At 45.3% G+C, this 60,948-nt stretch overlaps 4 protein-coding genes across 4 annotated transcripts; all 4 read right to left on the reverse strand.

The window, feature by feature from the left end:
* Positions 1 to 14,842: 14,842 nt before the first annotated feature.
* On the reverse strand, positions 14,843 to 15,544 carry IVL (involucrin; the record flags this gene model as incomplete). The annotated part of the gene is made up of 1 exon (XM_081113260.1): positions 14,843 to 15,544. The coding sequence occupies one exon, from the start codon at positions 15,542 to 15,544 to the stop codon at positions 14,843 to 14,845; it is 702 nt and encodes a 233-aa protein (XP_080969386.1).
* Positions 15,545 to 34,913: 19,369 nt separating this feature from the next.
* LCE7A (late cornified envelope 7A) lies at positions 34,914 to 35,228 on the reverse strand (the record flags this gene model as incomplete). The annotated part of the gene is made up of 1 exon (XM_081113261.1): positions 34,914 to 35,228. The coding sequence occupies one exon, from the start codon at positions 35,226 to 35,228 to the stop codon at positions 34,914 to 34,916; it is 315 nt and encodes a 104-aa protein (XP_080969387.1).
* A 15,371-nt stretch (positions 35,229 to 50,599) lies between these two features.
* On the reverse strand, positions 50,600 to 51,286 carry LOC308534695 (uncharacterized protein; the record flags this gene model as incomplete). The annotated part of the gene is made up of 1 exon (XM_081113262.1): positions 50,600 to 51,286. The coding sequence occupies one exon, from the start codon at positions 51,284 to 51,286 to the stop codon at positions 50,600 to 50,602; it is 687 nt and encodes a 228-aa protein (XP_080969388.1).
* Positions 51,287 to 57,807: 6,521 nt separating this feature from the next.
* Positions 57,808 to 58,428, reverse strand: LOC308534696 (uncharacterized protein; the record flags this gene model as incomplete). Its single annotated transcript, XM_081113263.1, has 1 exon — positions 57,808 to 58,428. The coding sequence occupies one exon, from the start codon at positions 58,426 to 58,428 to the stop codon at positions 57,808 to 57,810; it is 621 nt and encodes a 206-aa protein (XP_080969389.1).
* Positions 58,429 to 60,948: the final 2,520 nt, after the last annotated feature.

Raw genomic sequence — 60,948 nt, forward strand, 5'->3', positions numbered from 1 at the left:
TCAGGTCCTCTTATGCTCCTCCTCCTTCCAAATCTTACAGTCATTTTCTGATTGTCTGACTGGGATTAGCTGGAGAAATTAAACCCGAAGGACACCAGAGCGATGCCTGCATAGTGTGGCCATCAGCTAACTCATGAGTTTTGTGTGAAATTCCTTGATCTTTCTGTTCATGATCCCCAATCACTCAGCGCAGTCTTTTTGTGATGGAATCAGCTACCTTAAGAATGCATCGCTTCTACAACCAGAGGTCAAAAATGGAATAGGCATCCTGGGAGCCACCAATGAAACCAAAAGCTCCTCTAGGCATTTGGGTGGTATTATTGGCCTTCATGAGCATCCACTCTGTCTTCCTCAATCCTCTGTCTCTCTTACACACACACACACACACACACATACACACACACATTCCAACAGACCCAGGTGTTTATGGGGGCTTGAGGCCAGTTCTCAGTAAGGCTAATGGGATGGAATATGGATGTCCCTGCCACAGGCCCTCATCTCCCAGGCATACAGCCTCCACTTCCTTTGTCTCCCTCCCATTGCAAAGGCTCCATTTGGCACCCAAGTACATTTTCTCCTACAGGTTTTCCTTAGGGTTCATCTCATCCTCATTTTACTTGCAGGAATATGAACATGGCAGTGAGGTAGTGAGGATGAGGGGTATGTATTGGAGGAAGGAGGTGGGAGAGGGACCTATTCCCCAGGATGACTTTGGCTTGCAAACAGATACCCAGCTGCTCAGTTTCTATAGGATGTCCCCCCAAATGTATACACACTTTAACAGCTAACAACTCAACGTTGTAAATGAAATGTATTTTAATAAACACTGCCTTTATAATTATTCGAAGTCTGTGTATACATTTGGTGGGGGGCAGGGGGGATGGATGCCATATGGTTCCAGACACCTGTTAGCACATACAACCCACGAGGACCAGGGCCTAGCTGGGTAGCAGGGCAGGAGCTGAGCTTCCCAGGGACCTAGTCGGTCATCCCATGCTCAGAAAGCTGACCCCTGCCAGGTACTCTCGGTGCTGGGGAACTGAGAGCCACACAGACTTAGCCCTCAAGGAGCCTGTGATCTTCTTGGGGAATTGAAGCCAATGAATAATACCAACCAAATGCCCAGAGGAGCATTTGGTTTCATTGGTGGCTCTCAGGTTGACTATTTCCTTTCTGTCCTCTGGTTGTAGAAGTGATGCATTCTTGAAGTAGCTGATTCCACCACAAAAAGACTGCTCTAAGTGATTAGGGCTCATGCAAAGAAAGATCAATGGATTTAACATAAAACTCATGAGTTAACTGATGGCCACACTATGCAGGCATCACTCCGGTGTCCTTGGGGAGTGTGACAGAGGCACTGGAGCTGCAAGGCAGACACCATGAGTCAGGACCTGAGGAATGGGATGGGACAGGGTGGCACGGGAGCTCAGAGGAGTGGTTACCCTGCTGGGCCAGGCTGCTGTTGACAGTCACGCATCAAGGAGGACATGACAAGCTCTGAGACTGTGGGCCCATTGGTGCCAAAACATTGGCTTCCTTTGTGTCCTGGCACTTGGTACAGTTCTTGCTTCAAACAGTGCAGAAGTAGCCCTTTATGGAAATATATATATATGAATATTACAGATTTCCTCCATCCCCCCCCCCACCCAACCTTACCCCTCTAAATTTTAAAAATTCTATTGGTTGGCATAGGGACATAGATAGGCATTGGCTTATATTTAGAAGGCCTGATTAGCCTTCTGGATCTAGAAACAATTATCTGTGTGCTTTTGGACCACTGGTGTCTTCTTTCTGAGGTTCACATTTTCTACTTTGTAAGACATGATAATCCCTAAGGCCCTTCCCAGGTGTAAACACAGTATGATTTGCCCATGGGGACTGGGAGTCAAAGGAGGGACAGACTGAAAGAGGGTGTTTGAAGACTTGCTTGGCAGCAGTACGCACAGTGAGCTGGGAGAAGGGGAGAGGGTGGGTAGGATGGAGGCAGGGCAAGGTATTGGGAGAGAAGAAATGATAAGGACCAGAGCTAAGATGGCAGCAGTAGAGGTGGAAAAGGAAGCACAGGGTTAAAAATGACCTTGACTCACTGCAGTATTGTTCTCAGCAGCCAAGATATGGAAGTAACCAAGATGTCCATCGATGGGCGAGTGGACCAAAAAGATGTGATATGTATATACGATGGAATGTTACTCAACCATAAAAAAAGAATGAAATCTTGCCACTTGTGATAACGTGGATGGATTCACAGGGTATTATGCTAAGTAAAATAAGTCAGACAGAGAAAGACAAATACTGTATGATCTCACTTACATGTGGGACCTAAAGAAGAAAACAGACTCCTAGATACAGAGGACAAACTGATGGTTGCTGGAGGGGCGAGGGCCAAAGGATGGCTGTAAAAGGGGACAGGGATTAAGAAGCACCCACTTCTAGTTATAGGAAAGTCATGGGGATGTAATGTATAGCACAGGGAAGAGAGTCAAAAATATCATAATAACTGTGTGCAGTGACAGATGGTTACTAGACTTATTGCAGTGAGCAGTTTGTAAGGTATATAAATGTTGAATCACTGTGTTGTTGTACACCTGAAACTAATATGATATTGTATGCCACCTGTAATGAAAAATAAATTTAAAAAATGAAATAAAGCTATAAAAGTCACACTACAAACCCCATCTTATATAATTGAATAACCATGTTTAATATAGCCTTATATGTTTAAAAAATGATCTGGAACTAAGAATTCACAGGATGGAGGACTGAGGAAAGGGAGGGGAGGGAGAAGTCTTGATTCTAAGTGACAAGAATAGGGATGTAGAGATGAGGGCAGGGAGGAGGGAAAGGAAAAACAGGTCCTATTCCCACATGTGTGTCTGGCTCAGCAGGGCACGCAGCCAGCTGAGGCTGGGCCGCGATACAAGACGGCATGATGAGGGATGGAAGGAGGGAGTGGCCCCTGCTGGGAGCCAGATTTGCACTGAACACTAGACAAGAAGGGAAAGAAGCCGAAGTGCCAGGTCCCCCCAGGCCAGTTCTCCTTCCTGGTAGCAGGACTTAGTCAGGGGACAGCAAGCGTCTAGACTAACAGGTGCCAGAGCAGGAAGGAGCCCAGTAATCAGAGCGAACATTCTCAATTCCTGGTCCAAGGACTGTCATCACTCAATGACATTCCCAACAAGCCACCGAGAAATAAATAGGAAGTGTTCCTACATTTTCCAGAGGTTGGTATAGGCTGCTGAGTTTTATTTCTTTGGAAGGTCTTACTTTTTGTTTGCTTTTTGAGATTATACTCTTTCCGGAGCTATTGGTGTTAAAGTGATCTTTGTTTACAGAAGGGATGGAGGTTGTAAAGGCTCTTTTTCTTACTCGGTAAAATAAAACATTGGTCCTCTTTACTGATTACGTAGTAAAACCTCCAAATCTGGTACCATTAAGGTGGTGCATCCAGTCTTTTCATGGATAAGTATGGAAAAGGGAAGTGACTTAAATGAGGTCACATTTTATAAAATGCCAACGGGAGGACTTGAACTCTAGATACCTGATCAAAAACCAAACCGACTGAACCAAACCCAAACAAACAAACAAATGAAACAGGTTTGGTTGATGTCAAAGTCTTAGCAGGAGAGTCTTCCTCACTCCTGCCTGCACCACCCCCACCTCCCCACGCGAAGTCAGACCTTTGCAATGATGGCAGGACCAGGCTTGTTGGCACCCACACCCCACCCCTGTCTTCTTGACTCTCCAGGACACAGGGAGACACGCTTCTCTTGCCTTTACCCAGCCTCTCAGATCAGAAAGGATAAGCCCCTTCAAAATGCCTGTCTCCTTCCTGACTTTTAGGAAGCACCAGTATAAGGGAGTAATTCACCTCCAAAGCCCCTACAGCCAGCTCCTCAGCCACCTGGCTTTTCCATGTGCGTAACCAGTGGTTTCACTGTCATGATAGGGACAGGGACATCTGAGGTACTTGCTGCCCCCAGGGGACTATGGCTTCACTGTGTTCTATATGACCCCAAGATGTGGAATGAGGTCCCGGAAAGATTGAGTTTCAACAGGGAGCCAGCTGCCTGCAGGCTCCTGGCTCCCTCGGGGATCTCACTCCTGTGTTCCGAATGACCACTTTGACAGGAACGACTTGCAGATCTGTGTTTCCAGCCCAGACTCTGCCTTGTGCTTCAGATCCATAGTACATTCAGTTGCCTCTTAAATATCTCCATCTGGGTGTCTCAAAGCACATTGGTCTCACCATGTCCAGAGCCAAACTTGCCCTCCCTCCCGCAGCTCATGCCCCATTTCGGAGAACAGCTCCATCACCACCTACCACATAGGTAGATACATATACCTATATATTTATATCTGTCTATCTATGTTTCATTTTCTTTTTCCTAAACATACATTTTTATCTAAGCATCTATATCTTTAAAGAGAGAGAGAGAGAGAGAGAGAGAGAGAGAGAGAGAGAGAGAGAGAGACCTGGGTGATTCTGTGTAAAGGGTACCCAGGAATTCTTTATACTATTTTTGATACTTTTCTGTAAGACTGAAATTATGTCAAAATAAAAAATTTTTAAATAAACACATTTTAAATGTAAACAAGCTCATGCTATTCTCTTACATAGAATTCCTTATAGGTTCTTTATTCCCACTCCCGACAGGACAGTTTAAGTTCTGATATGATGGCTCCACCTACCTCCCAACTTGATCTCACCACTCCCTGGCTCATGCTTCTGCCCATCAATAAGGACCTGCTTGCAGTTCCTGGCAGACAACTGCTGTTTGTCATTGCGAAGTCTTTGCTCACATGGTCTTTCTGACAGGAATTCATGACACCCACCTGTCCCTTTCTGACTAGTGGGTAAGAAAGAGGAACAAGTCAAACTCTGAATAGTGGACGGAGGTTGATGAGCTTCTTGTTTCTCCATAAGCCTTTCTCTCTAGATGGTTATGGTTGGTTCCTCTCTCCCTGAAATAGAGACACAAGGGTTTCTGAGGAACAGCCTATGCCTAAGTGGGTTACAGACCGGTGCAGAGAACTTGAGGGTTGTCTTTGGTGAGACCAATCCCTCAGTAGGACCCTAGGACCTTTGGTTTTATTTCTTGTCCCTCAGGGAGAGGACAGTTGTCATCTAGTCTGGCCCTAACCTTGATTCTCTTAAAGGAGACAACTAAACCTTCAGTGGTTCCCCCTCTAAGCTACGTCAGACAAGTTTAAGCTGGAGGCCGGAGGCATCTGTGTGCTCAGACCTGTTTGCTGGGATAGGAGCAGAGGTAAGAGACAGACAAGATGCACTTTTCTCTTCCTAGAAGGATTTTAAAAAGTATTTATGAGACATCTCATCCCCCAACCAAGAAGACATTCTGCTAAGCTTCAGTGACCTGGGAGGAAGGAAGGACAACCACTGGCCTAGAAAATTCAGGTCTATAGGGTGCAACATCTGCTTGTACCTTCTCTGGCCTGGGAGGGATGATTAAGCTGGAGATTTCAGTTTCCAAGTAGCATCAGGGAGACCAAAGATCCTCTTGAAGATTTAGATTTTTGTGAACATTAAAGGGAAGACATGATAAGTGATTACAAACCATCTGGGTCCTTCAAATGGAAAATTCCTTATCTTTCTATAAAGTTCAGAATCTGGGAAATGGGCAAGTGAAAAAATATAAAACTAAATTAAAGAAAACAGAAATGCTAAGTTGGTCTTCATAATAAAGAACTGAGCCATAGACGAGAGGAAGAGAAATGCATGTGCAGACACACACACTGCGTGCCTGGGTGTTGGTAGAATTTATATGCAATGAGGAAGGAAGGAGAGGTGTTTTGTTTTGTTTTGGCTTGTGGTTTGTTTTTTTGGGTGGTGCAATTTGTGATATCTAATCCATCTATCTACCTATATTTAGATATGGTGGCAAGACATGTGATTCTAAGAAATTTCACTCTGTTAATGGAAACTTCCCTTGATAGTCTTATGGTGACCTTAAGTATAAAATATTGAATTGCTTTTTGCGACAGCTCTCTTAAACCAGGCCACAAAAGTGTCCAATTATATGCAGGTTTCAAATAGATTATATTCCAAATGCAATGGAGAGTATTCCCAAGTAGGTCTAATCTATTTTTGCCACAGATATATAGAAATCTATAATATATGGCTGTTTATCTATATAAAAATGCATCCTTACTATGTTAAAATATGGGATCATTCCTTGGTTCTTAATAAATCTAAGGAGAAATGCATTGAATAAGCAGTTTTAAATATAATTCTGTACAAAGAATCATCCAGAAGGGATGAGTCCTGGTCTCCCACCACTTACGGGCATGAGACAAGGCGATGCCCCAGAACATGGAAGACAACATCCCAAGTGTGGGTCCCAGAGCCTCAGGTCCACGACCCCTGGCTTCCGGCTAACTTCCCTCTGCTCTCATCAGGGAGGCTGGTCGTAAGTAGATGGAGGCAATGGAGAACCCCATCCCTGCCTCCTCCTCCTTTTCCACACACACACTTCAACTGGGATCATACCAGCAAGTGGGTGTGTGGAACCCAGACAAGCAAATATCATGTTTGCTTTAGAGTGGAGAGATCATACTTTGTGCCTGGAATTCTTAGTTATGCCAAGATTCCATGAGGGTGGATGTCTCTATATTTTATGCTACACACACACACACACACACACACACACACACACACACACACACCCTTAGTAAGAGACTCTCTATGCGCAGTGCCCTTTCTTAGGCTCTGAGGGAAGTATAGGTAAATAAAATGAATCCCCGGGTGTTTGCTGAGCACAGGGTTGGGTACCGTCCAAAATGGAAGCAGGGTAAAATGATGCTGTCCTCAAGTTGCTTAGAGTATAGCTGGAGAAAATAAAAGTGAGCAAAAGGGGAGCTCGATTTTTGTGTAAATGTAGAATCATAGTTTCCACTGAGAATCAGGCTATGGAGAGAGAAATAAGACTCTCTGAGGAGAGGACTAGATCTCGAGAAAATGCTCAGGAGAGAAAAATAGCATTGTGGCAAGTTGGGCTGAATGGACTAGGGGTCACCAGGGCTGCACCTATGCATTTCCACATCACCTCTGTGGGTCCAGAAAGGAGGTTAGCAGGGTTGCACAGTAGGGCTGACCTAGTGCAGACTCATGGGGGCCAATAAGAAAGTTCTCTGGTGATGGAAAACTTGGCGGCGGCGGGGGGTGAGGGGGGAGTTGTTCAGAATGTGTTTCAGGTGGGGGAGGAGGCAAGTGGTGGACTTGGAGGCTAAGGGACATGATAGAAAAACCTCAGAGACAGTGGAGCCCAGAGCTGAAGAGGAAAAGAGTAAATGAGCCCTAACCGGTTTGGCTCAGTGGATAGAGCGTCGGCCTGCAGACTGAAGGGTCCCAGGTTCGATTCTAGTCAAGGGCATATACCTTGGTTGCAGGCACATCCCCAGTAGGGGGTGTGCAGGAGGCAGCTGATCGATATTTCTCTCTCATCGATGTTTCTAGCTCTCTATCCCTCTCCCTTCCTCTCTGTAAAAAATCAATAAAGTATATTTTTTTAAAAAAGAGTAAATGAAAGTGCAGTGTAGCATGGAGGTCAAAATCAAACAAATTAGTTCTCTTGGAAATGAAGTTTAGACAATTTCAGAGGGACAGCTGAAGATGTAGTGAGATGTCAGCTATCTCCATTTTAAATGAGTATCTTCTTATATTTTGAGTGTCCCATGTGGAGTAGGAAAGGAAAAAAAATAGCCTTGAAGTATAAAATTTTAATGGATCTTCTTCATTAAGTCTTCTCACTCCAAGAAGTGTGTCTTCTCTGCCCAAAGAAAGACACTCTGTCTCACTTCCCTAGCTTTTCTTACATCCACTAGGATATGTATAATGTACTTCTTGGCTCTTGAGATATTTGGGAATACGATTTAACCTCAATAGTGTTAAACCCTGGAGGACAGAGCCACAATTATCCTCCCTAAAGACTAGCACAGAGCGAGGCGCATAACAAGATCCAAGTAAGTGTTCCAGGAATTGAGATTGTGCTGTGCCATAGATGAAACCAGTGGCTGAGGGAGTTTTAGCTTTAGGAGCAATTGAATTGCAGTCTTAAGGAACAAAACAACCAAATACCAGTTTTCCAAGGTTGCCTACTAGCAAGCTCAAATAAATGTGGCGCTAAACCCAATAAATACTTGTTGAATGAATGGTCCCAACAGAATGTTCTGGGAGATACTTATAGTAGGCGACAAATTCTTCACCCTCTATCCAAAAAGAGGTGTGCGTGCACATGCATACATACACACACACACATAAACAAAAGACACAAAACAACCCCCCACACGCATACTTATAGACTTACGTATGTGATGATCTTTTGTGTTTATAGATATGTCTGCTTCTCTTCAGGGAAGGGCATAAATAGAATGGTATCTTCATGATGCAAGTCCTGGATTTATCTCTCTGGGCGCCTCCTTTTGTTGTGAAGTTGCTTAGGAACTTGTCCTCACAGCCCATGCATCTGTGCAGGGCTGTGGTCTTTGCAGGGGTGTGGTCTATGCAGGGGTGTGGTCTATGCAGGGGTGTGGTCTTGGATGCCAAGGCATTGATTGAGTAGCTGTTTGCATGGTAAGACCACCTAAAGACTGTAGGAAAGGAATGGTGTAAAGACAGAGAATCACTCAGGCAGACCTTAAGATTATATCCACTCAACATTTAGTGATCACCTACTATGTTCCAGGCAGTGAACCAGACACTGAGGGTTCAGAGATCAATAGAAATAGTTTCTGCTATGTAAGTCCTCAGAACCTAGAGCAATGATTTTAATATATGCAGTTAGTGCTTTGGTAGAGTTATGTAGAGGCTGTTGTTGCAGGTTGAGGAGGACATAAACCAGCAGGGGGGCATTACTGAAGGTTTCCTGGAGGAGATAAACTCTGCTCAGTATTGTGTCCCCAATGCACTCATGGCGAGCCGAGGTCAAGGACACCCTCCCTTTTATCCTAGAGGTTTCCTGATTGGGAGAGAACTTTACCTATTGCTCTGGTTCAGAGAAGTCCTCCTCCCTCCCTACCTGTCTAGCAAAGCACTTTATCATGGCACCATCATTTTAACAAAAGTTCAAAAGAGCCTAAGGATCAGGCATCTGGAGGGGAAGTCCAGGAATTAGTTTAAGGCACTGACTAATTTCTAGACTCATGAGGGCCTGTTCTTGATGTACCTCAAAGGTCTTTGTGAGACCTAATCAGTGGGAAAGGGCAGGAATTACCTAGAACAACCCATACGTGGAAAACTGTTTATGAAGGGTCAGTGTGTCTGCAGCAACAAATACTCATTGAGTCCCTTCCATGCGCTGGCCACTTTCTGGAACAGAGCAAACAAGGAACAGTAAGACCCACACAGGCTCATACATCACGGGGAGGAAGAGAGACAATATACACATGCACAACTAACAAATAAATAACACAAAGTCAGTTAAGTCATGAGGGCTATGACAAAAACTATAACAGATCATTTTAACTAGCCTGGTTAAAGAAGGCCTCTCTGAAGCAGAGACATGGAATCTGGGGCTGGATGACGGCAAGATGGTCATGCAAAGGTCTGTGGGTAGAGGCAGAGCAAGAACCAAGTGCAAGGGCCCTGAGACAGGGCTGCTCTTGCTGTGTTCCGTGAGCATCTATGACTAGAGCAGGTGAGCCCAGGGAGTGAGGCAGAGGCTGGGTTCCATGGGGTGCGGGCTGTGAAGGTCTGAGCTGGTAGTGACTTGATCCAAGTTATGCCTGGGAAAGGTCACTCTGCCTGCTCTCAGAAGGTGGGCTGAGCCAAGTCACTGGTGGAGGCTCCTATCTCCTTCCTTATTTTGGATCCTTATCAGAACCTGAAAGCATATTTTTAATCTAAATTTTTATTTCAAATTTAGTGAGGTAGCAGTGGTACATTTCCCAATGCCAGGTGTAAGTCTCTTCGCAGTATATTGTGTGTCACCGCTGTTCTAGAAAAGTGCCTCAGCTTTAAAAGTAAGCCCTTTGTCCACCTGAGCACACATGACCTTCTTGGATGGCACACTCCCATTTGGGGTCCAGAGAAGGTCACTGTACCAAATGGCCTTTTATTGAAGGAATCTTCTCCTCTCTCTTTCTCCCAGGCAGAAGCACCATCTCAGACTAGGCCAACTGGACTGAATAATCTGGCCTTTCTCCAGTGTTCCTGCCTGCTCTGGGGAACCCAGGCTGTTCAGTATGAATCACACGGGGCTGGTGGGTTCTGTCTTCCCATGTAGGTTGAAAAAATCACACTTCTTATTTCATTTTTAGTCACCTCATGCCAGGAGCAGTGGGTTTATGGAAGAACATGGTGGGAAGAACACAGAACATGGTATCAAGGCCAGCTGTATTTCCATTTTATCGCTCCCCTTCCCACACTCCAGCCAAACTGAGTCACTCCCTCCGTTCACACCCACACCATTTCCTCATCTATTCCTTCATCCCGATTGTTCCCACTGGAACCCTGCTCCATATTCTTGAGATATCCATCCCTTGGACCTCGTCCTTCAAAGCCTGGATCATATGTCATCTTCTTCAAGAAGGCACTCTAAGAGTCCTTGACCTCCTGTGAGATTTCCCACTGCGGAGTCCCCACAGCATTTGCAGGAGCATAGGTTCTGGATTCAGACATATCTGGGCTCAATCCAGTTGAATGACCTTGGGAACATGACCTGTCCTCTCTGAATCTCAGTCTGCTTGTCTCTAAGGTAAGGAGGATAACTGCACTTACATCATGGGGTTGTTGAGCCAGGAAGATGAGATCATGCATGCAAAGCCTTTGACACTGTGACTGACGTATGGCCAAGACTCAATAAATGGGGATGGTTATTGTTAGTAGAGTCACATGTGCGTTGTCTCATATCTCTGCACACTACCCTACTCATCACCATTCCTTGGCAGTGTCTCACATGGAACCTGGACGCCCACGCTCTGCTTTTTCCGACTTCCTTGGATGGAGCCCATCTCTTCCAGTCTTGCACTTCCGAATCATGACACTAGAGAGCAGCAAGAGAGCACAGACACTTTGGAAGAGTGGCAGGCCATCTTGGATGCTCTTTCTCTTGGCTAGCCTGTAGAGTTGGTAAGACACCCACTGTAGATTCCTCTTGCTTGAATTGTATTCTCATTCCTTCGTGCTAGGAAAATTTCAAAAAACACATAAGCCAAAAGCTAATCATTGTAGTCCTTTTGAGAAGGTTTCCTCACTCCCCAGCAGTTTGCTTTAGCTAATCAAAATCAGCCAGGGTACTGATTATATACTCTATACTATGTTCCATGTTTTTAGGATTGAATGGGTTAAAAAAAAATGCAGAATGCTTTGAACAATGCCTGGCATATAAGAAATAAATCAAGCCTATTTTAAGGGGCCAATTAGGGCAGTGAATAAAAAGAAGCAACAAAAATAAAGGGGGCTTTTGAAATCCCAAAGGGGCTCTGTGAATCACTCCTTTCATTTGCTGAGCCCTTTCTGTAAGCTAGAGCCTATGCCAAGTAATTTGCAAATATTATATCATAACCATACCAATGTTAAGAGAAAGGTCAGTATTCTGTCTACCTTTTAACCACTGACATGGACTACATGTTTATATTTCCCCTTCCTCTGCCCCCAGATTTCTATGTTGAGATCCTAATATCCAATGTGAGAAGGTTGGACCTTTGGGTGATTAGGTTATTAGGGTGGAACTCTCATGAATGGGATTAGTGTCCTTATGTAGGAGATCTCCCTTCTCTCTTCTTCCATGTGAGGACACAGTGAGAACAGTGGTGTGTGAACCAGAAATAGGCTCTTACCAGACAACAAATCTTCCAGCACCTGATCTTGGACTTCCCAGCCTCCGGAACTGTGAGAAATAAATGTTTAAGCCACTCCGTCTCTGGTATTTTAGTCATAACAGCCTGAGTAATTTCAGAAAACCATGAAGAAAGAGATCAGAGAGATTATGCAACTTGCCCAAGGTCAGCCAGAATGTAAGTAGCGGAGTTGGGTTCAGTGCCACCACCTGTGTCAACTGTAGCATGCATCCTTTCAGCCTCCAAAATGGTGCCTCACCTGGTCAGGCCATTTCATTTGTTTATTGTTATTATTATTGTTGTTGTTACTGAGTTGCCTTTTGGAACTTGGTAAAAATAATGGCCCACATTAAATGAGGTAGAGTTGCAGAACTTTAGCAGAGTGCTACTAATAGGATAGAGTTTGAGAGGTGGGTTTACTTGAATGAAGCTCTTTTATATCCACCAAGCCCATCAACTGAATCTGTTCTTCTGAAAGCCCAGAAGACTGTCCTTTCACTAAAGTTATGAGGAATGTCCTGGTGAAGGGGCAGCAGCATTACTGAGAAGCCAAATAGTGGTTGTTTCTTGTAGTCTGGGCTGAGGTAGGACATGTTTATTGTCCTGTGCACCCGACTTACACTACCTCAGCCAGGTGCTCAAGTTGATAAATGTCAGTAGGATGTACTCTTTATATAATGTTTTGAAATGGTACTTGCCCTCTGTATTTTTCCTCCTAAAACCCCATAACTCCAGTCTAAACATGAGAAAAATATCAGACACACCCAATTTAGGAACAGCCTAAAAAATACTGACCAGGTCCCCTCAGAACTGCCGAGGTCACCAAAAACAAGGAGAGTCTGAGAAACTGTCAGGGTCAAGAGGAACCTAGGGAGGTAAGACAACTACAGTGTGACTGATGGAATCCTGGAACAGAAAGAGGCATTAGGTAAAAAACAACCAAGGGAATCAGAATAAACCACGTACTTTATTTATTTATTTTTTAAATATATTTTTATTGATTTCAGAGAGGAAGGGAGAGGGAGAGATAGAAACATCCATGATGGGAGATAATCATTGATTGGCTGCCTCCTGCATGCTCCACACTGGGGACCGAGCCCACAACCTGGGCATATGCCCTGACTGGGAATTGAACCATGACCTCCTGGTTCATAGGTCAACGCTCAACCACCTACCCATGCTGGCCGGACAACCATGTATTTAGTTAACAATAAGGTATCAATATTATTTTGTTAATCAATATAATGAATGTACCACACTAATGCAAGATGTTAATAAGGGAAACTAGGTGTGGAGTATATGGAAACTCTATACTCTCTCCTTGACTTTTCTGTAAATCCCAAACTGTTGTAAAATATAAGGTCCATTAAAAAATCAAAACCTAAGACTTCAAAATAATTTTTCATATATTCCAGGTGTTTCTAACCACTTCTCCCTCTACTCCCAAGCTCCTGCCTCCTCCCCCCCCCTCCAATTCTACCCAGATTTTCTTTTAACTCTTGTCCCTTAAGTAATGAGAGCCACTGACATGTGTTAACCTGAGTGATGCTGTTAGATCAGAAATTTAAGCAGAACACTCTGTCCTCTGTGTGATGGGTGGATGGACAGAGGATAAAGAAAACTAGCTTGAAGGCCTTTGCAAAAGCTCTGGTAAGAAATGATCTCAGTCCAGGCTTGGGAGGTGTGTGTAGGGAGAGCCAGGACTTGATCGTTGGTGGGGAGTAGGAAAGAAGAGAAGAGGGGTGAGAAATGATGATGGTATCTCTGGATTAGGTGAAAGCACAAGTGGTAATATTGATCCTCAAGAGAGAGAATACCTAAGGAGGAAAGATAGTGAGTGTTGCTGGAGTTGGGTGGGGAGAGGGGAGGATGCTAAATGCCATTCAGGCCTATTGAGTTTGGGTGCCTATGGAAGTATCAGTAAGGATGTCCCTGACCTATCCTCATGCCTACGGATAATGAGACAAACTGCCTGATAATGATGTGGTTAAATAGTTGAAGGCTGGTGATCCCCAGGAAAGAGAGAGCTCCACATCTTGAAATGATTGATGGTGGTAAAGACTACAGAAATGTCAGGGAGGGTAAAGGATACAATGACCTTGCATTTGTATTTTTCCAGCAGATTCAGCATTTTGGCTTCCATGATTTCAGCTGGCCTAGCCTTTACTTCCTTTAGTGACACTGTCATACTCCCCATCAAAGACCGGTCCCAGGAGTTTCTCCTCTCCTCACCTTGCCCAATTCTGCTTCTAATACTGTTCTAAAATCTTCTTTAACCAAGTAGGTAGTGCATAAGACTCTTGGAAAACATGAGGACATTCTACAGAGAGAAAATCCAGGAAGGGACCAGAACCCAGAGGGAACTCTACTTCCTGCCCACCCCCTTGGGCTAAAATTGTGCTCCATGTGTATAAGGCAGTGCTGGGCTGAGACAGCCAGATCCTCTTCCCCCAACCAGAAAAACTTATCCCCCCCCCTTCAAAACTGGCAAGTGTTCCTTTGCTTTGGTGTTGGTTTGGTTTCATTTTTAGAAACTATTCAAAGTTTTGGGTGGTTTGGGGAACAAAGTTAGAGAAGGGGGTCAAGATATCTGTCCTCCTTTGGGAGTTGGCCAAGAGAGTCAGTTGCAACCATTGACCTATACATGGGTTTTTAATATGGTGAGAGGCAGAGAAACAAAAGCCAAAGAGAATACGGGATCCCAGACTTCCAGGATTTATTCTGTATCATTGTACACACTCACAGATTCTGCTATAATACTGGGGATGGCGTCAGAGTGACTATAGTAACTGTCCTCAGGCAGAGGCTCTGGCCACCTGAGGTTGGGATGGGGTGGGACTGGAGTCATCAGGAGTAGGTTCTGGGCAATAGCTCCCCCCTCCCCCATCCCACTCTATCACAGAGACAAGCAGAGGGACAGGGTCAGGCAGGTTCACAGATGAGGTGGGCCATCCAGACTGGGGGACCTGAGGTAAGTGAGGCCACTGGTTCAGCTCTCTCTCCACTTATGTGCGGTGGCCTGAGCGCCTCTGGGATCTGGGGGTGGTTACTTATGCTTGAGAGGCCACTTCACCTCCTGCTTCTGCTGTTGCTCCTCTGCTGGGGGCAAGACTTCTCCCTTCAGTGGCTGGACTGGGTGGGTCTCTTGGGCCTGGCCAGGAGCTGGGACACATGCAGGTTGCTCGAGCTGCCCATCCAGCTGCTCTGCTGGCTCTGGCTGCTTCTCCTGCTGTCCCGGGTGCTCCAGCAGCTGCTCTCCTTTCTTCTCCAGTTGCTCATCTCTCTTTGCTAGCTCTCCATCCAGTTGCTGGTCCAGGAGCTTCTTCTCCTGTCCCAGCTGCTCCTTTAGCTGTTGCTCCCTTCGTGCTTTAGTCTCCTCCAGCTGCTGCTCCAAGTTTTCTGCTTCCTGGTCCTCACACTGTTCCTCTTGCTGCTGCTTCTCCTTCTGCTCCTGTTGCTCCTCCTGCTGCTGCTGTTCCTGCTGCTGTTCCTGCTGCTGTAGCTTCTGGGGCTGGGGCTCACAGTCTTGCTCTGGCACCCCCTTCACAGGAGTTGTGTGTTTCTCTCCTTGCTCCAAGGGGACCTCCCTTGGGAGCTCAGAGGGCACCTCCTGGCATGGGACAGGCAGTGGAGTTGGCTGCTTCACCTGCTCCTGCTGGATATCAGCGGGAGGAGGAACAGGCTTGAGGGTCTCCTGGCTGAGGGCTGGGGGCAGGGTCACTGGCAGAGTGTGTTGCTGCTGGGACATCTTGGAAGCTGCTTCAGGTCAACCTGAAAAACAGAAGGGGTCAGAGGGGTGGCTGAAGAGAGGAAGTAGAGGAATTCCCAAGCAATCAGTGCCTGGTTCCTCAGCAGCCCCTCTCGTCCCCGGGGCCGGGCCTCTCCCACCACGTCCAGCTGTCATTCCCCAGAAGCAGCAGAGGGAGGGTAGTGATGGGGAGAGGCAGGGAGAGGCCCTCCTGGGAGCTTCCTTTCCTGCAAGAGTTCTGTCTCCAGAGCTGCTCCGCAAGGGTGGGCTGGGAGCCACTCTGCCTTCTGCTCATCCTTGTCTCTCCTCATTTCTGACCTCCAAGGAGGAAAGAGTTGGGGTCATAGCAGAAAGAGGTAAGGTCCTAGGAAAGTCCTGGAAGCCATTAGCCCATGATGGAGAGGAGGTGAGAGGTCATGGCGTGAGCCCTGGATTGGAGTCTCATGACATATTCTTGGTTTAAATATCTCACTGAAATACTGTGTGCTCCTGGGCCAGGCACTTAGCCCTTCTGGGCCCCAGCTGTCTCCTCTTTAAAATGAGCAGGTTGGCCTAATACCTGCAGAGCTACTTTCGTCATGGGCTCTGAGCTTTCCCTGCAGCCCCAGTGCTCAGGGGAGGGGTGGTGGGAGGGGCAGCAACGTTGCTGAGAATGGAGCTGACTCTTCCAAATCTCCACTTGTAAGTTCGGATTTCCTGCCCCTGCTCTGCCTGGGTTTCTCCAAATAGAAAGTTTTCTCCATTCTGAAGTTTCCCCTTTTGCCACAGAGCCAAGAGTTACAAGCATTTCCCTGAAGCCTCTGCCCCCATAAGAGAGGCAAAATCACAGTCAACTTAAATCAAAGAATTTGAGGAAAGAATTTGGCCATATTCATGCTGCATCCTCATCTCACTGCCCCCACCCTCTGCCTCACTCTTACTCTTTCTCACATACACCACACACACACACATTCCAAAACATGGCCCCAAGGAAAGCAGCAACAGGAGGAGATTGTCATCTTTTCTGTTTCCATCCCATGACACCTATCCCTCAGCACAGTGACCGGAGACCTTCCAGAAGCACAGGTACTGCAGCTGAATCCAGTCCATGAGGATGCCTGCACCCACCCTCGCTGGCCCCCCAGCCATGCTCTGCCTGCTGGAGGCCCCCAGTTCCATCCCTGGGGGATGGCTCACACTTACCAGGCCCACAGGAAGGATGGCTGGACGGGCTTCTAGTGGAATGCTGAGCTGAGCATAGCAGGGGCCAGGGCACCCTTTATACTGGTCCCAGACTGGCGGTCTTCCCAGGTTGAAGGAGATGGACTGGTTCCACCACTTCCTCCAGCCCCTCCCTGACACATCACAGGCACCTGAAGTAAAAAACCCCTCAGGGCCCTGTTTCACAGACAGACATAGCTCCTGCCTGGCCAGAGGGCTCTGGGGGCTCAGGCACCACTGCCCCACTCATGACCTGGGCACAGGGAGGTGAGGGAGGCAGCTCAGGAACCAACTCCCCTTTGCCTATTGTTTTGTGACCTCAGCCAAGCATCTCTGAATCTCAATTTCTCCACCTGTAGATTGGGTTTATCCCCATTACTAGGCAGAGATTCATTTCCAAGGGCAAGAAATGGAAAATTATGTTTCTCTCTGGAATGTCCACACAGGGTATGTGGTATAAAGGTGGTAAAATCCCTTCTCATGAAGAGATGGGATTGGTGAGGGCTCTCTTAGCCATTAGCCCACAGCCATGTATTCTCAAGACCTATCTATAGCTCTATGCTGTCAGGAAATAAACCCTGTTTTTTTAGGCCCAATAGGGACAAATGGAAGGTTCATAGGAGTCTTCTGCTATGTGCCTTGGACTGCCCATGCCTAATATCCAAGGCTGTAGTTCAGAAGCTCCCAAGAATAAAAACTCATAGAAACTCCAAAAGATGGGCCACTCCAGGCAAGAAAACAGGCATTCAACATACAATATATAAAGTAAGGATTGCTTTTTATGATGCTAACACAACCACTTTCTAGACTTCTTTGGGAAATGCACAAAGGTATGAAGATGAAACCAAATCATCCATTGCTTCCCCCAAACCATTCCCTAAAAAGAGCTTAAGTAAAGTTTCAATGCGAGTACTGCAGCTTGTCCTTCCCTGATGCTGGTGGTGACTCAGCACATCCGAAATAAAGTCCAAATTCATTGCTGTGGTGTCAGAGGCCCTTGCTGAGGGCCCTCATTTCCCAGGAGGAGCTCAGTGCTCCCCTCCTTGACGCTTGTTGTTTCCAGGCCCCTGGCTCTTTGTGCCTCAGCATCAGCGGGAAGGTTGGGGCTTCCAGAAGCCTTCCCTGACAACCCATCTACAGGGTGACCTTCCGGTTCACTTCATGTCACTAAGAACAATTGTGGCCCCTTGTGTGCATTTGGTCACTTGTCTATTTCCTGTCTCTCTCACTGGAAAATAAGCTTTATAAGGCAGGGGTTGCTTAGCCTGGAGTGTGCTCCACCATGTCCCCAGAACCCATCATAAGCACCACCTGGACTCAGTGCTCTACAACTGTTAAGTGAAGGAAGGAAGGAATGGACCGTGAATCTCACCATCGGGAGATAACTACTATCAAAGAATGTAGAGTGATGTGTGTGTGTGTGTGTGTGTGTGTGTGTGTGCGCGCGCGCGCGAAGAACAATTGTAATTGCTTTTTAATAATTGGTAATAGCTTATTTTATGGACATTATTTATTTAAACTCTCTTCTTTATAACCAAATTAAAATAGAACTGTTAGAACAATATGAAGACAAATACTCATTTCTGGGGCTCATTTTGAGAAGTGTCCTGATTCCTCATGGATTTCCCAAAATGCACCTTTCTTCCAGCCCCAAGTAGATCAATTTACAATGCTAACTTAGCCATGCTCTAGGGGGCTCAGTCTTGAAAGACAGATGGAGGGACTCCTGCCCTCTCCTTCTTCCTTTTCTGTTCCTCGAGCCCACCTGGGACCTCACTCTGCCTTCTCCATAGCGCAGACACTGTGTCATTTTCTGGGGCTGGGGAAGTCCCCCCTCACCCTCCACCCCCACCTCCGCTCATGGAGAGCTACCCAAGCATCCTCACATGGGCACCCGTGGCCTTGAACTCTGCTGCTGACCTCACATGGCAGGAATCTGCCTCTCCCCAGCTCATGACAGTGAGTCCCAGGGCAGCAGACCCTGCTCCCAGAAGTCACACTGGTCTTATGGGTTTCTAGGGGTTGTATCTGCCAGATCTGCCCCCCGCCCTCTGATTCACAACATAATGAGAGTTTTGGGGGGAGACTGTGTGTGGGAGCCTTCAGTCACCGGGCAAAGTTAGGGTGTGGGAAGGAGGGAGGAGCATGAAGCTGAGGTGTGTGTGAGTCGGACAGAAGGTGGAAGAGCCCCAACATTTTAAGGGCTCAGAGGCCTTATTCTCTGCCCTCTAGTTACCCCATTTGGGGGCCAGACATGCATGTATATCGGAGAGATTCCCTCGGTGTCTGTGTGAATGACCTCATAGGTCCACATGATGAGTGAGGGTAACTGTCCGGCCCCTGTCCGATGTAATGAGGATGAGATCACATCCCATGACACCTACAGAGGCCTTGACCCCAGCCCTGCCCCAGTCCGAAGAGGCCCTGGCTCTTTCTCTTGCAGAGCCAAAAACTAGCAGGTATGTCTTTCTCTTAGAGTGTGGCAGCCTATGTGGACTGTTGTTTAGCCGTGGGAGGGCAGCGTTCACTGCCCTGGCAGGTGGAGGGAGCTTTGGGAACAGCTTTCAGTTGGCAGTTTGAGATGATGGCAGATGGCCCTGGGAATGTGACGTGGGCCAGGAGGTCTTGTGTGCCCTCCCATCTTGGGGAGCCATGCCTAGGCTGTTTCTGCATGAGGCAGTGGGCCCATACTCTGCAGCTGCTAACCTCAGATCCCTCCCCGTAGGCCTCCTCCTCTGCCCAGGGCACTGTCAGCTATGCCATCTCAATCTGCACCTGCACTAGTCACCTCCCCATGGGCCCAGAATCCTCACCATCCTCCTCCATGGCCTCCTGAACCTGACCTTTGCCCCTCATTTGCCTTTTGTGCCCATATGCTGCTCCGGAGGGAGCAAGACAAGGAAGGGAGATGGGACCACGAAAGGGCCAAAAGGCTGATTCTCCTTCTGTGGGCGTTGGTGCTGGTCTGTCTAATGTGCCTGTTTGGCCTTCTTATGTCTTCCTCTGGCTTCCCTCTTGGCCTGTGGGATGGCTGGTCCCACTTCCAGTCCTAGTGCTGATTATTGCTCTGCTCACTGTGGTAGGCCAGTCCCAGGCCTGTTCTCGGTGCAGTAAGAGGAACAAAGGTAGGCACAGCTCCCTGGGTGGGAAGAGGGGATGCTCAGTGTCCTCTCTTCCAGCTGAAAGAATGGCCCCTCCTGGGGCTCGTGGTTTGGGAAATCACATTCCCAACACATTCCCAACACATTCATTGTAGTTGATTCTTTGCAACAGATGGCAGCAGCATGTCTGAGCTGGAGGGGCCTTGGAGGATGCATGTGTGACAGGTTGTATCAGGTGACCTCAGGCATCTTCCAACTGTGAACCAGTTATTTATTGTGGTCAGTTCTGGGTTTTTTGGAGGAAGGGTCAGTTTTCCTTAGCTCAGATCCAGCCGAAATGTTCTTGGGATGACCCTCACTGGTCCAGAGAACAGAGAGCTCTCCTTCCAGGCTGGTGCTGGTGTTGTTTATTTTCACCTTATCCCACCTTGAGCAGTGTTACTGTTCTGAAAGTGGTTGCAGAGGCCATGTAGATGCCTATGTGTGTGCATTTGTGTTTATATGCATGAGTGTGTGTTTGTGTGTATATGAGTGTGTCTATAAGTGTGTGAGTATATGTGTTTGTGCGTGTGTGTGGTGGGGGGCGGGGGAGAACTGGGCAAATATCTGGTCCCAGAATAGACATTTTGCCAAGAGCAGTTAGTTGCTCAAATTTCCCTGCCTCCCTGGGGTCCTGCTGAGCCCCCGGAGCAGCACCAGCTGGGTCCTTTCTACCTTCATCTGTTCTCCGTACAGTGGGCTATTTGCCAGGAAGCTGTCCCACTGCTCCGAGCTCCAGATGGTTGGTCTGGTCCAGAGCATAAAACAGGGCCTATTTCTTCCTCCCTAAACCATGACTCCCATTGACCACCTTCATCAAGTCTCACTCAGGGTAAGTGTTGGTTGCCGGGGCTCCCAGGGCCAGTGTACTGGCCAGGGCCTTGGCCTACCACTTCCTCTCTAGTCTGTGGGAGATACAACCCCTGCCCCTGCTCTCAGGAAACGTCCAATGAATGGAGAGACAGACACAGAAATGGAGGGATTGGTGTAATTCATGCCGTGCACCTGACTAACGGGCCTAGACACAGGTGTGAGCAGACCAGGTTTGCACAATTCTCCCTGAGGAGAATGCAAAGGAAACAAACCTTCAAAGCCTGCTGTTTACCAGGCATGATGCTACACAGGCCTCATCCACTATCCCATTTAATCCTCTGCACTTAACAGATGAGGAGCCGAGGCTCAGAGCAGCGCAATGACTGGGCTATGGTCTCACAGTTGGATGAAGCGTGTCTCTGCTCCCAGGCCAGCCTCTCCGCCTCTCTCTAAAGCAGCGGTTCTCAACCTGTGGGTCGCGACCCCTTTGGGGGTCGAACGACCCTTTCACAGGGGTTGCCTAAATACATCTGCATATAAGATATTTACATTATGAGTCATAACAGTAGCAAAATTACAGTTATGAAGTAGCAACGAAAATAATTTTATGATTGGGGGTCACCACAACATGAGGAACTGTACTAAAGGGTCGCGGCATTAGGAAGGTGGAGAACCACTGCTGGCAGAGCTGTCCAGCAAGTGCAATAGACGCTGGAGCCCTTCTGTGTCCCCTGGGAGAACCCAGGGCTGGCCCAGGGGAAGACTGGAGAGCTGCAAACCAGAAGACAAGCAAGCTAGAAACTGCTGGAGTGGCTGAAACCTTCTTTTCCTGCCACTCAAGTTTTACAAGAACGCCGGCTTGGAGGGGGATGGAGGGTCGGAAGGGGAGAGAGAGGTCAGGAGGAGAAAGGTGAGCCCAGAGTTCCTGTGACAGGAGAATCTGCTTGCTCAGCTCCAGCCTCACCCTTCTCTCTTCCTTGTACCCCAGCCTCCAGCACGTCTCCCAGGAGCCTCAGGCCCCAGTCACCCTAGAACCGCCTCCCTCCCCAGCTAAGGATCCATGTCTGAGAAAGCTGGTGCTGGAGGGGCCTTCCTGGTCACAGAGGTGAGCCCTGGCTTTCCAAAGGATGACACAGTCTAGAGAGGGGAAGGATCACACAGGGTCAGTGGCAGGTCTGGGCCAGGACCAGGGCCAGGACCAGGGCCAGGTCTCCCCAGTTCACTTTTACTCAGCGCGGTGCCTCTGTGCATTCCATTCTCTGTGTTGGAAATACCTTTGGCATCTTCTGCCTTATTTTTTGTTCAACTGCACTGGGAATACAGCATCGAATGAAACAGGCAAAACCCCCCACCTGCCTAAAGCTTCCATTCCAGTGTGTGAGGCAGACAACAAGTCAACACACATCTGGAATCTAACGCCTGTCAGATACACTATGTAGGAAAACAGGGCAGGGAAGGGGTTTGTGGAGTGCTGCGGGGGGGGGGGGGGTGTCCTTTATTTTAGCAGATCAAAACTAAGAACATGTAAGAAGGATTACGCCACCTGATCAAATAGGGTTACTCTCAGGAAGGCCAGGCTGTTTTAACATTCCAAATCAATCAATGTAACTCACCATATTAACAGACTAAAAAGGAAAGCTATATGATTATCTCAATACATGCAGAAAAAGTTTTTCAAAATCAACATCCACTTTCTTGTTAAAAAATCTTAGTAAAGGAGAACGAGAAGGGACATCCTCCTATGGCAGAGAAGAAAAAGAGAAAGATAAAGGCATCCAGAGTGGAAAGGAAAAAGTAAAACTCTCAGGTGACCTAATTATATATGAAGAAAATCCTATGTACTTTATGTGAAGCTATTAAAACTAATAAGCAGTGTACAATATATAAAAATTATTATATTGTTACATACTAACAATGAATAATTAGGAGCTAAAATAAAAATACCATTTATAATATGATCAAAGTATATAAACTAGGGAAAATATGACAAAATATGTGTAAAACTTGGTCACTAAGAGTTATAAAACAAGAGAAATTGAAGACTACTTAAGTAAATTGAGAAGTGTGCCATTTTTATGAATTGAAAGACTCAGTATTAAGATATTCATTCCTTTCCATCTTAATCTATATATTAATTCAATCCCAGTCAAAATCTCAGCAGGCTTTTTTTTTGTAGAAATCAAGTTCATTCTAAAATTCACATGGAATTGCAAAAGACCTAGAATAGCTGAAGCAAATTTGAAAACATACAAAGTTATAGGACTTAATATTATCTGACTTTAAGATTTATATAGAGCTACAGTTAACAAAACAATATGTCAAGGTAAACAAATAGGTTAAGGAACGAAATAAGAATTAAGAGATAAGTGTAAACAAGTATGGCCAGTTGGTTTTTGACAAAGACGTAAGGGCGATTAATTCAGTAGAGAAAGGATAATCTGGAAATATTGGATATCCATAGGCTCCCCTCCATACTCCCCACCCCAAAACTTTTGTTTATACCTTTCACTGTATAAAAATTAACTTCTTGAAGAAAATCTTTATCTCCTAGAATTAGGCAAAGATTTCTTAGACATGAAACGAAAAACAAGAGCTATAAATTTTTTAAAAAGATTTTTAAAAGTGGCATAACCCAAACTTTTTAAAAATGGCATAACCCAAACTTTCAGAAAGCGGGGCATACTCTTCACTTTGGATATTATGGCTTGTGAAAGGTTTCATAGGAATGCTCTATTTTCAGATAGTGGTGGTAACTCATAATTGAATTTTATTAAAATTAAGATCTACTCTTTGAAAGAAACTTTAAAACAATGAAAAGACAGGCCACAGACTGGAAAAAATATGTGCAAATAATTTATCTGATAAAGGACTTGTATTTTACAGCTCAGTAAAATGATGCTCAATATCAACAGCCATTAAGGAAATGGAAAGTGATGAAATAACACTATGTATTTACTAGAACACCTAAAAATTCTCATGCACTTCTGTGGGACTGGAAAGTGGTACAACCATTTTGGAAAACAGCAGGCAGTTGTTTAAAAAGTAAAATGTACACCTACTATGGATCACCATCATTCTACTCTTAGGTCTTTACCCAAGAGAAATGAAAGCAAATATCCATCAAAAGATTTGTCATGAATATTCCTGGCAACTTCATTTGCCTAAACCTGGAACCAACCCAAATGTCCATCAATAGAATAATGGATTAAAAAACGTGCTCTATCCCTACAAGGAGGGCATTTACTACTCAGAAAAGAAAAATGAACAATTTAGATACATGCAACAGCTTGTTTGAATCTCAAAGTAGTTTTGCTGAGTGAAGAAATCAGTCGTAAAAGAATGCACACTGGATGATTCCACTTATGAAATCCTTGAAACTGAAAACTAACTTATAAAGATCAAAGGTAGATGAATTGTTTTTAGGGGATTGGTGGGCAGAAAGAATTGTGTGGAAGAAATAGAAAGGGGCATTAGAAAAGTTTTAGAGGTGGTCAATTACATACCAAATAAAAAGTAAAAATAGAAGTATGGTGAATAAGGCTGATTTCTCTGTTTCCATCTACCCACCTGGATTAATGGAGTTGTGTGTGGGGGACAAATTATTGAAATATGGTGGCTTCTTTGGAGGGAAATAGGCACCTCGTGACAGAGGTTTGAGGAGAAACATGAATGGTGTATCCACCATGTGTTAAATACTTTAAATTATCCCATTTAATTCTCATAAAAACCCTTTGGGGTAAGTACCATTACCCACATTTTACAGATGGGGAAAATGGAGTCAGAGAGAGGTGGAACCACCTGCTTTAGGATCAAAGAGATGGGGCTGGTGCCATGAGACTTTGCTGCCTGTGCCAGACGGAGCTTGGTGGAGTCCTTGCCCAGAGCACCTCCTAGGGACGGGCTTGTTCTGAACTTGAATGTGATACCCAGGGACGGACTGACAGTCCCCTTCACCTAGGACTGGAGGGGCTCCTGCATTTGACAACCAGGATGAGTCAGTCACCCTAACTGGCTCAGCAGAGGCCCCATGCTCCTGGCTGCTGGCTCCTCAGGCCTTCGGAACATGCCCAGAACATTTTCTTGGACTTAGGCCAGACAGGTGAGATGGTTTCACTGGTTAAGGAGCAAAGAAAGACACCATTTGTTTTTTTATTGTGCTTTTATTTTGGTGCTATCTAATGTCAGGAGATGACACCAACAGGATATCACTAGGAAAGATGACTCCAGCCTCTTCTATTTCCAGTTGGGGGCCTCCCCAGGGTGGGGGGGCTATGAAGGGAAATAGGGGCTTCTGATAGGGAGTCCATGGTGGTCAATGAGAAACAGCTTTTCTAAATGTAGGTCAAGCCTGACCTTACCAAGTGATGGGCATAGCCATTTGGGACAACCTACTTGTTTGGCTTCTTCTGCGCCAAGCCATCTGATGTGGCCCCAAGCTTTGGGCTTTGGGGCGCCGTTTGGCTGCTCTGAGTTTGGGACGGCTTGGGCTCAGAATCCTTGTTAAGGCATGTGCACTCCGGCTTGGGCTCCAAACAGCAGCATTTGGGCTCAATGCAGCAGGGGGGTTTTGACGGGCAGCAGGGTTTTGGCGGGCAGCAGGGTTTTGGCGGGCAGCAGTGGGGTTTGGGGGGACAGGTGGGTTTTGGTGAGCAGCAGCAGGGGGGTTTTGGCGGGCAGGAAGGGGGTTTTGGTGGGCAGGGGGGTGATTTTGGTTGGCAGCAAGGGGGTTTTGGTGGGCACGGGTTGCATTTTGGTTCACACATCTTCTGGAGTTTTAGATGTCCTAGAAGAAAGAGAAGAACATTCTCAGAAGAAACGTTGGCTGCCTGGATTCATTTCCCCCAAATTTATCCATCCTCAGAGATATGACTCAGACCAGGGCTGGCATAGCAGGGGCTGGACACCCTCAAGGCCACGGCCAGTTCACAATTCTTGCCTTTCCCTATGTCAGTGTGTTGGGTCCTCACTTAGCTAATGAGGAGCAGTGTGACTTTAGTGGCCTGAGTGTGGCTCCAGTGTCAGGCACTTCACAAACATTATCTCATGAGTGACCACAGCCTGCCTAAGAGGTGGGCGTTCTTACCCTATTCTACACATGAGGATGAATGAAGTTCAGCCTCAACTGCTCATAAGTGAAGGCAAGCCAGGCTGTATCCCAGCTCAGAGCATGTGCTTGGTCCGGTCTCAACTGTGGTCCTCAGGGACCCAGGTGCAATGGGGCCCTTAGTCACACCCTTCCTGAATGCACCATCTCACTCCGTGCTCCTCAGCACGTGGGCAGTCACCAGCGGGGAAGGGGGCCGGGGATGACACCAACAGGATATGGACAGGACATTGCTCCTGGCATCTCAGGCCAAGGTCCAGGCCTGGCTCTACAAGCCCCAAGGCATGGGGCAGGGGCAGCTCTCCTCACCCCTCTGGGCTGTATCTCTTCCTCTCTATATTGTCAGTATCAGGGAGGCGAGGAGGCATGAATTGAGTCTGTAGTTGTCCTCAGACTCAACCATCCAGGTCTTTTATAATTTCCTGATTCTTCCAAGAGCAAGAAAAACCAAAAAAACTCTTCCTTTGCTTCTTATCAACCCACCTTCCTTCCACCCAGGATATCCAAGTTCTCCCGGCAAGGTCCATAGGCCCTGCCCTGATATGTGGCCCCTGGGGCAGCCCCTCCATGGTCTCTGGCCTGTCCCTCCTGGGGCACATGGATGAAAGCCACTGTCCAGGCCCCAGAGCAGGACAGAGGGTGTGGCCAGGAGAGCCCTCTAGCCTTGGGAGAGGTGCGGAGGGAGGGGAAATGAGCGTGCACCCCAGCTAGGGAGGGGCCTGGCCTGTCACCGAGTGAAGGAGGATGGGTATGGGAGCTGCAGTGACAGCCGCTGAGGTAGAATTGCCACCACCTGCCAGCTTCCAGCACTCAGTTCTTAAACTGAGCCAGTGGCTGCCATGGGCTTTCCAGTACACACACACGCTCATAGACCTGTGTGTGCATGTGGGCACACGCTGACGTGTGTGTGTGTGTGTGTGTGTGTGTGTGTGTGTCCATGCGGAAGCACAAGCTCAATGAACAACCTCAGGTTTCTGACAATGGCTGTGTGTTTGGACCAAGCAGAGATGTCTTTGTCCTCTTGTTCATTAAGCTTTAAAGCCAGAGCTTGTCTCAATAGCTCATAAAGGTGCTCATTTCTGATTGGCCTCAGTCCCTCCTGCCAGTGGACCCTTCAGAGTCCTCTGTCCCATCCCTGCCCTGCCAACCTGCCCTCCCGCTCAGCCCTGCTCCACAGTCTCCAACTGAAGCCTGGAAGCCACATCTCTCATCTTTTTGTCCATTTCTGTGTCCTTAGGATGGGGGGACTCCTGGGGACAGGAACTACAAATCCCCCTCACACCAAAGCCTCCCCAAGGGTTACCGGAGTGGGACGGAGACTGGACCTTCCCCTCTCTGCCATAGCAGGTGGCTTTGGGTCACCGAAACATGCGGGATTCTCAAATTAAGTGGCTCCCAAAGAGCACCTGTCAGGTGACCACCTCCACGGCAGGCCCAGGGTCTTGGCTGTCTTGGATAATGGGTTATAGGTGCTTAGCCTCAACTCTGTTCATCTGGGGATCCACTTGAATCAGCTCACGTGCGCAAACCGGGTCCCACTGAGCCTGGCTCGGCTGATGCCTCCACTCCTGGAAACAGTAACTTTCCAACTGACAAACTATGGCCCTGCCCCGCCCAGCCCCTCTGCACCTAAACCTTCAGAACCCGCAGAGCCTCCTCTTGGCATCTCCCTGTGGGAAGGAGCCCCAACCTGTGCCTGCGGAGGCCATCGCCACACTCCTTGCTGCGGCCTGAGGGGCAGACTCCCCTTTGGGGCCCACTCTGCTGTGAATTACTGAACTGGAGCACCAGGAGAGAGAGAAACGGGAGGAGGAGTCACTTTGAAGGCCCTGTCCTTGGGTCAGCTGCCTCCACACTCCCAAGCCCTGGGCTGTGTGCCTGCAGTCTGAACTGGGTCAGGGGCAGGTTCTCACCTGTGAGGGGAAAGTGACTTCTGAGATAGGGTGTTGGCCTCAATTCACCCGTGACTCTATGCCTGTTTTTCAGGAAGTCATTCTGTCATACAGGAAGAGGTTTATGCTTAGATTCAAAAACTGGACCCTGAACCAGGACTGCTAAGGGGTGAGAGTAGGGACAAGTCCCACAGTCTCCCCTTCTAGGGCAAGAGACTGCAAAGCCCTGGTTGGGGGACTCAGATGGTTGGAGTGTTGTCCCATACGCCAAAAAGGTTGTGGGTTTGATTCCCAGTCAGGGCATATACCTGGGTTTCGCACATATGGGAGGCAACCAATTAATGTAAGTCTCTCTCTCTCTCTCTCTCTCTCTCTCTCTCTCTCTCTCTCTCTTTCCCTCTCCCTCTTTCTCTCTCTCCCTCCCACCTCCCCCTCTCTCCTCCTCTGTGCCCATGGTTTACATTTCTCCCCCTGAAGGTCACTACTCCTGAATTGACAGTTCACAGCTCTCTGTCCACCTGGAAGTCCAGCATGTCAGGCTCCATCTTTCATAGTCTGGGTTGGGCTGTTTCTACATCCTGGTGACCAGAGGGCACCCAGGCTCCCATCCGTGTTCACCTGGTGACATCCCCTCTGAACACAACTCTTGTGGGCAGATTCTGGGAACAGGTCTTGGATGGGGGCTTTGCCATATCAAAGATGGAGAGGAGCTTAGGGATCAGCCTTGTGCACGAGGCATAGGGAGGAAAGGAAAGTTCCCCCAGGTCCATGCCTCCTGAGCCAGCACTGTCTCCATTGTCTCGCTGCCTTGAGAGTGGCAAGGCTGCCCTTATTGTGACACGCCCACCACCCAGTCCGGTCCCCAGTCTTCCATGTGTGCAAGGCGGGTCCTTCCATGAGGGCCTTGGATGAGTTCCTTCAGGTATCAGACTGGCTCAGAGCATATTCCTGCTAAATTCTTCTCACCTCTGTCTGAATCTGTATGTGTGCTCTTCCCCTGGCCTGGGACCCTCCCTTCTCTAGCTCCATCCCCACACCCTCACTAAATATTACTCAACCCTGAAATCTCAGCTTAAACAGCATTCCCTTGAGGAAAATTCCCTTGACACATAGGGTCAGTGCCCCGATACAACTTCTTGGCACCCCGTGTACTTTTCATTATAGTTTTATGATCCCCCTAACTGTCTGACTTATCCTCTAGCCTGTTCGTTTAATAAGCACAGATGTCCTTGCTACCCTACTTGCCACTGTGCTCAGCATTGAACACACTGTGACCTTATGGGGGCTTCAATAGTAAAGAGTCAATGAATGAATAAATGAACAAGCTATGAAGAGAAGACCCAAATGACAAGTTTTCTCTGGGTTACCTGTCTGGCCACTTCTTTTCAGTCTCTTATTTCATGATTTTCAGGCTTGGTTTCTCACGAAACGGTCTTCCCTGGGCTGATTCCAGCAGATCTGACCCTCCCTCAGCAGCCTAGTGAGCCCATGACTATCAGAAGCCAAGTGGTTTCTCTCCCCTCCCAGTGCCAAGATTCTGAGGTTATGAGCCTCTGTGACATGGTCATTGTCCCCAAGATTCTGTGACTATGACTATGATTGACTCACCCCGCCCCCTGCTGGCAGGACAGCAGGACTCCTCTTAGTTTCTTCTCCCCTGAAGGGCAAAGGAAGCTCTTTAGTTAACCTGTAATCATTCCATCACCTAAAACATAAGCCTAAAATGCACATTTGTACTGAGTGTCTATTATCTATCAGGCTCAGTCTAAAGTGTGAGGTGTTTAAGCTCAATAGGATATAGTTCACATTCTCAAAGCTCTTCTAGTTCAATATAGAGACAATAGAGAATGCCAATACTGTGTGATGAAAATGACAGTAGGATAGCACAGGAGACTAAGGGTGCACATAGGGTCAGGTTTGGGGTCAGGAATGCTTTCTGGAGAGAGTTATGTGTCAGCGGACTTGGATGGCACTTAGAGATAAGTAGTGGGACATGGAGGTGTGTGAGAGAGGGCATTCAGACTCAGAGATGGAAAAGCGTGGACTCTGTTGGGAAGAAGCTCAGCGGGGCTGGAGCAGGAGACAGGAGACGAGGTAGAGTAAGCTACAAAAGATGGTGGGAGCTGTATTGATGAGGGCTTGAACCCCATGAGAAAGAGTGTGGATTATATCCTGAAGACAATGGAAGCCATTGAGGGGGTTTAAGCAGGGCAGAAGCAAGGGCTCCTTGGGAAGCAAGGTCTCTGTTTTGTTTTTTCATTTTGATGTTCCCATCGTCTAGCTCAGCACACACACACACACACACACACACAATACCTTTGTAACTGGCTGAAAGACCTTCCCTAAGACGTCTTCAAGACTCACCTCTTTCAAGTCTGTCCTTAAATGTCACTTTCTAAATGAGGAATTGTAGCCCCATCTTCCCATTTAAAATTACAGTCTGCCACCCTTTCTCTGACTCCAATCACCTTTACACAGTTTATTTTCTTCAGTAGCACTATTCACATACATACAATATATTGTACATGTATATAATTGATTTATGTTACTGTTTGATGTCTTTCTTCTCTCACTAAAATCTTCAAAAAGGCAAATCTTGTTTGTTTTTTTCTACAGCCATATCTCAAGGTCCTAGAATTGTTCCTGGCACATAGGAAATACTAAAACAATATTAGTTGAGTATAAATGATGATAGTTACTCATCTTTTTGCTGGGGAGTGGGGGGTGGGGAGGAAATCACAGTTTGTCTGCCATAGCTGTGGTGTCTCCTTTCTCCTCAGCTCCAATTAGCCTCACCAATAGTGAGAATTCAGGAGGCCCTTTAGGATATAGTAGAAGAATTTCCAAGTAAGTCATGACTGTACACGGCTGCTGTAAAATCTAGCTGAAGGCTCAGTTTTACTGTCCCCTGGTGGAAGATACAGCTTTACTGCCCCGTTGTGTTAAGGTAGAGAAAAACCCAAAAGCCTCACAAATGTATTTTCTTAGTTACACATCAAAGGAAAATAAATTTGTCTAATAAAATGCCCAATATTTAATAACTTTAAACAGTATCTCAAGTATATACTGATATTGAAAAATAATATAAATAACATTTGAGTTTTCCCACCCATCCTATATAATGAAAGGGTAATATGCAAATTGACCCTAATAGCAGAGTGACTGGGAATCACTGGTCACTATGACACACACTGACCACCAGGGGGTAGACGCTCAATGCAGGAGCTGCCCCCTGGTGGTCAGTGCGCTCCCACAGGGGGAGCTCTGCTCAGCCACAAGCCAGGCTGATGGCTGCCAGTACAGCGGTGGTGGTGGGAGCCTCTCCCGCCTCCTCAGCAGCACTAAGGATGTCCGACTGCAGCTAGGCCTGCTCCCCGCTGGCAAGTGGACATCCCCCGAGGGCTCCCAGGCTGCCAGAGGGATGTCTGACTGCCAGCTTAGGCCCAGCCCCCCGGGAGCGGGCCTAAGCCAGCAGGTGGTCATTCCCCAAGGGGTCCCAGACTGCAAGAGGGAACAGGCCGGGCTGAGGGACCCTCCTGAGTGCACAAATTTTTGTGCACTGAGCCTCTAGTTAGATAATAAACAGCAAGGCAGAAGTTAACCAGAAATTCTACATGTGAATTAGTGCCTGGGTTAAAGGTCATGTGCTCCCAGTTCAGATAAGATGTCAGTGACCTTCTGACCTTCTCTGGTGAGGTGTGTTATTCTCTTAAATGTATATTGCATGCTAAGAATAAACATATGTAAATGTCATTTGGTGACAAGGATACATTATTTACAATATTTGTAAATGTCACTTGCATTGTTTAAAATAGAATACCTATGGCATATAGAGTGCCATAGCATGGAAACTCTAATATTCTGTAGAAGCTTTCAAATATTTTAACAACTGCAACCATTTTTAAATAAAGTATTACATTGGGACCACGATATACAAAACAAACAAGTAAGAGAAATTGGGCTTTTCTGATGAACACACAAAAATTGACTAGTGCTGCAGAGGACAGTTGCAGTCTTATTATTAGTTTTAGCATCGACTCTTTTTTTATATTTTATTCTGGTTGGACAGTATTGGGAACATTGTAATTAATTCTTTGCACATGGTAACCAGGGCCTCTGCTCAGAGTTGCACAGACAGTGTGATGTACAGGCCCTGGGGCCCCAGTGAATCCCCACCTACCAGCCAGCACTAACACTTGGGATTTGTTTCTTTGTTAGGTTTCAGTAGCTCAGCTTTCAATTTCAGCACATTTTTCCATCAGACTAATCTCAACATTTGACAACAGAGTCAGAGTGGGTTTGAGAACTGTCCACAGCAATATTTAAGAACAGTTCACAGTCTTTATTAAACAGTGTAATACAAAAAGAACACAAGATTCACTATGTTGGACAATGTAAATAGTTGTTGTTGAGTAGACAAATACATGACATGACATGATATAATGCGATGTGATATAGTACCATATGATGTAATACTTCCCTGGGTTTTGTGCTCATGGATCCCTCTGCCTAAAGTGCTGTTGCCCCAGATATCCACGTGGCTCCCTTCTTCACTTCCTGTAAAGAAGGCTTTATCACACAGGCCTCCCCTGACCATCCTGTATAAGCTAGCATGGCCCTCAGCAATCTCCGTCCCCACAACCTTCCTTTCTTTCTTCTCCATACCACTTAGAAGCATTGAATATAGCATACATTTAACGACTACGTAGTTATCGTTTGCTTCTCCCAATGGACTTGAAGCTCCATGAGAGCAGGAGCCATTTCCTTTTTATTTATAACTATATCTTCAACTCTTAGATCAATGCATAGCATATGGTAGGTGCTTAATAAAAATTCGTTTGATAAATTAATAGTAAATAAATGTTTTATAAATATTGAATTTATTTTTAATGTTGTCAAAAGTGTTCATTTCACTGTTTATACTTTACCTGCTGTTTAAACATAGTAACATTGCAATACTGTATATGTTGAGTCTTTTCAGTTCATCAAACAGATCAGCAAAATTTGGCAACTGATTGAACTATGATTTTTTTTATATTTTATTGATTTTTTTACAGAGAGGAAGGGCGAGGGAGAGTTAGAAACAAATGGATAATAAATGAAAAAATGCCATTTTCTCTCATTTCATATAAATAACACTGGAAATCTAGTAATTTAAAGCCAATTTTGTGAATGGTTTTGTCAGACCTTGTGTTACAACATGTTAGCATCTTATTAAATTCATGCAGCCCACAGCAATTACTGGAGCATATGTCAGTAATAGTCTCTATACAAAGCACAGTTCCGACAGTTTTTCTTGCCTTTGCTTTTGCAATATCAATATAAAAATAACATTTTGCCTATTTATTTAATAATGTGTTAAAAAATCTGATCTCAATATATAAAGTTGTTTTCTACCTTTTTAAATCCTTATTTGAGAATATTTTCCCATTGATTTTAGGGAGAGGAAGGATGAGGAAAAGAGAGGGAGCAAGAAAGACAGAGAGAGAGAGAAACATTGATGTCCCCGACTGGTGATCGAATCTGTAACCTGGGTATGTGCCCTGACCAGGAATCAAACCTGCCACCCTTCAGTGTATGAGATGACGCTCCAACCAACTGAGCCACACTGGCCAGGGCAAGCTGTTTTCCTGAGTGTGTGTCAATCATCTTTATATTTACTTGCTTGAACATATAGTAACAAAATAAACAAAATTCTTAACAGCCATACATACTCCTGCTCAGTTTTAATGTAAGTATCTCATGATCTCAACATTTAGAATAATTCATAAAGTGTGGTTGATGTCATACTGGAATCTTTCTGGACTTTATCAGCAAATGATCCTAATTGCATTTCTAAATCAGTCATCTAACATCCTTCTTACAGGGTCAACAACACGTGACCTTTAGCAAACTATTCTCTAGTGATGCATGTTTTTCTCTTAGGACAATATGGAAACCCACTTTAAATAGAATATAAATGTGTTTTCATTGCCAGATTTAAATTAACTTTTTAAATTAACATTTAGCTATTTCAAGACAGTGTATACTATACTTTCTAGCAAAAAATAATGACATTTTTAATTATCAGGAAGGAGCTGGCTTAGCTACATTGTGAAATTTCACTTCATACATCATGTCAGGAATTTAACCTATTTTTAACCTTTATAAAGAGTACGTCCTGGTGATAAAAACATAATTATGGTATGCTATTTTGGGGAAAATTTGAGTCAAATTTTGGGCACCTGGCATTAATTTTGTATACTGTAATCAATATGGTAATTGATAGTTGAAAATCACCTACTACCAGTACTGTGTGAAGAGAATGGACTCGGGCAGGTGGATATGTTCCAGGAGAGTATTTGTCATGGCTTTTTAAACCGAGATCTGAAAACTACAAGAACCCCTGTGTCATTTCCTTCTTGAGCATACTATTCCCCCAAATTAGAAGGGTTTGGAGGCTAAATTCTGGGACTGGGAAGCAGCGTGTCCTTAATGGGCAGGAAAAACCTGTGTTGGTGGCAACAGGAGCAGCGGCAATGGGATAGCTGTTACTTAGGGAACAGCCCCCTGTGACTCCCCTCTGGACCTTTCCTTACACATCCTTCTCAAACTGCTCAGAGTGGAGTCTACCTTAGGGGGAAGGTCCCATCTGGCTGGCTTATTGTGAGGTCTTCTTGAAGACTCCAGGCTCATGGGGGTTCCTCAGAGCCGAGGATGGGGGAATCAACAAACACCAAGAAGTTCAAGGTGCCAAGAAAGATAAGCTTTATTTTTTAATACATTTATTTTATTGATTTTTTACAGAGAGGAAGGGAGAGGGATAGAGAGTTAGAAACATCCATGAGAGAGAAACATCCATCAGTTGTCTCCTGCCCACCCCCTACTGGGGATGTGCCCACAACCAAGGTACATGCCCTTGACCAGAATCGAACCCGGGACCCTTCAGTCTGCAGGCCGACGCTCTATCCACTGAGCCAAACCGGTTTGAGCAATAAGCTTTCTTTTTGCACACAGATGAGGCTTTGGGAAGCAGAATTTCCTGTAGCATTCAGGTCTCCTTGACCTAGGAATAGAGCCAAGGTCAGGAGGTGTGAGGCTCTCAGCAAAAAAGAGGGGTCCATCACCTACACAGCTAGGCAGCTTAGTTGGGGAGGAGAGAACAAGGCTGAAAGTGAGGAAAGATGTCCATTCGATGCTGGTCCTTGTCTGCGGATCTTTGGCTCCTCAAAAGTAACAGATCAGCTGCAGCCCCCAAGGCCGTGGCAACAACTGGAACAACAACAGTGTGAAGGTTCCCTCACACAGCAGGGGGAAGGCTGGGGCTGGCCTAGGCAGACGTCTGGAAACCGGTGAGACACCAGAGAGCAGCAGTCAGAAATACAGCAACTATGGATACAGCAGGAGGGAGCAGGAGTTGGGCAGGGCTCCGGGCAGGGAGGACGGGCCTGAGGGACCTGAGGGGCCTGAGGGGCCTGAGGAGGGCACTTGGGTGGGCATTTGGGGAGGCACTTGGCAGGAAGCTGGCACTTCTGCTGGTTCTGTTGGCAGGACATCTTGGAGAAAGTCCAGTTACTCTAAAAAACAATGCAGATAGTTTGAAAGTCCAGTGAATACAAATGTAATTTGTATCAGTATCTTTCTACAGAGTCTGAAGTTCCGTCATCGAGTCTGTGGCTCCAGGGCCCCTACTCACAGCAGAGTAGGCCTGCTTTCCTGGCACAGGAGCAGCCAGGCAGTAGGTAAGTCAGAATTTGGTGACACCTTCTCCTGGTTCTACCAAGACTCTCTGGCTACAAAAGCAGCAACTTAGAGCACTAAGTAGTTCCCACAGTCTTAAATTGCTTTTATCACATCTCCTGATTTATGCATTCTAGAAACCAGGTGTTGAGCCTGAGTCCCTGGTTATGCCACTGGTCCTCATCATTTCCCTTTATTCCTTTCTTACATCATGGGCTCTGCCTTTAGGGCTTCCCCCAACCCCACCCCAGTCTTGAGTTAACATTCACCCTCCTCTGGGATTGCTACTTTGGAGCCAACACAATGATTTCCACGAGCTTGATACTCCTGCAACGACCAGTTAGTTCCCATTCTCTCCAACCTGGAGTGGCTTGGTCCCATTCAGCTGATTCAGAGTGGCAGTCCTGGCCATTCCCGAACTGCCATTGGGCCAGAAAGGACACTCACCTTGTTCTCCTAACCTCAGGCAAGCGATGGGTGCGTCAAATGAAATGAGGACACAGTGTGATCTGAGGGCTTTTATACATATCCTGCACCCAACACGAGGGAATGAGCCACGATGATGTGAAAACTGTGCCCAACCAGGTGGTTATGATGACGACGTCTCACGTTCCAGGGCTCTGTCATTTTCTCACGCTCAGTCACTATTGGGTCTTCCGCATGAGTATCCTCCCCATAAACCTCGGGAGGATTTTTATAAAGATAAGAAGGTCCTGATTTATGGGGGAGTTTACAATGGCACAGCTTAGGGGTTGAATTGAAGGTGTCTGGAAGAATCCAAAGCATGCTGGAGATGAAAATCTAAAGCCACAAATGTTGGATCAACCAAGGATATAGCTCAGAGTTTCTGTAGGTTCTACCAACAGGTTGGGAACCAGCAATCTAAGCACCCACGGGGCACTACTGAGTGCTCAGTGTACCTGGTTCAGATTCCAACGTGCCTAAAACATTGACCAACAATGTAGCGTCATAGAAAGGCCCAGCTGGAAAGGGTTTTAGTTCCCTACTTACACTCCACATGTAGATGAGGACACTGTGCGCCGGAGAGGACAAAGGAGATGCTCAAAGCTGTACAGAGTCTGAACTGGTAGCCAGGTTCTGAGTCTCTGACACCACAAAGCCAGGCACCCCTGTCTCTGATCACAGTCCCCCCTTTCAACCTGTGTTGGTATAGCCCCTGAAATCTACTGTCTCCTCAGCTCCCTCTTCCTTCATGCGACTCCCCACCCAGTGTGTTTTCCATAGTCCATCATTTCAACCATTCTTTTGCCAAGACAGTAAACTCTTCACCCCTTTGGCTTGTCAATACACTTGACTGGCAAAACCTCAACCCTGGATGAATCCTCTCTGCTATGCCTAGCTGCTATAGAAATACTTTATTTTTTAAAAAATAGATACTTTGGCAGGTTGGCATTATCGTAAGATCAAGATCATCCACCTAGGCTAGTTTCAAAGCACTGCTTGGCAATCCTATATACTTCTCCGTATTCACTACACACACACACACACACACACACACACACACACACACACACGATTTCTCTTCTATCAAATCTTCTCTGCTGCCTGTGCTTAGATAATACTGCTGCTGCTTCTTGGGGCAAACAGTAGCTGTCAAATGTAAGGTACTTCCACTTCCTACTACCAGTATTCAAGCCAACCCATGCCTGCACCCATCCTTTATGACTTCCTGTGTTAGAGGAGGAGCAGCCCCTTTCGTTTCCTAATGCCTGACTCTACTCTTTTGCTCTGGATCCTTATATCTTCAACCTCAATTACATTAGTTTCTCCTAGGAAATGCCCCCAGGGTATCTGTATTTCTGGTAACAACTGGCTTGTATTTATTTTTTAATATCTATCATCCTGGATAGAATGAAAACTCAGTGTTAGCTGGTTCACTCTTTATCCCCAGCATCTACACAGTGCTTAACATTCTTGTATGTGCTCAAAAAAAAATTTGTTCAATGAATTAATGAGTCATTTGTGGGTGAAGTTAAAATCTCCCTCCTTCCACTCCTTAGAGAGGGTCCCTTGGGAAGCAGGTCAAAGGCAGGCACATGGGACAGGTGTGGAATGTTGACCCAAGAATGGAGTCATGGATACTGGCCAACAACGAGGGCTTTGCAGTAGAAGTCAGGACTCTGGTCCTGGCTCTGATACTCCTGGATTCAGAGGAGACTGGACCACATGATCTCAGTACAGCTTTAAGTCTGTATTTGCATTTATGAGCATCAGATCTCCAAGAAGCTAACACCTAGCCCAAGTGTTCCTTTCCTGGTCTCTTCTTTCTTTCTGCTGAACATATTTTACCTGGGGATGGCGATGTTTGGTGAACTTGATGAAGAAGGAAGAGATGGTCGCTGGAGTGTCTATGAGGATATGAAATATTCAAAGGTAGGTCATGCTATGAGGAAGCAACTCCATCTAATCTGTTTAGTTCATCCTACTTATTAGAGGAAAATCACTTAACTTCTGGCCTTGTGCCAAAGCAGAGTATTATGTATACAGTATTTGGGACTCTTGCCTGATTTGCCTCTCCTAACTGAGAATATGAGATACTGAGGCCCAGATATGTAGGGATAGGTAAAAGTACGTTCCTTTCCTGCCATGACCCCAACTAAGATATTACAAAAAATTTTAAAAGGTTGGAAAGTATTGTTCTATTATGTTGATCTAACACCATCAAGGAACTACTGGTTCAATAATGAAAAATTATTTATCCCAAGAGAAACTCGCATCTTGTAGTAACTTTGCAAATACTCCTTCATGGATATTAATTGCTGAGTGCCTGTTTTGTGCAGGGTTTTGAGAATTCAAAGATGAAGATACTTTTTTGCCCTTAAGGAATGGTACAAATGGGATGATACGAGGAAAAGGAAGTGCAAATTTATTCTCAACCTTCCATCCATCAAACATGTTGTTTGCACTGTTGCAGCACAATAGCTCCATGAGTTTCTTATTGTTAATCCTATTTTACAGATAAAAGAGACTAAGGCTCAAAAACAATGGAAGGTAGTCAGGAAATGAGGGATAATTGCTGTTCTAGAAGGAGAGAAGAATGCGTGCATGGGCACAGAGTTGTGAAAGGGCTTGATCTCTTGGGGAAACAGAGGGGCCATGATATTGGAGAAGGGTGAGAAGCGGGACACTAGCTGGACAGAAAGAAGGGCAGGGCCCAGAACAGGAGAGCTTTACTTGCTGGGTTGTGTACTTTAGCTTATAGATAAATGGTTTCCAAATTAGAGTCTTTGAAGCCTTGTTGCAAGGATGTTCAAACATCACCTCTTTCATGAGCCACTCCTCCTGACAGTTGCTCTGTGTTTGGGTGCTCCCCACCCTCCCTCCATGCCTCCACCATTGTTTGTTGCCTCAGCTTCATGTATCTACATAGTACAGAAGCTGGAAGAAGATGGGTCTAGAATTGGAGCACAGGCATTTGACAGATAGTAGGTTGAAAATATGTTTTAATTTACTTATTTTTCCTCATCACTTTACTTATATGGGGGTTCCTAAAAACTTTGAGTCACATTTTTAAAATACCATCAATTTTTTAAAGAATATTTTTTATTTAAAAATTTTATTTTAATTTTTTCCATCACCATTTATCCCCTCTCTGCCACCTTCCATCTCCTCCCACCCACTACCTTCCCTTCCTGCAAGCATCACACTGTTGTCCATGAGCTTTCTCTTTTTTGCTCAATCCCTCCACCTCCCCCAACACACACACTCTCACTAGAGCAATCTGCCTGAAGATACCATCAATTCTTAATCCTTGACTATTTAAGTTGCTTAGGAGGAGGCAAAAATCTGGACTTCCACTGACCCCATGCTGCAGAGAAATTACACTTTTACCTGCTTTGTATTTTGGAGGTATACATTAGATTTAACTTGAAAACAGGATAATACTGCTTAAAAAGTTTGGTCAGAAGCAATTGGGGCATCTTTGGTCATTTAAGTAAGGAAGCAACATGATAAGATTTACATTTTAGGAAGATTATTGGTATCAGGTGACCTTGACTTGGTTACTGAAGAAGCTGAAGTCTGTGAATGGCCAGGCTAAAGTGTGATAAGAGACTCAGAAACTGGACCTGGGCAAGCTCTTTGTTAATGAGCTTGTAGACAGAGAGACTGGCTGGAAGGTAATTGGGGGTCTTTACCTGACTGAGGCCTCCCTAAGCACAGTTCATGCATTCCTGGACTCTGCTGTCATTTGCTCAAACATTCCCTCACCATCCTGCCTGTTGAGGATTCAAACATGCTATGGATTCCTGCCTGTGTTAGGTGTGCCCCTTAACAGAAGGGTGAGGTTCCAGCGAGGCCAGCATTGACATGCATAAGATTCTTATCAAGCTCATTCCCAAGCGATGAAAGAAAGGAAAACAAGGACCTTCCTCTGCCTGAAGCAGTCAGGCCTGTGAGCCGTCCTCCATTGGGCTAGAATCCCAGTGAGCAGGCCGCATGTGGGTCTGACTCCGGCAAAGATCATTGGAAGGGAATTCACAGTCTTCCCAAGGGCAATGGAATTCATTGGTCATTGAAGAGCTGATGCTTCTCTTGGGATGGAGGAAACATTCATGACCCATGTTCAATAACCATGTCCAATGGCCCTGTGGGTCTTAGCGCATCGCAATTAGTAGACAAAAGAAAGGGAAAAGACTTACTCATTCTAACACATCTCCATCCCTTCTATGAGGTGGCCTCTAAAGCCAATTATTCTCCCTGTCTGTACAGTGTGAGCTAAACACATAGGCCCACCATGTATAAAATGATGGTTAAAAGAAATATTATGAGCAAAGAAACCAACACTGTCCTGCATTCAGTGGTGTTCCATAAGCAGTACAGTGCCAGCATTACCATTATTTACTGTAGTCCCAGGCATTCCCCAGCTTCTGAGTCCTATACCCATGGCAGTGGGGGGCACACACGAATATCATGTGGCACCAGCATGACAGCCTCTTTTCTCTCTAATATCTTCTATGGACAAGAAAGACCTCCCCTGACAAGCTCAGGGGAGGCCTGTATCAAACTCAAAGACCTAAAGTAGCCATAAAGGATAGTCTGAAATTAAAACTTTAACTAGAAGCAGTTATGGTGGGTGGTCACGTCCTAGGCCAGTATTCTCCCTGACAAAGGTCAATCTTTACCTTAACTGAGCCTATTGTCTTTTTGCATCTACAAAAACATATTGTTTTTTGTTTTGTTTATATTGTTGAATAGTCAGGGTAACTTGTAACTTCCTTTTTCCAGACCCCTCAGGGCACAACCAAGTGCCCTGGGCTGTAGGACAAATATCACAAATTCCTTCATTGCTATTGTTAGTATATTAATTGTTGACTGTTAACTATCCTGTACTGACCTAAGTAAAAGAAGTATGTGTCTATCATTTTACTTTTTATCCAATCCCAGAGGTCCCCCCACAACTTTGCTTTCTCCAACTCCCTAATCTATCACCAATGGATTTCATGTAACCCACTTACTTCTCCTCCTTTGATTGTAATGTATAAAACAAGGTGAAAAACTGCCATTCTCTGGAGCATTATCCCAATAACTTGAGATCCTGCTTCCCAGCAATTGTCGACAGTTTGACTCAAATAAACTCACAGAAATTCTTTACAGTGTACCGATGAATAATATACTAGCTGAACAATTAGCACAGGGAATCCAAGTACTGACTAAGAAAATGTGAATAGGCCAAAATATTAAGTAGTATTTTTGTCAAAGAGCATTAGTTTTTGTCAAACTTTTCTCCAATAGTTGTTTGGTGAATATCTGTTTTTAATAAAGAGCAAAAATAAAAAAACAGATATTTTTAGATGGTAAGCTTTACACAATCAACCAAACATTAATATTTTGCTTTTTCTCTTAGGGAAAAATTATATTTTCCCCCAGAAATCTCTCACACAAACATAACAGAACTTTTTAAATCATGTTTAAATACCTATGAGCTAAATATGGAAGTTCAAGAAATGCTCTATCAAAACTTATAAGACATTGCTTTATATACTATAAAGCACCTTTTTTCCTCTCAAAAGGAGAAGCATCTATACTTTCATTACAAATATTGATTTTATGACAGTAAACTAGGCAGATATTGTCAAGTTTCTCTGACATTGCTTTTCTGCATAACTAAATTCTTCCTTTAGCTGGAAAAAGAAATCTCTTTCCTGAAAATGATTTACTTAAATTGAGGTATTTTAACTGCTCCCAATGCTGGGGAAAAAAAATCTTCATAAGCTTTTATAATTCTAGAATTACGATTCAAAAAATTACTAAGAATAATCACCAATGAGAATGTTTATTTTACTATGTTTAGACAGCACAAGAATGGAAACAACATAAGTGTCCAATATTAGGAAACTAGTTACACAAATTATGGTGTCTTCACACAGTAGTGTTATTTATTTATGAACATAGAAGAGTATTGACATAAATTATATTGTTAGGTTAAAAACACAGGTTATAAAATATTCTAAAGTTATCCCATTTTATAATTTTCAGGAAATGTAGAAATCTATGGAATTATTAGCAGTGGTTATTTGAGGTGATAAGATTTGCAATTAGTCTTAATCATCTTACTTATGCTTATCTACCTTAACAAATCTTTATAACATGAAACGAGTATATGTCATTTGCTTAATTAGAAAAATTATACATACAAAATTATAATTTTATGTAATTTTGATATACCTACATATATATATATATATAGTAGTAGAGACAAAATCAGGCCCCAGCAATCAGGAAGACTACTAAGTCCTGGAAATAGGCATCCTCTACAATATAATCTATTAGGGTGAGTACTTGGGAAAAAATATTTTCTGTCCACCCCTCCAGAAAGTGAGAATCAGATAAACATTGTTCCGTGGAACCTAGGTTGATATGTAACATAGCTGAGCCTCAAGCCCCTCCAGACCCCTATACTTTACCACAGGTTCCCCCAACTTCAGGCTTATAGACCCTGAACTTGGCCCAGACTTTCCCCAGATGACAGTACTTCGGTAGCTGGGATTTTGTACCTTAAGTTCAGTAACTCAGCTGATTTGAGTTATTATAAGGAATTCAGGTTACAGTCCCACATCCTCATCTTACACCTGACACTCCAGCCAAATTAAAATTCATGCCGTTGGCAAGTACCACACATGACATGTATCTGTTTATGCAGTATCTTCCACCTGAAAGATTCTTCCTCCTCACTCCACCCACAGGACCAGAGCCGGCTTAACTTTAAAGGCCCTGTTTAAACGCTACCTACGCCAGGGAGCCTATTCCCTCCGACAACACACATGCTCTCTCTGTTTCGGACTTCTTTTTTTTTTTTCAGCATGTCTTTTTTATTTTTTTATTTTCCCTTTATTGATTAAGATATTACAAATATGTCCTTATTCAGCCCGGGGAAACCACCTTAAGTCAACATAAGCCTCTCCCTACTGTCCTTGACTTTTTGAAGTTTTTGTTTCCCCTTTAAGTATTTTTTGACACAAAGTGGGGAAAAACAGTAAGTCAATCAGCTTAAAATTATATTTATTAGTTCACATATTTCAATCTAGAGAGTACATTGCCTCTCCAACTAGATTGTAAGCTTTCCTAGAGCAGAGACAAACCTCCTACTTGCATCTGCAATCGCAGAGTCCCGTACACAGTAGGTACTAGTACAAGCATAAGTTTATTACATTGAAGCCTTCAGTGCTAGGGTTATGTGGTGACTTCGGTTGATGGCCGTGAAAATGCTGATAATTCAGTCAAGCATCTCAAACCATCTGTCTCCTTGAAACATTGTCAGCTATCTTAGGAGGAGAGAAGGAGGGACAGCATCCACCTGTGGAGGTCTCGGCACATCTGAGCTGAGACCTCAAGGGTCACAGCAGCCAGGGCTCCAAACGAAGCAGCTGTCTCGTTGCTGAGGTGGGGGTGAGGGTGCGGGGATGGGGGTGGGGGTGGGGGGTGGAAGACAGAATCAGAAGTGCAGCTTGGCTGAGATCTCACTTCTTAAGTGCTGGGGCCTGGAGGTGTTTCCTGACCCAAAAGAGAGGGAAGGTCCTGAGCTTCCCAGTGGAAGGAGTACACAAGACCTGGATGGGGAGAGAACACCTATCCCTATGCCCCTCTCCTCGCTGGTCACCTCAACATTCCTCCTCTTTGATGTGGTAGACCGTGCCACCCCTGAGGCAGCGGGGCGTTCGGCTAGCCCTCCGGGCACCGGCGGGGTTCTGAGTCCGGGAGCTTTGGGAACCAGAACCACAGCCTCCTGAACAGGGAGCGCAACAAGGGTCAGAGCTGGGAGCCAGGGAGGGGTGTGGTGCCTGGGGAAGGGAGCATTTGGGAGCCCGAAAAGACTCCCAAGGTTGTTGCTTCTGCTGTGACATCGCTGGGCTAGCAAGTCGAAACTGGAAGGAAAAAGAGCATTCAGTTAGACCAGGAACTTGGGTGCCTGTTTCTCTTCTCCATGAGCTGGAGCTGTCAAAGGGAGGCTAGCATTTGCAGTCTGCTAAAATCCATCCCAGGAGGATAAAAAATGGATATGAAAGGGCTAAATATTTGGGGAGTAAATCATGATGGGAATCCCAGGGGACCCATTCACCAACAACCAGACTAGTATCTTACTCTTCTTCCTAAATGAGAAAAACAATATGCAACCTAGTCCACGTTTCCCAGGCCAATGTCTACCATGGTCAAATGTAAAGGAGAACGGGGTCTTGGCTCTCTTCACTCAATTTTATTTTGTCGTGAGACTCAAGTCTGTACTTTCTGTCCTTCTCTGCCCCTCTAGCTTCCACGGCATTTTCCCATGTGAGATCATTCCAGGTCTTTTGCAGGGACCCACTTGCCTCCCCTTCTCTCTCCCCAAATCTCTCCTACCTGGCTTATCTACCCTCTGGGAAGAGACAAGAGGAAAGATTAGGGCTGCCTTTGCAGCATCTCAGTGAGGAACATCAAAGTGTCTCCCCACTCAGAAGTAACCTCACCCTAGAAGATGTGTGGAAAAGTCACCCCAGGAGGAGTCTGGAGGCCTTGTGGGGCCAGGAAGGAAGAGGCCATTTATACGTCCTCCAGTTGAAGCCTCCAGGCTACATGTTATTGGAGGACAGCCGTGGAGCAGGTTATCTACCCGGATGTTTCACAATCCCCAAGGATGAATTCCTCAGCTACACACACCTGTGATTGGATCAAAGGGATTCACATGTGAGTGAGTGACCAGAAGTCTGGGGCCTTCAGATTGACCTGAGTGGAGGTGGGTATGACTAAGTCTAAATTACATTCCTGGAGAGATGGATGTGCAAACTACTGCTGTTGAGGCCTGCCTAGGATGAGAGGGAGCATCAAGTTCAATACCACCAAAGTCTGAGGAAGACTCTACTTGTCCACCCCGACCCATCACCCCTGACATTCATCACCCAGTTCAATGTCGTCGCGTCCATGGAGACTCGCCTGGCCTCCCAGCCACATCTGAGTTCTCCAATTTCTGAACTTCATAGACACCTCTTACAGACTTTATAGCTGCTCAGGGTCAAGGTAACCTAAATACTTGTCCTATCTCCCTTATTAAACAGTTTCTTAATGATAGGGACTTTGTCATTTCTGCATTCCTAGGGCCTGATAATAAAGAAATGCTCATTAATATTTGTTGAATGAATAGACTTTGTGTTTGGGGAGAACAAAAAATCCTAGGAAAACAAAATCCTACCCATTTTTGTTTTGTAGATCTTGACTTCTTGTGCTCACCATCCTCACCTAAGACCTTTGTGAACACCCTCCCATAAATAGTATAGAGAAATCTGTGGGTGTATCTCACCTTATACAACAGACAAAGAATAGTGTGAAGAGTAAGACATTTGCTAACCCTGCTATCTCTTAAGTGCAAGGGGGGCACTGTGGACACTTCAACTACATTTCCTGAATATTATGATATTTTTATTTAAATTGTTCAAAAGTTCAGTTCGGTAGGGGTGTCCAGGAAATCAATGCCATGACTCCCACAGGTACATTTTTTTGCCTCCAAAAATCAGCAATAGTCATATATTCTAGTAAGAAGGGCTAAGAGATCTTCTGATCTTGTTTTTTTCTTCAGGTAGGATGATAGCCAAATCACCAGTAATCCTGACTTCTGCATAAGGCTATAACATCATAAGGACTAGCTTGTTAACACAGACCATTGGGTCTAAATGCATTGCTTTCATTTCAATAGAATAAATTGTCCCTAGCAAAGAATGGGCTTAGTCTTTTATTCATCAAAGGGGTCAGTCTCTTTGGTTCCCCATCTCTCACGATGCAAAGGAAGAAGAGGAGAAGCTTCTGAAATTTAGAAGAAAAGAGTTAAAATTGTGCCTAGAGTTTAGGTTGCCCACACTCCTCATAAAATAACTTTATAAGAAAAACTACAGGCCTGATGTATGAAATTCGTGCAAGAGAAGGCCTTCACAGCCACAGCGGCTGCCTCATTCCCTCCCTCACAGCTGAGGAAGATGCCTGGATCCCGTGGCTGCAGCCTGGCTTCGTCCTGGAAGGACGTCCAGATGTCCTTCTGGTCTAATTAGCATATTACACTTTTATTATTACAGATTATAAAAGAAATCTTTATAAGGTCTTGAGATGCTGAGTCTTTTTAAGCTTAAAAAACAACTAAACCAAAAACATTGAAGGAGAACCTTCAGAATGACAGCATGAAGAACACCTTGGACTCTCTTCCAGCAAAACCACTATAACTGTTGGTAAGGGCACACAGCAAATGAAAAAAAAAAAAAAAGTTTATCCAAGAAAATCTACTAAACCTCAGTAATAACAGCAAGAGTCTATGGCTTAAATCATAACTTGTTTCCTCCCTGACCCTTTTCCACTCAGCATGATGGTAGCTCCACTGCAGGAAATGATGGGGCTCCTCCTTCCCTAGATCCAAGACATGGGCTGTGATGTCTTTGAAACATTGTTTTCTATCACCTCCCACTCTGAGTTTCAAAGACTAAATTCCAGGGGACGGTAGCCAAAATTTGGGGATTTCCTTCTTCCACCCAAATCAGACTTGTGAGTCAAGAGTGACTCTGCCTCAGGTGCAACAGGCCCAGAATACTGGGACCCTGATCACCTTTGCCCCAATCCACCTGTATAGCAGAGGTTCCAGGGTGAAAGAGGCAATTCAAGAAGATTAGAGGTTGTCCAGTATAGCATCGTGTTCATAAAGCAGGTGTGTCACTCCAAGGAAAGCAGACAACCATTCCCATCCCCAGCTCTGGAGCAGTGGCTCAGAGATTTTGGCCAGACAAAGAAGCAGGCCATGAGAATGGAAAACTGAAATTCTCACCAAAGAAACCAATTTTATTCAGAGCAGAGTTGACATCCTAGCCTCTAAACACTCTAGAAAATAAGGGAGTTTTTGTTGGCAAGCAATTAAGAAGAGCCTGTTGATCCATGAGAACAATGTGCAGGACAGCTAATTTATCCCAGAAAACCAAGGAAAGTGAAAGTAAGTAGTGCCCTACTGGTTCAGAACAAACCTCAAAGACTAGCCTCAAACACTACCCTTACAGCCCTAGCCAGTTTGGCTCAGTGAATAGAGCGTTGGCCTGTGGACTGAAGGGTACCGGGTTCGATTCTGATCAAGGGCATTTGCCTTGGGTGCAGGCGCGATCCCAGGCCCTGGTTAGGGTCAATGAGGGAGGCAACCAATTGATGTGTCTCTCTCACATCGATGTTTCTCTCTGTGTGTCCCTCACCTTCCTTTCCACTCTCTCTAAAAATCAATGGAAAAATAGCCTCGGGTGAGGCTTAACAAAAGAAAATTAAAAAATAGAAACCGTGCTTGCAAAAGTATCTGGATCTAATTAGATCAGATTATGAAACAATTTATGTCCCAGAACATTATCAAAAACAGTAGAGCATCAACCAGCTGAAGTCTGTCAGGTGTGATACCAGTAGAGGAAGACAACTCAACAGAGAAAGGGATGACCAGAGAGCTCTGCTGAAACTACTGTCATCCAGGGCAACCAAATACATGCCCAAGGCTGAGCCCACTGAGGAGTAACACCTCAGGCTCAGGCTTCAGGGAAAATAGGCCACACTAAAACAGTCCCTCCAAACCACTAAACAAATAAACAACAGCAGCAACAAACCCCGGGAGAGGGGAGGGGAAAGGATCACTATTCAGAGTTGCTATAATATGTTATCTAAAATGACAGATTTTCAGCAAAAAACATGAGACATGGGAATGAGCAGAAAATTGTTATTCATACACAATAAATTAAGCAAGAAACAGAAACATCCTATGAGAGAGCCAGAGATTGAACTTAAGTAAACTTTAAAGCTGCTATTATAGCTATATTTAAAGGAGAACATGCTTAAAGAATTAAAGGAAGGTGTGATAATGTCTTACCAAATACAGAATGTCAATAATAGAAGCTATTTTTTAAAATAACAATATGGAAACTTTAGAGTTAAAAAATACACTAAATGAAATAAAATATTTACTAGAGGGAATCGGTCATATATTTAAACTGGCAGAAGAGAGAATCATCAAACTTGAGATAAATCAATAGACATTATGCAATCTGAAGAACAAAAATTTAAAAAATGAATTAAAAAAAAGTGAACAGAGCCACAAAAATGTAAAAATGTGGGACACCATTAAGCTCACCAACGTATGTTTAATATGAGAACCAGAAGGAAAGGAGAGAAACATAAAACATAGTTAAAATAATGCTGAAAATTTCCCAAATTTTATGAAACACAACTAAACTGTCAAAAGGAGCAACAAACTTAAAGTAGATAAACACAAAGAGATCCACATTCAGACACATCTTAGTAAACATGTTTAAAGGAAAAGATGAAGAGAAATTCTTGAAAACAGCAAGAGATAAATGACTCATCACTTACAAAGACCCTCATAATGACATAGGACTTCTCATAAAAAAATAAAAATTAAAAAAAACAAAACAAAACAACAACAACAACAACAAAAACCAAAGGAGGTCAGGAGGCATAGAATGGCATTTTCCAAATGCTGAAAAGAAAAAGAAGAAAAAAAAGACCTGGGTCAAAGATGCACATAAAGTTCAATGGAAGATAATTGAGAGTCCAGAAGTAAGCCCATCAATGTATGGTCATTTGACTTTGGCAAGGTGTCAAGACATTTCACGGAGAAAACAATAGTTGTTTCAAGGAACAGTATTAGGGCAACTGAAGATCCACAAGTAAAAGAACTATCTACAATATTTTAAAAATATGACATTAAAAAATTCAAATGTATCAAGAACCTAACTGACAAGTTAAAACTATAAAACTCTTAGAAGAAAATATACAAAAAGTCGCCATGACCTTGTAGGGAAACACAATCTTGACTTCCATGGAACTCTGGTCTGAGATAGATACATAGCACCCATCTTTAAGAGGAAACCAGTCTAAGGGGAGAGAAAGAACCTCTGACCTTTGAGTATACCTGGTCTCAATTGAAACATTACATTTCTTGGAGATATAAGATGCTTTTGTCTGAGAACTTATATGTAGATAGAATGGTAGTTATCTGTTACTTTGGCCAACAATCAACTCCATACTTGTTAGTATGCTAGGTAACTTGGAGGGTATAAACAGTGTGTGTAGTGTTTGAGCTTCCTTTTATTCCTGAAACCAAAGGAGATATATTCCTCTTCTAACTTCCTGGAATAGCTCTTTGGATGATCCCTCACAGGACTTTGAATCTTGAGTAATTAATTAGAGACATAGTGACATCTAGAGGTCATACTGATCACAGCAGTGGTGAAGTGTGAACTACCCTATTCTCTTGATGGATTCCAACTCTCTGGTCCACCAGACACTTGCGTTTTATCATAGATTAAAATGTATATATGACTTATCAGCCACTTATCCAGTTCTTATTAAGATTACCAAGGCATAATAACTCAACGAACATTAACAATGATTAAATCTTATGAAATTCGCTATTTTAAAAATCTTTGATAATAAAGCAAGACTTCTTTACAAAATAAGGAGATGAAATATTTGACTTGAAAATTTGGACTTGGGCCTCAAGAAAAGGGAGAAGTTAGTGATATTTTTTAAGTTCCAGGTTTTTTTTCTTATGGATTTGAAATTTTTATGATATTTGCCATATTCAATATGCATATTTCTAGTTAGAATTAACTAATACTCATGGTCTGTTTTTAGAAAGTTCATAATTTCTAAACATTTTTTTTTTTTTTTACTGAAGGAGAAAGCAATCTGGGGATGAGTAGGAAGAATATCACGAAGAGAAAAAGGAGACCAATAGAGCATACGATACATATCTGTCTTTCTGTCATGCCCCAGGCACTGGAAAGCCCAGAGGCTAAGGCACTGTGTTAGACACCAGTGTTAGACACTGGGAGACACCAGGAGGTGGCACTCAGGCAGGTACATAGGACTCTTCTCAGAAATAGTGTCAGAGGAGGAGCCAGAGCCATTTTTCTCTCCCCTCCTTCCATGCCCACCAGGTAACTAGCACATATTTGATGTCCAGGGTCTCCTGGCAGCAGAAGAATGGACAGTAGTGAAAAGAATATTGGGGCACAAGCAGGCAAGAAAGAGTCTACAATGGGGTGGTGAGCAGATTCTTTGTTTTATTGTTTTGTTTGAGCAAGCAGAATGCAAGGAGGTCAGCTAGGGAATGAGTTACAGTCTGTAGTTTGGGTATCCCAAGACAGACAATAAATTTGGTGTAAGAGGAATAGAGTTTGGGGAGAGGATTCTGGCTTCTGAATCCCAGGACAGAAGGCCTGGTATCAGCTCTAATGACCGGCAGAAGTGGAAGGAATTGTGTTCGTGGGGACTCTCAGAGTCTTGAAAGCAAGCAATGCTGATTCAGGGCCCAGGTGGCCAGGAGAGACAGAACCGAGACCAGACATGTTCACCTTTCCCAGAAAGTGTATAATAAGAGACAACAGTGGAGAACAAGTTGGGGAGCAGACTGTTTATTGTTTCCGTTCAAGAAGGGGCCAGCCAAAGAAATAATTTGGGGTTCCCAGGGCAAGCTGCAAAGGTGGGATCAGAGGTCAGGAGATGAGATGTTCGAAGAGGACATAGATTTCTGGATTCCCAGTCAGAAGAATCTTCCAGAACAGAACTTGAAATCTTCACTAAAATGTCTCAGCAACACAGGCAGGCCCAAGGAAGATGGTCTTGCCCCTTTAGTGCCTCTAATGCTGCTCTTCTTGGCTCAGGGTCTACTTTAGCAGCAGCCTCCAGAGGACTGGCCACAGCCCCCTCCATAGCTGGAGCCCCCTCCGCAGCAGCCTCCAGAGGACTGACCATAGCCCCCTCCATAGCTGGAGCCCCCTCCGCAGCAGCCTCCAGAGGACTGACCATAGCCCCCTCCATAGCTGGAGCCCCCTCCGCAGCAGCCTCCAGAGGACTGACCATAGCCCCCTCCATAGCTGGAGCCCCCTCCGCAGCAGCCTCCAGAGGACTGACCATAGCCCCCTCCATAGCTGGAGCCCCCTCCGCAGCAGCCTCCAGAGGACTGACCATAGCCCCCTCCATAGCTGGAGCCCCCTCCACAGCAGCCTCCTGAGGACTGACTACTGCTCCCTCCGCAGCAGCTGGAGCCCCCTCCAGAGCCCCCTCCGCAGCAGCTGGAGCCCCCTGAGCTGCAGCAGTCAGACCTTCTGTGTCTGAAGCGGTGAGACCTGCGGGGTTTGTGGTGGCTCAGGCAGCAGCCACCACCCCCAGAGCTACAGCAGCCACCACCCCCAGAGCTACAGCAGCCCCCACCCCCAGAGCCACAGCAGCCCCCAGAGCTGACACTGCAGCAGGAAGAGACTGGAGGGCACTTGGGGGGACACTTAGGAGGGCATTTTGGGGTGCAGCACTTGGGAGGGCACTTGGGGACGCACTGCTGGCTCTGCTGGCAGGACATCTCGTTGGGCAGGCGGGTGGGCGTTCAGGAGCTGAGAGAAAGTCACAGCACAAGTTAGTCCCCAACATAGAGACCTTCCCTACTATCTTTTTACCATAATTTTTTTTTTACTCTACATTTCTGAAGCCTGTTCAAGATAAGTCATAAAAAAATGATCTCTGATGTAGTTTGTCATTTGAGCCTCAAGAGTTTTTACTGAAATAGTTATAGATGAACTTCTTTTAACGAAGCAAGACATAGAGAACGAATATTTAACAAGCTTGCCCAGAGCTAGTGCGAAAGCTAGTGAAGGCAAGATTGGCATTTACAGTCTGACTCAAGTCCACTCTGCACCACTCAGAAGTTTGGAAATGTCCAATCTAGGACTCAGTTTAGAGCTGCAGAGCTCTTTGTTAAGGAAGAAATAAGAATTTCCACCTGGCTGGTGTGGCTCAGTGGTTGAGCGCCAACCCATGAACCAGGAGGTCATGGTTGATTCCTAGTCAGGGCACATGCTCAGGTTATGGGTTTCACCCCCAGTAGGGGGCGTGCAGGAGGCAGCCAATCAATGATTCTCTTTCATCATTGATGTTTCTTCTATCTCTCCCTCTCCCTTCCTCTCTCTCTAAAAAACAATCAATAAAAACATATTTTAAAAATAATTTTCTTTTGCAGGAACTTCCCATATACTAGTAGCTTTTCACAACACATATTATTATGTCATATTATATATGAAAAATATGATTATCCCATATAATTATACATGTGTATATATGTATACATACATTTCAGTTAAACAGCTCATAGGATTGCTCTTTGCAATTTTAAGCTATTATTTTAAATGGAGAAGTGATATGAGCTGGGATGTAAACCTAGGTTTGCTGGCGCAGTGAACCAAGGCCGAGCTATACACTGTCTACAATACACCGACTCTTCTATCTTTCATGGTAGCACCATGAACTTCAACTTGCTAGTCACTATTCAACTTTGGGGCTTCTGGCTCAGATGCCTAGACAGCACTCCTCACCAACCTAAGGACATTGGATCTCTGTGTTTATGAAGCCCCAAATATGCTTCCTCTGCTCCCACTCTTTGAGAATCACTGTGACCCCAGTACGGCTCTGGGAAGGGACAGAGTTCATTTCTCCCAGGTAAACTCTTCCTTCTAAGGAAGATTGTTTTAACTTGCTTAAAACTGAGAAATTAAAAAACATGCAAAACTAGTTTAACTATAGCTCAAACACACAGAATCATTCGGGCGCTTCCAATCTCTCTGGCCTCACAGCTCACCTTTTTTCATCAGAATTTCTACACTTTTATTCCATTCCCTGCTCTCCTCAGCCCTCTCCACTCCCCCAAGATCCTGCCCATCTGTCCACATGCTCTGGTGAGCGACCCTCTGTGGGAGACCCTGCTCCATTCCCAGTGGACACTTACCAGGTGCACAAGCAGCACAGGGTCGGTCACTACCTCAGGAGGGAGTGGATGGAGATGCTCCATCCCCACGGCCCTTTTATGCTGGGCTTGAGCTCTGCCCCAGTGAGTGAGACAGGGCCTGGGCATGAGAGGACCGCCTCCTGCCACGCACATGGTGCTGTGACAGGTGATGACTGTCAGCTACTCCCCTGTCTCCCTCCATGGGGCTCAGGACAGCTGCTGCTGGATTCAGAATAGGACTGTTTAGAAATGGGGTGAAGGAGAATTCCTACCATCATCTGCCGCCTTATTATTCTTAGCAGTCCCTGCCTCTCAGTTCTCTTTCTGGGAGCTTGGTTCCCCAAACCTTCCACTTCCTCCTGCAATGTTAATTCATTAGCCCCAGCCCTCCGTGTTAAACAAAGAAATATAGATGCTTCCAAACTTTTTCACATGGTCTAGTCAGTTTACTGTTATGATTCAGTGTATCTGTGTTCTGAGTAATTAGATGTCTATTTACTTCTTTTTCAGAAAAACAAAAACATGCTTGTTTCAGTTTCCTTAATCTAAACTTGGATATGTCAATCAGTATTTTTTTCAAGTACAGTTGATATTTAATATCTATAATAATAAAAACATAATATGCTAATTAGACCAGACATCCTTCCAGAGGACCTTCCATACAAAACCGGGGCTGTGAGATAAACCCGGGCCCGGATGCCTGCTGCTAGCCAGAGGGAAGCCCGGGTCCCAGGTGCCAGAGGGAAGCCAATGCCGGCAGCCGGGGGAAGGAAGGCCTACTCTTGCATTAATTTCGTGCATCGGGCCTTTAGTTACATTACTGGTATATTGGTCTCAGGTGTGCAGCATAGTGGTTAGACTAATTTAGGAAGGGGTAAATCTAGTACCCACCCAGCACCACACATAGTTATTAAAATATGATTGACTATATTCCTTACGCTGTACTTTACATCCCTGGGCCTATTTTGAAACCGCCAATTATACTTCTTCCTCCCTTCACTTTTCTCACCCAGTCCCCCAAACACCCTCCCTTCTGTCAACCATCAGCTTGTTCCCTGTATCTATGAGACTGTTTCTGTTTTGTTTGTTTATTTGTATTGCTTTTTAGATTCCACATATAAGTGAAATCATATGGTTTTTGCCTTGGTGTGATTTAGCTCATAATACCCTCTGGGTCCATCCATGTTGCCACAAATAGTATGATTTCATTTTTATGTCTTTTGATTGGAGTACTTAATACATGTGATATGTACAGAGTCATTGCCATTTAATTATTCATATTTATGTTCTCTTTTTTTCCTTTCTTTTCCTAAAGAAGTCCCTTTAATATTTCTTGTAATACTGGTCTGGTGGTGATGGATTTCATTCACTTTTTATTGTCTGGGATGTGTGAGTTTGTTGCTAAGTGCGATGTATGCATTTGGTGTGTGTTGTGTGGCACTCAGATTCCAAAGTACATTTACCTCTTAAAATCAACTCAAGCTTGGAAAAATTTCTTAGAAGTTAGGTTTGTGGCTCTGGAGCCAGACATGCCTGGCATAAATTCTAACTCTGAAACTTATTAATTATATGATTTGGGGGACATTGTTTATTCTCTGCCTCAGTTTCCTCATTTGTGAGGTAGTGATTTCAATAACCTCTACATCATGAATTTGTTAGGTGCATTAACTACAATAACACACATGAAGCTCGCAGGACGTTGCATCTCACATTTTGTGCACACCAAAAGCTATCATCATCATAGGAATCACTATTATTTTTGTTAATCACCTTCAGGATGCATGCTGTGGCAACCAACAGATTATTTTTTGTCACGCGTGAAGCCAGCATTAAATAGAACCTTAGAGTTTACAAATAGTTTTCCGTATGACTTAGGCCATCAGCATAAGACCTGGGTTATGCAGACATACATGACTAGGATACATAACCCTGCAGAGGTCTGGCCCTATGTGGCCTGAGCATGCCTCCTGTCTTTCTGCTCAGGCTGTCACAAAAGGTTTAGTTATAAGGGTGTGGTCAGGATATCAATTCCTTGGCTCACATACATAAGTAAGTCTTACTCAGCAACAGAGCATTGATTCTTAGGATAACTGGCCTGAGAGATCATATGGTCCATGATGCCATGAATCTGCTACCCAAATCATCAATCAACCTGATTTAGATCTGGGTGATAAGTTGGTAGCACATTTGAAACCTCAAAGGATTCGTTTGCTTGCTTTGTCTGTGTGAAGTCAATAGCCGGAGTTCAAGTCAGTAAGAACATTTTTATTAGGCAAATAATTGGCTTTCTAGGTCTTCTGTTGACAGGGACGGATAGGAAGTGAACATGACTGAAATCTAGAGTAGAAATACAAGGCAAACCTAAAGTAAGGCAATCTGCCTCACACAGGAACATTAAAGAAATAACAGTGATCATTTCTTTTCCAATTTATTTTGACTCTGTCTCTCTGATTTGGGAAATGTGGAGAAGGACCCAACTCTTGCCTCAGGGAATGGGATGGAAATTAGACCAGCTTTGGCACCAAGCAAAGGTTTCCAGTTCGCTGTAAATGTGGGTCAGATGAGGTATGAATGCTTCCTGTGACCAGGCATGAATCACATTAGAGAGGCTAACTGATCTGGAGCCATTTTGTCCCTCGTCTAAGAGAAAGTTGTAGAACCAGCTCTGACCTTGGAGTGACCTGCCATGGGCAGGGCAGCACCCATGTCATAGATAAAGGGAAGACACTGAAATGCCCATGAGAGGGTTCGTCAGAAACTTGATTCTGCTGTCTACTTTCATCCATTATCGGTAGAAAATTGCACCCACCTGTGAGACTGTGCCCCTTCCCCCTAATCCTCATGCTGGGGTCAGAGAATACATTTAGAAAACTGGGAGAGAGAGAAATGTCCAGCAGGAAACCCACAGGACTGACAAATATGCCATTAAACAAGTGTGGCATTGCGACTGTTTATCAGACTGAATAGTCTAATTTCCAAACTGAGATCAGGTTAATGATTTAACATGACAAAATTTCTTTCTATTACTTGAAAAGGACCATAAAACCACTAGGTCTCCCCAAGTGTTCATTTAGTAATCAGAAGACCATCCTACTGAGTAAAATTTTTTAAGAACAGTAGCATAGCCCTGACTGGTTTGGCTCAGTGGATAGAGCGTTGGCCTGTGGACCCAAGGGTCCCAGGTTCGATTCCGGTCATGGGTGCCAGAAACAAATAAAATTTTTTTAAAAAATAAAGAGAACAGTAGCATATAACAAAAATGTCACATTTTTATTATATCCTACAAGCCAAACTTGGTCACTGTGAGGGTTACAGACAGATTATTTAACACCCACCTCCCTGAGGAAACACTTGGATGGTTAGATAAGTCTTCGCAAAAGATAAGATTAGAGGTGGGCCTTCAAGGAGGGATAGAATTGCAAACTGTCCAGAAGGTGGAGAAGAAATTGAAGTGAACTCCAGATAAAGGAAAGAGCAAGTAATGGGGCTAATAATAGCAGTCATAGCAGTAACAGCATTTAAAAAATAACTAGAGGCCCGGTGCATGAGATTTGTGCACTGGATGGGGGAGGGGGCGTCCCTCAGCCCATCCTACACCCTCTCAAAGTCCAGGAGCCCTCAGGGAATGTCCAACTGATGGCTTAGGCCCGCTCCCCAGCTGGACATCCTCAGTGCTGCCATCACCACTACTGTGCTCCCTAGCCGTGAGCCCGGCTTCTGGCTGAGCAGCGCCCCCCCTGTGGGAGCACACTGACCACCAGGGGGCAGCTCTTGCATTGTGCATCTGCACCCTGGGGGGCAGTGTGCATCATAGTGATTGGTTGTTCCACTGTTCGGTTAATTTGCATTAGCCTTTTATTATATAGGATAGTGAAAGATATCCTTTATTGAGACTTAAAGTATTTTAGATACTGAACTACGATAGTAACTTCTACTCTTTCCCATGTACAAAGGAATCAGGATGGACGAGTGTGGAGAAGCACGGGACTTGGTTGGAAAGTCTGTAAGGAGGATTCCCCAAAAGGTTGGGGCCATCTAGGGGAACCTTGCCAAAGGCGGCAGCCCCTGCCTTGACTTTTCTAACCAAGTCCCGTGCTTCCCCACAGACAAGTCTCAGTTGTACCTAGCTAAGGGTGACTTGTTCAGTGCAGCAGGGACATGGGGTTCCATGAGGCAGTACAAATGGCGCACCTTAGAAACTAACTTAGGAACACTTTCTGTCAGGTCTTTAAATGTAGTATTTAAGAAGCACACACATTACTCGGTAGAGAGCATAAAACTGATGTTGGGAGTGTGTCTGGAGGGAAAGTGTAGAGAAGTATTGGAGCTGGAAAAGGAAGAAATAGGCAAGATTTTCAGGAAACTTAGTACAAGAGTAATTTTGACACCCCATGGTGCCGGGATGCTTGGAACTTAACCAGTTGAGGTGGCGGATAAGAAATATGTATTTTCAAATATTTTCCTTTTTTCATTGATTTACTCTTGTGCGTGTGTGTGTGTGTGTGTGTGTGTGTGTGTGTGTGTGTGAGGATGTTTTGGCGGGAGTATGTCAGCCGTTAGAGGATGAGTACACAGAGGGAGAGGAACATGGAGGGCAGAGTTAGGGCCCTGAAGGTGGTCAGAAGCCCAAGAATTCATATTTATTAAAAATATTTTGAGGCTTGTACAACAATGCTAGGCCCAGATGACACAGGACGAAACAGAGTTAGGAATTTTTGTCTCTCATACGCTTACCCTAACTGAGGACAGAATGACCCTCTGCCTCTGAGGTTCCAAGGCCTCCACCTGCAGAGGACGCATAGAAAAGAACAATGGCCTCCCCAGAAGAAAAACACCCTCGGGAACAAATTGTTGAACAGATTCCTTGTTTTATTGTTTTACATCAGCCAGAGAGCACCGTAAGAAGACAGGACATGATGTGGCTGAAGGGCTTTGGCATGGGCATGTGAGGGCAGCCACAGACATGGGGTCTGCGGCCACGGATGGGGATTCAGGAGAGGACTGGAGTTTCTGGAGCTCAAGGAGAATGTTGTTTTCAAAAGCTCCCAGTCTCCTTTGGGATCTCTCAGACTTTGAGGTTAGGTCTTCTTGGCTCAGGGTCCACTTCAGCAGCAGCCTCCAGAGGACTGACCATAGCTGGAGCCCCCTCCGCAGCAGCCTCCGGAGGACTGACCATAGCCCCCTCCATAGCTGGAGCCCCCTCCACAGCAGCCTCCGGAGGACTGACCATAGCCCCCTCCATAGCTGGAGCCCCCTCCGCAGCAGCCTCCGGAGGACTGACCATAGCCCCCTCCATAGCTGGAGCCCCCTCCACAGCAGCCTCCGGAGGACTGACCATAGCCCCCTCCATAGCTGGAGCCCCCTCCACAGCAGCCTCCAGAGGACTGACTACTGCCTCCTCCACAGCAGCTGGAGCCCCCTCCAGAGCCCCCTCCGCAGCAGCTGGAGCCCCCTGAGCTGCAGCAGTCAGACCTTCTGTGTCTGAAGCGGTGAGACCTGCGGGGCTTGTGGTGGCTCAGGCAGCAGCCACCACCCCCAGAGCTACAGCAGCCACCACCCCCAGAGCTACAGCAGCCACCACCCCCAGAGCCACAGCATCCCCCAGAGCTGACACTGCAGCAGGAAGAGACTGGAGGGCACTTGGGGGGACACTTAGGAGGGCATTTTGGGGTGCAGCACTTGGGAGGGCACTTGGGGACACACTGCTGGCTCTGCTGGCAGGACATCTTGGTGGGCAGGCAGGGGGCTTTCAGGAGCTGAGAGAGAGTCAGACAGCAAGTCAGTCCCACATCAGAGACCACCCCTGCCCCTTCCTGTCCTTTCAACATCATTTCTACCAATCACATTTAAATACCCTGCTTCTGATCAATCTGGGAAAACAAATCCCTTTCTCTTTTATCATTTTCTACCTCAGCTCACCCTTTTAGAGTAGGAAGGGATCATCATCGGTTTTATCATTTGGAAAATTGAGTCCAAATGATGTTAAAAAGTGAAAAGCAATTTTTTCACTTATGCCATCCAAATACTGAAATTGAGTACAGACACTAAGTTAGAACTGAAATATTTCCTTCATGAAGAAAAATGCCCCATAAAAATAACCGTAAAAATCATTTCATATTGTAGACACTTGCCAGATCAATATAGAAACCGATGGTGGCGATTTCCTGGCTGGCTCACTTTATTCAACAGGAAGCTGATAGGTCCCTGGACTCACAGCCTGGAGCTCTGTTCTTCTCAGAAATACCACCTCTTACCTTATAGCTTAGCCTGGAGATTATTCAACTTCTGTGTTTCTTTCAACTCTGGAGTTTTAACATGCATTCCCAAGCCTTGTCCTATACCCACATGTGTAATAATCTCCCCAAGTGCCTCTGATCTGCTCCTTGTTTTAAGAATTGCTGTCCCCAAATCATGCCTTGCAGAGGTTACAGTGGTATCTTAAAGGTAAACTTGTATTCTGAAACCTCTCAGGGACCTCAGAGCAGCCAGAGGTCTCCATCCCTCCTCCTGGGATTCTCACACAGCTGCAGGCCAGTTGGCCCCTCAGAGCATCTGGAGTCTTTGCTAGAACCTGTTCTCTTGCAGTCTTCCTGTCTGCTCCTGGCTCCATCCTTCCATGCCTGGTCTCTCTCTACTAATATAAACCCCAACCCCCAGGCCCTGCCTTGCCCTCCTGCTCTGGACTGAGCGACCCTCTGTGGAAGGCCCTGGTCCATTCCCAATGGACACTTACCGAGTTCACAAGCAGCACAGGGTCTATCACCACCTCAGGAGGAAGTGAATGAAGGTTCCCTGGTCCAGAGGCCCTTTTATCTTGGCCTTGGGCTCTGCCCTAGCAAGTGAGACAGGGCCTGAGCATGATAGGACTGCCTCCTGCCGCCCACATGGTCCTGTGACAGGTGATCCTTGGTAGCTCCTCCATCACCACCCTCCATGAAACTCAGGACATCCTCACCATCAATGCTTCCTTCTCCTTACAGCTGCCTGGCTGTTATACCTCCTTCTTGGACTCTGGGCTCCCAAGCCCTCCTGTCCTATTACCTGGATGGCTTTGAACTAAGACTTAAAGAAGCTTCTAATTGCCCAGCTTGTGAAAATCACCTCACTTTTCTCATTCTCTGCTGGGGTCCAACCCCAGCAGGTCCAGGGGTCCCCAAAGATGTGGACGGAGTCGGCGAAGTAGGAATGACACGGAGGCAGCGTTCAGTTGATCATCATAGCCGGGTTCTCTTGTCAGGGTCTCCTGCCAAGTTCTGGTCTGGATCTCCAGAGAGGTTCTGCTTAGGATCTCCAGCCAGGTTCTGTGTCCATGTTCTCTTGCTAGGTTCTCCAGATTCTCCAGCCAGGTTCTGTAGCCATGTTCCCTCGCTAGGTTCTCCAGCCAGGTTCTGTCCAGGTTCTCCAGCCAGGTTCAGTCACCAGGTTCTAGTCAGGTTCTCTTGCCTCTTTCTGTAGTCAGGTTCAGTCCAGGATCTTTTGCCATGCTCTCTCCAGCGAAGTTCTTCTGTCTCTAGATTCCGTGTAGGTTCTGTCTTCTTTCTGTCTCCTAAGTTCTGTGTCTTGCTGTCTTATTACATCTGTATTTATACCAGTTGATTCAATCCTATCAATCTCTATTTCAAAGGTTAGGGTGTTTCTTATCTCCATTCCAGGGAGTAAAGATTATGTAGCTTAAGCATGATTGTTTGTAGTTAAAGTGATTAATTACCCGCCTGGCACTTAGTTGAGGGGTTTTATTCCCTCCCTAACTTCAGGGGAAAATCCCTACCTGGGGAAACAATCTTTCTCAGAGAGGAGACCTTGGTTAAAACACATAGTGCCAAGAAGGTGAGCAAACATTTTAAGAACAGTATGCCATATATGCCAGGTCCTTTGAAACAGCAAGGATGGACCGGCTCCCGGCAATTCTCAGTTTCTTCAACTTTAAAAATCACTCTCAAAGGTGCCCTGAGGGTCAGCAGAATCATGGAAGGAAAATGTCTAGAGGAGGTCCTGTAACAAAGTAGACCCACATAGGTGGACTATCCATCTATCCTAAATGGGGATAGGTCTTTTTAATTCACAGCGATTTTCCAGGATAGGTGCATCTGATCTATAAACAGCCATTTTTCAACTGAGATCTTTTATGTATTTTCATATACCAGCATCACTATAGAGAAGCTAGAGAGAGAACCAGCATTGCCTTGTACAGTAGAAGAATTGGTTTCCCAAGGCTCTTACACAGGGGAAGAGCGTGAGCCTTGGAT

This window comes from Myotis nattereri, assembly GCF_964212035.1.
Source record: "Myotis nattereri genome assembly, chromosome: 18".
Classification (NCBI taxonomy): domain Eukaryota; kingdom Metazoa; phylum Chordata; class Mammalia; order Chiroptera; family Vespertilionidae; genus Myotis; species Myotis nattereri.